Raw genomic sequence first — 72,089 nt, forward strand, 5'->3', positions numbered from 1 at the left:
TCTACTCCTTCCCCTACAACTGCATTCCAGTCGCCCATAACTATTATATTTTCGTCCCACTTTACATACTGCATTACCCTTTCAATATCCTCATGCACTTTCTCTGTCTGTTCATCTTCAGCTTGCGACGTTGGCATGTATACCTGAACTATCGTTGTCGGTGTTGGTCTGCTGTCAGTTCTGATTAGAACAACCCAGTAACTGAACTGTTCACAGTAACACACCCTCTGCCCTACCTTCCTATTCATAACAAATCCTACACCTGTTATACCATTTTCTGCTGCTGTTGATATTACCCGATACTCATCTGACCAGAAATCCTTATCTTCCTTCCACTTCACTTCACTGACCCCTATTATATCTAGATTGAGCCTTTGCATTTCCCTTTTCAGATTTTCTAGTTTCCCTACCACGTTCGAGCTTCTAACATTCCACGCCCTGACTCGTAGAACATTATCCTTTCGTTGATTATTCAATCTTTTTCTCATGGTAACCTCCCCCATGGCAGTCCCCTCCCGGAGATCCGAATGGGGGACTATTCCGGAATCTTTTGCCAATGGAGAGATCATCATGACACTTCTTCAACTACAGGCCACATCTCCTGCGGATACACGTTACGTGTCTTTAATGCAGTTGTTTCCATTGCCTTCTGATCCTCATGTCGTTGATCATTGTTGATTTTTCCGCCTTTAGGGGGCAATTTCCCACCCCTAGGACATGAGAGTGCCCTGAACCTCTCTCCGCTCCTCCGCTCTCTTTGACAAGGCAGAATGAGGCCGCCAATGCTGATTATTTATGAAAATTTAGGCAGTGGCGGGGATGGAACCCGGACCGAAGACGTTTTGATTATTAATCAAAGACGCTACCCCAAGACCACGGGTGTTCGTCCTGTTGACAGCGATTGCGTACGCCTGATGACATTTTACATTAAGTAAAGCTATCCTTATCAAAGGAAAATAATGACGTTTAGTAGGAGGAAACTGTACAACAATCATTCCTGAAGGGACAAGCTATTCTAAAAATAATGTAAATAATAATAATAATTTTGAAATGGGTGGAATTTACTGCAATCGCGCATGAACCACACTGTAGGGAAAAGGATACCACGTAATATTTTATATAGAGATACACTGATTAACAAAACAAGTATAACTAAACTGTCCAATAAATGTCCAAAATCCTAAAAAGGTAATGGTACAGAAAACTAAAGAAATAATCACTGGCGTGGCAACAGAAGGCCGTCACGCTTTTCCACTACAGTTTATGTTAGAATGAAAGCATTAGAAAGCACTGACTTTGCATTTACTTATTACGAAGCACTATACTGGGAAAGGAAATTTAAATGTAGTTCATAATTAAGTAAATAACTAGCTGTAACTGAAACTTTGTTAGGTAAAAAAAGCAACGGAAAAAGCATGCGAAGTTCAGAAGAACGCGAAATCCTGAAGATGGGCTAAAATTTACAGACGCGCGAAATTTGGCACGTACTTCGATGCGAGATGCCTTTAATAGGTTCCACAACGAAACATTGTCTCGAAATTTGGTAGAAAATCCGAAGAAATTCTGGTCGTATGTAAAGTACACAAGCGGCAAGACGCAGTCGATACCTTCGCTGCGCAGTGCCGATGGTACTGTTGTCGACGACTGTGCCGCTAAAGCGGAGTTATTGAGCGCAGTTTTCCGAAATTCCTTCACCAGGGAAGACGAATGGAATATTCCAGAATTTGAAACACGAACATCTGCTAGCATGAGTTTCTTAGAAGTAGATACCTTAGGGGTTGCGAAGCAACTCAAATCGCTTGATACGGGCAAGTCTTCAGGTCCAGATTGTATACCGATTAGGTTCCTTTCAAATTACGCTGATACTATAGCTCCCAACTTAGCACTCATATACAACCGCTCGCTCACCGATAGATCTGTACCTACAGATTGGAAAATTGCGCAGGTCGCACCAGTGTTCAAGAAGGGTAGTAGGAGTAATACATTTAACTACGACCTATATCATTGACGTCGGTTTGCAGTAGGGTTTTGGAGCATATACTGTATTCAAACATTATGAATCACCTCGAAGGGAACGATCTATTGACACGTAATCAGCATGGCTTCAGAAAACATCGCTCTTGTGCAACGCAGCTAGCTCTTTATTCGCACCAAGTAATGGCCGCTATCGACACGGGATCTCAAGTTGATTCCGTATTTCTAGATTTCCGGAAAGCTTTTGACACCGTTCCTTACAAGCGACTTCTAATCAAGCTGCGGAGCTATGGGGTATCGTCTCAGTTGTGCGACTGGATTCGTGATTTCCTGTCAGGAAGGTCGCAGTTCGTAGTAATAGACGACAAATCATCGAGTAAAACTGAAGTGATATCAGGTGTTCCCCAGGGAAGCGTCCTGGGACCTCTACTGTTCCTGATCTATATAAATGACCTATGTGGCAATCTGAGCAGTTCTCTTAGACTGTTCGCAGATGATGCTGTAATTTACCGTCTAGTAAGGTCATCCGAAGACCAGTATCAGCTGCAAAGCGATTTAGAAAAGATTGCTGTATGGTGTGTCAGGTGGCAGTTGACGCTAAATAACGAAAAGTGTGAGGTGATCCACATGAGTTCCAAAAGAAATCCACTGGAATTCGATTACTCGATAAATAGTACAAATTCTCAAGGCTGTCAATTCAACTAAGTAACTGGGTCTTAAAATTACGAAACAACTTCAGTTGGAAGGACCACATAGATAATATTGTCGGGAAGGCGAGCCAAAGGTTGCGTTTCATTGGCAGGACATTTAGAAGATGCAACAAGTCCACTAAAGAGACAGCTTACACTACACTCGTTCGTCCTCTGTTAGAATATTGCTGCGCGGTGTGGGATCCTTACGAGGTGGGATTGACGGAGGACATCGAGAGGGTGCAAAGAAGGGCAGCTCGTTTGTATTATCGCGTTATAGGGGAGAGAGTGTGGCAGATATGATACATGAGTTGGGATGGAAGTCATTACAGCATAGACGTTTTTCGTCGCGGCGAGACCTTTTTACGAAATTTCAGTCACCAACTTTCTCTTCCGAATGCGAAAATATTTTGTTGAGCCCAACCTACATAGGTAGGAATGATCATCAAAATAAAATAAGAGAAATCAGAGCTCGAACAGAAAGGTTTAGGTGTTCGTTTTTCCCGCTCGCTGTTCGGGAGTGGAATAGTAGAGAGATAGTATGATTGTGGTTCGATGAACCCTCTGCCAAGCACTTAAATGTGAATTGCAGAGTAGTCATGTAGATGTAGATGTAGATGAAAAAATTACTCTCAGGAACCTTAGCGTACCGTAACGGAAAATCTAGAAATAGACAAGCAATGTACTTCTAATTATTGAAATACTAAACTGAATCTACTTGAAGCAAATGAGCAATTAATTTACTTTTAACATAAGGGCAAAAAAGTACACAGCCAGCAGAATACACTCGCTACGCCAAACACAGTATAAATTAAATTGCGCTCCCTTAATTTGTTCTGTATCTTTAATTATTAGTTTTGACATTGAAATTTTATCTCAATTGAAGTGATTGAAGTTAATACTCAAAACTGCAAATTTATTAAGCCTATGATGTGGAATACAAAAATGAATAGTTACTGAGGCAGCAAAATTTAGCCTGAACCTGGTCTTTAGCAAACACACAAAACTGTCACTAAATAATTTATCAGATTTCATATTATTACGACACTCTGTAACTGCATGGAAAGGAAAGAGATCCTGCTTGGTAATTATGTCTGAGGACAATGACAACACAGGTACCTTGTCAGTTTTAACCATCGCAGTTTATTGTCCAAGAAAGTTTCTTAGGTTTGTGAAAGAAATGTCACTGGGTAATACCCCTATAGTATTAGTTATACTTTGTCAGTTAAGAGTCTTACGCTGATTTAACTGTACGGACGACGGAGAATGTAGCTGACTCAGTACTCTTGAGTTAACAAAGTAGGCGCGATTACAGTGGCGCGATCACTGCTACACACCGTGTCCGCGGGAGCGCCAAACGAATACCTCCGCACTGTTCCAAGTCTGAAGCTGCTCTGTTTCCTCTTTGTTGGCAGCGCGTCAAGACTTCACTATCATACCGTCAACAGTCGACTATGGTAGCTTTAGAAGGATGCAAATGTCCCCGATGGATTCGTTACCCAGGTGAAAAAAATGGTTCAAATGCCTCTGAGCACAATGAGACTTAACAGCTGTGGTAATCAGTCCAGTAGAACTTCGAACTACTTAAAATTAACTAACCTAAGGACACCACACACATACATGCCCGAGGCAGGTTTCGAATCTGCTACCGTAGCGGTCGTGCGTTTCCAGACTCTAGCGCCTAGAACCGCTCGGCCACTCAAGCCGAGTACCCAGAAGAGATCCACTGTTCAGTCCCATAGCTAAGTTAGTGAGTTCTCCTGATGGTCCGATTCTGCTTTTACTGCTTCTCTGCTGACAACATAATACTCCTTGCTTCATTTTCTACTGCCGAGTTTAATTCTCTGACAGCTTGTGGGCCAGTTCCAGATTACCTAAGAGTGTCCGGGTATTTTCGGTTAGACAATGTATGTCAAGTGAAGACTTCATCTGTGCTATAGGTCTGTCCGCAACTTTTTAAAAGTATATCCGTTGAGCGGTTTTCTGCAGTTGGCTGTACTGAAACATGGTACTATTTTACCATTGTTTGTATCATTTTATTCATACCGAAACACACGCCATGACTACAGAGTATAATTCGGTTTTAGTTGTAAGAAGCGACTCCAGCAGCAGTGTTACTGCTAATGGGCTCAGAATAAGCTAGTTCCATTTCCTGGCGAAACTACAACATCGAAGAGATTACGTTTACTGACACCCATCAGAAAGATACATTGCTGTAAAAGAACATACTTAGTATGAAAAATTATTAACAACAAATAAGAAAATTACCTGATATCTACTACTTTTTGGCTTCAGATGTATTATCCGTCATTTGATAGAAAACAACTTTCTTTCACTTGCATGTATTGAGTCACAGGAAAAGAGAAAACTCGGACACTGCAAGATTATCTTTTCGCTATTGCTGCAGTTGTTCACCCCTGTAATGTATTATCTGCCAAAATGAAAACAGATATGTGTAACAAATTTAATAAAACCAGCAATTACGTTTTAGTTACGTAGTGATTCACTTCGGCAGAAAGAGATCCATTACGTGAAAAAGGTATTATCTCCATGAAAAAATTAAAACATGTAATCTACGTTAAAAATTTAGTTCGTTCATTCTGGCCCCCTGTACCTAGTTTTCTGATAGAGGTATTATTCGCATTCATTTCAGCATCAATTACGTGAGGGAATTATAGAACTGAATGTCCTCAGTATATGAATAAAAAACGCACTAAATAGTTTCTCTGGGCGTGGCAACCGGGTATATCCACCGATATTATTATATATATGAATAGCGTAGCGCCCGCTGCTTTACTCACATGCACTGTATGGCCTGCACAGATTTTTTGTTTTGCTTTTATTTAATAAAAGTGTAATTGGTTCACAAACTGCAATACCTTCTAAACTTCTCACGCAAATGAAGACCATATAAGCATGGTTTTTCCCAATGTACTTCTGACCAAACAAGATTATGGTAGCTGGACTCCACAGCTTCTTTAATCGTGCCTTTTGCGTTATTTAGGAAATATTTCCATAGCAACTTTCATAATCTAACAAATATTCTTGTATATCTAACAGGGAAGTGAAAATCACCTATTCATATACACTAGTTGGCTTTAAAATTACTACACCACGAATATGACGTACGACAGACGCGAAATTGAAACGACAGGAAGAAGATGCTCTGATATGCAAATCATTAGCTTTCCAGAGCATTCACAGAAGGTTGGCGCCGGTGGGGACGCCTACAATAAGTTGACATGAGGAAAGTTTTCAACCGATTTCTCATACACAAACTGCAGTTGGCCAGCGTTGACGGGTTAAACGTTGTTGTGATGCCTCGTGTAAGGAGGAGAAATGCGTACCATTACGTTACCGACTTTGATAAAGGTCGGATTGTAGCCTATCGCGATTGCGGTTTATCGTATCGCGACATGGCTGCTCGCGGTGCTCGAGATCCAATGACTGTTAGCAGAATATGGAATTGGTGGGTTCATGATGGTAATACGGAACGCCGTGATGGATCCCAACGGCCTCGTATCACTAGCAGTTTAGATGACAGGCATCTTATCCGCATGGCTGCAACGGATCCTGCAGCCACGTCTCAATCCCTGAGTCAACAGATGGGGACGTTTGCAAGACAACAACCATCTGCACGAGCAGTTCGACAACGTTTGCATCATCATGGACTATCAGCTAGGAGACCGTGGCTGCGGTCACCCTTACGCTGCATCTCAGACGGAAGCTCCTGCGATGGTGTACTCAACGACGAACCTGGGTGCACGAATGGCAAAACGTCATTTTTTCGGATGAATAAAGTTTCTGTTTACAGTATGATAATGGTCGCATCCGTGTTTGGCGACATCGCGGTGAACGCACATTCGAAGCGTGTATTCGTCATCGCCATACTGGTGTATCACCCGGCGTGATGGTATGGGGTGCCAGTAGTTACGCTTTTCGGTCAGCTCTTGTCCACATTGACGGCACTTTGAACATGGGACGTTACACTTCAGATATGTTACGATCCGTGTCTCTACCCTTTATTCGATACCAGCGAAACCCTATATTTAATGCACGACCGCATGTTGCAGGTCCTGTACAGGCCTTTCTGGATAGAGAAAATGTTCGACTCCTGATCTGGTCAGCACATCCTCCAGATCTCTTACCAATTGAAAACGTCTGGTCAATAGTGGCCGAGCAATTGGCTCGTCACAATACCCCAGTCACTACTCTTGATGAACTGTGGTATCGTGTTGAAGCTGCATGGGCAGCTGTACCTGTACACACCATCCAAGCTCTGTTTGACTCAATGCGCAGGCGTATTATGGCCGTTATTACGGGTAGAGGTGGTTGTTCTGGGAACTGATTTCTCATTATCTATGCACCCAAATTGCGTGAAAATGTAATCGCATGTCAGTTCTAGTATAACATATTTGTCCAATGAATACCCGTTTATCACCTGCATTTCTCCTTGGGGTACCAATTTTAATGGCCTGTACTGTATTGCAGTTTAAAAGTTTTTAATGTAACGAAACATTTTCCCAATTTTTATCGCGTATTGTATTCCCTTATGAGTTTCTGAAAGTATTTGTAGGGAGTGTAGCCCTGTATGGAAGTGAAACATGGATGATAAATAGTTGGGAAAAGAAGAGAATAGAAGCTTTCGAAATGTGGTGCTACAGAAGAATGCTGAAGATTAGATGGGTAGATCATATATCTAATGAGGAGGTATTGAATAAAATTGGGGAGAAGAGATGTTTGTGGCACAACTTGACAAAAAGAAGGGACCGGTTGGTAGGACACGTTTTGAGGCATCAAGGGATCACAAATTTAGCATTGCAGGGCAGCGTGGAGGGTAAAAATCGTAGAGGGAGACCAAGAGATGAATACACTAAGCAGAATCAGAAGCATGTAGGTTGCAGTACGTACTGGGAGATGAAGAAGCTTGCACAGGATAGAGTACAATGGAGAGCTGCATCAAACCAGTCTCAGGACTGAAGACAACAACAACAACAACAACAACAACATTAGTTGCCTTTACAAAAACAGCGAAACACTTATTTTTTATTGATAACTGTGAAACCACATTTAAATTTTCATTGATTTAACTTAGAAAAAGCTTTCATAATAATATATTTTCATAAAAAGTCCTATCCCCTATTTCACCCCCCTTAGAGGTTGACTTTCCATAAACACGAAAACATGCATTTTTCTATTTGTAAGCGAGAAGTCAAGTACCGATATTCATAGATATAGGTTTAAAAATTATAATCACGATATGTTTTCATAAAAACCTTTCACATACTATTTCGCTCCTCCCCCAGGGTTAAATTTCCAAAAAATGCTGGAACACTTACTTCTTTATTTCTCACCGGGAAACCAGTTGCCAATTTTCGTATGAGTAGCTTCAAAACTGACTTGATAGCGGCATTTTTCGTAAAAACCCTTCATACCCTATTTCACCTCCTTAGCTTTGGAATTTCGAAAAATTCCTTTTTAAACTTCACCAACAGTGCAAAATTCACACCTTCTACATATTTCAAGTTTCTACCCTTAGCAGGTGGGCTGAGCTATGATGAGTCAGTCACTCAGTCAGTCAGTCACTCATGATATTGCCTTTTATACGCAGAGATATTCAGCTGTCAACAATTTCACCGCTGCTGAATGCAACCGATTACCTGACGAACTTCTCTTGTTTGTCTGGTGTCACATCACTCAACAGGGTTCGAATTCTCTTTTAAAATCAGCCCAATCGGTGTGTATGTGAGATGAGGAAAAGAAAAGAAGATGAATAAGGTTAATAAGTAAATGAAGCCACTAAAATTTTTGTCGCTGTGGTCATAGTGCTCGCTGTCGCCTCACAATTATTTAAGTATTTAAATTCCATCTGCGTCCACTTGTATCACCGTACGCGATTCGTTTTCTCGATGTAAAATAAAACTATTTTTCGCCATACAAGGAACTGTTGTCTGTTTGCATACTTTTCAATTATTCCTTCGTATGGCACTAATGATCTGTGCCATTTCGAACGTTTGTTTGCAGATATGCACATGTATTCACGTCAGAGTGAAACTTCTAAACTGGTTTATTTGTAAAATTCCTCATGCGTTTAGCATAAGATGTTAAAAATGCGCGTTTGCTGGCAGTTCCGATGACGTGATTTAAATATCTTAAATAAAGGAATCGAAGACACATGGGTGATAGTAGGCCAGGCAGATTATACGCTCTAAAAATAGATCAATGGACAGCAATGGAATTAACAGAATTTACTGAAATTGGCATACATGATGTATGTGTACAGTCAAACCAAAGATTACAATTTCAGGAAAAGGGGATTATTAATTCCCGAGAAACAGATTCACATATTGTGCAATTCACTAACTCGTTGGTCTACCTGGACGTTATGCAAGCAGTAATTGGGGTTCGCAGTGACTGATGCTGTTGTTGGACGTCCTCCTGAGAGATCCGTGCCAAATTCTGTGCAATTGGCGTTCTCCCGAGTTCATAGGAGAGTCCTGCTCATAATGCTTCAACCGTTGTCGACTGGGGGGAGAGCCAGCGAGGGAGCGTTGGTAATCACAAACATAAGCAGTAGAAACACTTGAGCTTGCACGGGGGAGCATTATCTTGTTGAAATTAAAGCCCACGATGGCTTTCCATGAAGGACAACAAATAGGGACGTAGAATATCGTCGACTTCCCTCTGTGCTGCAGGGGTGCCTCCGATCATAGCCATCTAATGAAATGAAATAGCACCAAAGAGCATAACTCCAGGTTGTAGGACCACATAGCGAGTGACAGTAAGGTTGGTACCTCACCACTGTCTGGGATGTCTCCTGATACGACGTCCGCAGGAATCTCACGGATTGGAATACAGTTGTCTTCGATAATGAGTCTCGCTTCAAATTAAGCCCCAATGACCAGCAAAGATGTGTCTCGAGACGCCCCGGACAGCGGTGGCGTACGTACCTGAGTGTCGTCCTCCACGTGTCCCAACAGCCAGGAGTGAGGGTCTGGATGGCGATTTCTTTTCATAGCGGGACGCCTTTGGTTGTCATCCGTGGCAACCCTTCAGCACAGCGGTACGTCGATGATATTCTACCCCTCGTTTTGTTGCCCTTCATGGCAATTCATCCTGGGCTTACATTTGAGAAAGATAATGCCCGCTCACAAACTGCGAGAGTTTGTACTGTTTGTCTTTGAGCTTGTCAAACCCTAACTTGGCTAGGCGGGTTGCTGGATCACTTCTCAATTGAGAATGTTGGGAGCATTATGCGGAGGGCCTGCCAACCAGCTCGGGATAGGGCGATGTAACGGGTCAGCCGGACAGAATTTGGCACGGAATCGTCAGGAAGACATTCAACAACCCAATGTAACCATGACAATCCGAATATCTGCTTGTATAAGGGACAGAGAGGGGGGGCCAAAGCGTTATTCAATTTCTTAGTTAGTGAATAAATCATTTGAGTTTTCTGAAGTGTGTGAGCCATGCGTAGCTCATGTTCGTGCCATATCTCATTCGACATTCTGTTTTTACTGTGCTACCCCATCGTTATGTTAATTTCAGTTACTGGTGTCACCGAGTTGCCACCTTACCTGCTGGTGAGCGGCAGCAGCGGCGCTTATCGGTATAAGCCCGGCGTATTATCTTTGGTTACTGCTATCATTTCCCGGATGTCGTGTGTTCGGCGTTATTTCGGATCTGCCAGTGAGTTGGGAGGCGCTAGCAGTTCAGTTCGCCCCTAGCAGAGTTTGACTGAGGTCGCGGGAGAAGTTCAGTTGCGTCGCGGCAGCAATGAGGTCCGGACAGCCGTACTTACCCGCCGGTTGCCGATACATATCACTTGAGTGCGGACCACCTTGGCTGGCCATCGGTTGGTCGTCTCGTCGGACGACGTCTATGTTGGCCAGCGATAGCTCATGGTTGGCCTGCGTGTGCCGACCCGTGATTCGTCCTTGTTATTGCACAGTCGCTGCCGTTAGTACTGTCTAGTCCTTCGTGTAAGGGTTCGTGAAGATGTGTGTAGCATGTGAGGTCAACTGTTCAGTTATTTTAGTGCTGTCTCCGTGCTGATGTGTGGCAATCGGTCGGTTGGCGTGGAGCAGCGAGGAAATCTCCTCGCGGCGTAGTTTCGCCGGGCCCGCTGGCGGTCTGTACGTAGTGTTGGAGTGTCTGGAGCTGTTCCCATTGCTACGAGGTACGTGGATCACCGACCCTGGACATGAAAGCTGACTTTGGATTTAATTTACCAGCAAGTCAAGACTGTTCACATTGTGCCATTTGGTTCTTCTTGTTGGCTGTTGGGCTCTGGCCCTGATCACTATGGGACTTAACATCTTTGGTCATCAGTCTCTTAGAACTTAGAACTACTTAAACCTAACTAACCTAAGGACATCACACACATCCATGCCCGAGGCAGGATTCGAACCTGCGGCCGTAGCAGTCGCGCGGTTCCGGACTGCGCGCCTAGAACCGCGAGACCACCGCGGCCGGCTGTTGGCTGTTGGGACATTCCTGTGAACAACAATGTGTGTGTTCGAGTGGGCAAAGGTTTAGCCACCATGCGGTCAAGTCCAACTGTAACTGGTTATTTGCAGTTCAAGTGCACCAGCGGAATTTTCTGCCTTGTGGACGATAAAGTTCCAGTTACCTGCCCTGGCCGTTCACGAAAATTTAGGCAGTGTCCTTTCCTCACCGTGTTGTCACTGTCCAGCACGGTATGTAGTTCGACAGCTTAACGTATGCTTGGTTGTGGGCGTCCGTGCCTTTTACGTTTGCATTCAACTCCCAGTTGTGTGCTCGTCGAGTGAAGCGCAAGTTACCTTGTCGGTGGGTCCGTTGACTGTCTGTTGGTTGGATTATCGTCGGATCGAGAATGGTTGGGCCGACTGGCCATCTCACCTAAGCGAACGTTAGTATTTCAAGTGGTCGACGACCCCAAAACTTCTGAGCGCCGTTAGCTGCATTGCCTTCTCTTATTTTCTGATGCGTGTACTTGTATGGCTCATAGACGACGGTCTTGAATTACAGCTGAATTGTTTTTCATGGTGTGGTTCATGGTGGGGGTTCCTGTAATCATGTCCTAGTTCATGAACCACGGGCAACGTATGAGTGGCCAAGAAGTGGTCCTGACAGTCGGGGTACCAGTTACTTTGGAATAAGCCTGGGAATCTCGGACATATTCTGAGTCGTGGTCACCTTTGTGCTCATACGGCAAAGACTATCAAATTCACCGGTTAGTCCGTCAATCGTTAGGGGTAAAACTCAATGGGACTCGGGGCAAGCAAGGCTAGCAACATGCTTGCCCGATACTTTTAATATGATGCTGGCAACAATCAGAGCAAAATGCCTCGGACCGTTGGAGGTGACGGAGTCCCACCTCTAAATGACAAACCAGGGACTCCTAAGATACGACTTTGCAAACAAATGGTAATGAGATGGGGATCTATTAATATCAATATCAATATCTGGGAAGAAGGTAGAGCTGGCAGAGGCTGCAAGTAAGATGGGGCTGGACGATTTAGCTGTTAGTGACATTCGGATAAGGGGTGAGAAAGAAGAGGAAGTGGGAGAATACAAGGTCTACCTGTCAGGAGTCAAAGCAGGAATAGCACAATGAGGTGTAGGGCTTTCATCAGGAAAGAAATTGAACCCAGCGCAGTTGCAGTAAGGTATGTAAACGAGCTACTGATGTGGATAGATTTGACAGTGTCTAGCAAGGAAATTAGGATTGTGAAGGGACAGATCAAGATAATATGGATAGTTTTTATGAGGCACTCAGTGATGTAGTTGTTAGAGTAAAGGACAAGGACAGTGTTCTGCTCATGGGTGATTTTAATGCCAGGATTGGAAATCGAACAGAAAGGTATGAAAAGGTTATGGGTAAATTTGGAGAGGATATGGAGGCCAACAGGAACGTGAAACAACTCTTGGATTTCTGTGCCAGTATGGGCTTAGTAATCAAAAACTCCTTCTTTTAAACATAAGAACATTCACCGGTATACTTGGGAAGGCAGGGGAACCCGATCTGTAATTGACTATATAATAGCACATCAGGAATTGAGGAAGGCTGTGAAGGACACAAGTGTATTCAGGGGATTCTTTGATGACACTGATCATTATTTAATCTGCAGTGAAATTGGGATTTCGAGGCCGAAAGTGCAGGAGGTCAGGTCCACATGTAGGAGGATAAGAGTGGGGAAACTTCAGGATAAGGAAATAAGGCTCAAGTACATAACAGCGATCTCAGAAAGGTACCAGTTAGTTGAATGTAGTCAATTACAGTCATTGGAAAAGGTATGGACAAGGTACAGAGACACAGTACTAGAAGTGGCTAAAGAATGTCTTGGAACAGTAGTGTGTAAAAGCAGGATGAAGCAAACATCTTGGTGGAATGACACAGTCAAGGCAGCCTGTAAAAGTAAAAAGAAGGCGTATCAAAAATGGCTACATCCTAGAACTCAGGTTGACAGAGGAAGTTATGTTGAAGAAAGAGACAAAGCCAAACAGATAATTGCAGCATCCAAGAAGAAATCTTGGGAAGACTTTGGAAACAGGTTGGAGACTATGGGTGAAGCTGCTGGAAAACCATCCTGGAGTGTAATTAGCAGTCTTCAAAAGGGAGGTGAGAAGGAAATGACAAGTATTTGGGACAGGTCAGGAAAACTGCTGGTGAATCCTGTGGATGCCTTGGGCAGATGGAGGGAATATTTTGAAGAGTTTCTCAATGTAGGTGAAAATACGATAAGCAATGTTTCACATTTCGAGGTAGAATGGGATAGGAATGATGATGGAAATAGGATCACATTTGAGGAACTGGAGAAAATGGTCAATAAATTGCGGTGCAATAAAGCAGCTGGGGTGGATGAAATTAAGTCGGAAATCATCAAGTACAGTGGAACGTCAGGTCTTAAGTGGCTACACAGGATAATTGAAATGGTCTGGGGGTCGGGACAGATTCCATCAGACCGGTGTAGTGTAACGTGGTTAAGTTTTGTATAAATGATTTTCGTTTGACATATGACCATGTGCAGACTTCGTCACCAACGTCAGTTACAAAGCACTCCGGAATTATTTAAACTCTTTTTATAAGTGATCGCTGAATGGTTCTTGAACGAAACTATCATTAAAACATCATCATCCGAGTCGTACGCGCCGAATTAATTCACTCAGTCTAATTGGTTTGCGCAAACTTTTTTCAATTTAGATGTCGTTTGTTTCTTCTAAGAAATTATATTAATGCAAGTTGTCTGCTTTAATAAATATTAGAACCACATTGAATAAACTTTCAAGATTCAAACTCGCGATGAACGTTGTCAAAAATCAATAATCTTGTAAAATAAATTAGTAATACCTCTTCCTTAACATAATTCTTCCTAAATAAATTCTCAGAACACGTATTTAAACTTTTGTAGTATACACTAGTTTATTATCTTCCTATATTCTACATGTAGACGTGAACCTGAGCCTTGACAAGATAGGACTGAACATTTACAACATGATTAAAAAAAATTTGGCGTCATTGTTGTAGAAACATTAAAAATTATATTTTTTTTCAGGTTTTAGAAGCACGACGCAACAACTCGGTTTCAGGATCTTCTGTTGCTGTTTGGCTTTCGACCCACGACGTATAGCGGCCAGCAATTTTCTCTCTGGTCCGGCAGCGAAGATGCTGTCTCCGTTCGTTGCACCGGACTCTCCGTACATGAAACATAAAAATAAATACAAAAACTTTAGATAATTCACAACAATTATAAATATTACAAAATACCTAAACAAAACACTAAATCAAACTTACATTCGCCTGAAAACTGGGCTGACACTGGTGGATTGGTGACGCTTCAATTTCACGTCCCACTACACTAGACAAAAGCAGTAATCACACCAATATTTAAACATGGAAACAGAAAAGATTGTAACAGCTACAGAGGTATCTCTTTAATCAGCGTTGTGAGTAAAATCTTCCCAGGTATTGTTGAAATGAAAGTGCGAGTATTAGTTGAGGACGAATTGGATGAAGATCAGTGTGGGTCTAGGCCTCTTAGAGGTTGTCAGGAGCAGATCTTTTGCTTACGCAAATAATGGAGAAGTGTTATGAGTGGAACAGGGAACTGTATCTATGCTTTATATATCTAGAAAAGGCCTATGATAGGGTTCCTAGGAGGAAGTTATTGTTTGTTCTACGAGATTATGGAATAGGAGGCAAACTTTGGCAAGCAATTAAAGGTCTTTACATGGATAGTCAGGCAGCAGTTAGAGTTAACGGTAAATTGAGTTCATGGTTCAGAATAGTTTCAGGGGTAAGACAAGGCAGCAAGCTGTCTCCACTGCTGTTCATATTATTTATGGATCATATGTTGAAAACAATAGACTGGCTGGGTGAGATCAAGATATTTGAACACAAAATAAGCAGTCTTGCATGGCAGATTCGATTGAAAGTTTGCAAAGTAATATTACAGAGCCAGATCAGAAATGTAAGGACTATGGTGTGAAGATTAGCATCTCCGAAACGAAAGTAATGTCAGTGGGAAAGAAGTATAAACGGATTGAGTGCCAAATAGGAGGAACAAATTTAGAACAGGTGAACAGTTTCAAGTACGTAGGATGCATATTCTCACATGATGGCAACATAATGAAAGAACTGGAACCGAGGTGTAGCAAAGCTAATGCAGTGATCGCTCAGCTACGATCTACTCTCTTCTGCAAGAAGGACGTCAGTACCAAGACTAAGTAATCTATGCACCGTTCAAACTTTCGACCAACTTTGTTGTATGGGAGCGAAAGCTGGGTGGATTCAGGTTACCTTATCAACAATGTTTAGGTTACGGATATGAAAGTAGCTAGGATGATTGCAGGTACTAGTAGATGGGAACAATGGCAGGAGGGTGTCCACAATGAGGAAATCAAAGAAAAACTGGGAATGAACTCTTCAGATGTAGCAGTCAGGATCAACAGGCTTAGACGATGGGGTCATGTTACATGCATGCGAGAAGCAAGGTTACCCAAGAGACTCATGGGTTCAGCAGTAGAGGGTAGGAGGAGTCGGGGCAGACCAAGGAGAAGGTACCTCGATTCGGTTAAGAATGATTTTGAAGGAATATATTTAACATCAGAAGAGGCACCAGTGTTAGCACTGAATGGGGGATCATGGAGGAATTTTATAATTTTATAAGGGGGCTATGCTCCAGACTGAACGCTGAAAGGCATAATCAGTCTTAAATGATGGTGATGATGATGAAGTTTTTCATGATGTTTTAAGTCATGGACCTTCAGCCACTTTTAAACTAAGGTTCCTTGCTTTTCAAGTGTTAGATTGTTAGGGCTTTCAGCTTGATTAAAATATTGTTCGAAGATAAAGCCTTGGGCCTTCTGCCTACTAAAAACTATTTTGGTTGGGTTATAAGTCACTGGCCTTCAGCCATTGTAAAATTGAAGTTCCTTGTTTGTCAAGTGTTAGATTTTTTAGGGCCTTCAGCCTAATTTAAGATTTGGCCTTGTTGTTTAAATTTATTTTACCTTGAGTCGTGAGGCCATCAGCCGTCTTTAAATTGAGGTTGTTGCTTTTCAAGTGTTAGATTTTTGGGCCTTCAGCCAAAGTATAGAACTTACTTAACGTGAGGCCTTGTGCCTTCTAAATATTCCTTTTGTCGTCTGAGTTCTGAGTTATTGGCTTTTACCTTTTTTTTTTAATTAAAGTGGTTCGGCCCTCAAGGCATAAGATAGTGAGTCGTATCCAGCTGACAGCTAAGTTCAAGAATTTCTTCTGTGATGTTTGGTCTAATAAACAAAGTTACATGTTTTCGAGCGTAACTGACAGCCTTTCATTTTAGTCCCTTTCCACAATTCCAACTACCTGTCCTGTCCTGCAGGTTTAGTAGGCCGTTTTAGTGTGTAATCATCGGTTTGTCTGTACAAGAGCATCACATCTTCCGATTTCTGTTCCATTCGGATAACTTCTCTGTGGTGCTTCGTTTCTTTCTCTCTTTTTTCCATTGGATTGGAGGCAAAAGTACAAACAAGAAAATCTATATGTAGGAGTGCATAGTTTCACGGCGATATGTGCAAATAAAGGTTTCTCGGGCTTCCAGCCGCATCAAGTGGTTTAAAATCCACGATTACGGCCGAATACTCCTCGGCCATTGTCAAGTGGTGACTGTCTTCTGGTTGCTGCTGCCGTCCTTAAATAGCCGCGCTGTCTTTCGTTACGTCACTGCTACCTGCTACGGCACCAAATATGGTGCTGTTTGCGCTGTGGGGCCCCCACGCCCTCTTCAACGTTCCGATGGCCGGGTCCCATGCTGTGCTTAGCTGCAGGCCGCCGTCTCTATTGAGCGTGATGTCACAAATTTTAGTTTCGATTGCTTATTTTATTATGCTATCCCTAAAACTGTTAGTCCTTGTGATAATACATGTCACATCGAAAGCAATACGATGATCTCTTTCTAATACATACTGTGCTACCGATGATTTCTCTGGGTACCGTACACGAAAACATCTCTCGTGTTCTACACAGCGCTGTTCAACAGTACGCTCAGTCTGTCCGATATAGAACTGTATTTTACATATTGCTGGCGTTCTGAGGCCTACGTCGTCTTTCACAGGCCTCCAGAGTTGTCGAACTTTTGTTGGAACCCTGAAGGCCGAATCGATTTTATTCCTCTTTAAGAACCGTCTTTTCTTTCCTGCTATTGAGCCACAGAACGGCAAGAAAGCAAACTTCTTCGAGTTCTCCGTAGAGCCTTTATGCTTACGCAAGATAGCTTGCGAAATCTTGCGGTTGTTGCAGCCGTTTTTCTTTTCTGGAATACTTTTCGTAAGTGGGTCAGTTCCTTCGGTAATTTTTCGAAATCTGAGACGGTTTCGGATCGATGCCCTAAGGTCCTCAGAACAGAACCTTTCTGCGTCGGATGGTGATAGCTGTTAGCATGCAGATATCGGTATGTGTCGGTGGGCCTCCGGTAAACGCTGTGGCTGAGACACATATTGGCTTTGCTGCGGACTTGATGTTGTCATGGATGTTGTTGATGTGGTCTAAGAATCCTCCCAGTTTTTCACATCCATGGGACCAGACAACGAACGTGTCGTCGACGTAACGATAAAAGCAACTAGGCTTTGAAGGAGACGTGTCCTGCGCGATGTTCCGAAAGTAGTCCAACAGATTGGCTACAACTAGAGCAAGTGGGCTTCCCATGGCAACGCCTTCCGTCTGGTGGAAACATTCTCCGTGTTACAAGAAATACGATGACGTCAGAGTATGCTTCAACAAATCCAAGACACTGTCGTCAAATAACTAGGAAACCAGATCTATAGAGTCTTTAATGGGAACGCGTGTGAACAATAATGTTACTTAAAAACCGTCTTGATTGCAAATATTTTTATTCATATGACCGGTTTCGGTTCATTCAGAACCATCTTCAGATCTGATATTTCAGTTACAGCAGTAACTGAAATATCAGATCTGAAGATGGTTCTGAATGAACCGAAACCGGTCATATGAATAAAAATATTTGCAATCAAGACGGTTTTTAAGTAACATTATAATTTCACTGATTTCTGTTGTCCCATAAGACATTATGTCTGTTTTTGCAAACGTGTGAACAATAACACTACATCACAGCTGACCATAATATCCCCTGCTCCAAGACGCAATCATTAGTTCGACTGATAAATTAGGGTGTATTCTTGATGTGGTGCACCCAATGACCAATATGTGGGGTAAGGAGTTTGGCCAGATGTTTCGCGAGTCTGTAAGTCGGCGATGCAATGGTACTCAGGATGGGGCATAATAAAGGAAGAAATCGAAATAAAAATTTTGAGAAGGCGGTCAATAAAGATGCCGACCTGCAGATAAGCACAACGTGGGACCCGGCCATCGGAAGGTCTAAGCGGGCGCGCCGGCTGCACAGTGCCAAGATTTCCTTAAATGGATTCAAATGGCTCTGAGCACTATGGGACTTCACTTCTAAGGTCATTAGTCCCCTAGAACTTAGAACTACTTAAACCTAACTAACTTAAGGACATCACACACATCCATGCCCGAGGCAGGATTCGAACCTACGACCGTAGCGGTCGCGCGGTTCTAGACTGTAGCACCTTTAACCGCTTGGCCACCCCGGCTGGCTTTCCATAAATGGAGCCGGAGCTAGTAGCAGTGACGTCAAGGAATTCACCGCGGCTGTACAAGGATTTTTAATGGCCGAGGAGAACTCGGTCGAAAGCTTGCCCATTTTAAATCACTCGACAGGGCTGCAAGCCAGGAAATCTTCGTTGGTAACACAATCTGTGCATCCAGTTAAACTAAACCACTTATTTCTGATGATGGTTTCCTAAAATATAAATTTTCAAACTTATTGACTGTTAATGCATGTCTAGGAGTCACATAACCATTTTTTGATAGAGCTAACATTTAAACGTTCGTGAATCACTGTTACAGAACTTTTGTCCTCTAAGCGCCATATTGATTCCTAAAGATGGGATGGAGTGCCATCTATGTCTATTTAAGCTCACAAGTATCCTTGTATCCATTCCTGTCATCTAAGAAGCAGCTTTGTTAATTTTATGGCGTTTCACCTGTTACTCGGTTAGGTATAACTGTTTTCTTCAAGGGATAAGCTACCGGGTGCATGTCAGTAGAGGAAACATCTGGGTGTAGATGGAAGCAGTAATCTTCGTTTGTGGTTGACTTGTTGCAGAAGTTGGTCTAAGAAGTGGAGGACAGCAGAGACTCTCTTTGATTTATAACTGACTGCTCTGAAATGATAAAGAGACATCAGACCTTCGTGAGCGCATCAGCCCTTATTCACTGACCCACGGCAAGCTTTGCAGAAAGTTTTCATAGCTGCTGAGTGAAAGCTCAACACGCCCTGGGCGAGGAAATTAAACTGGGCGCTTCACCAAATGGGAAACGGATTTCACAGCGACGGTGAACTGCTTTGTGTGTCGCTGTCTCGGTTCCGTCGAGCATACGCAGCATCCTCTGTTTAATATAAACTTGACACAGGGGGACCAGGCTAAAGTACTTCACGCGCTTGCGATTCTGGATGCCGCCGCAACTCTATACCTTGTTTCGTTGTATAGCTACGTGCTGCGCAGTTGGCAAAGAGAACAGACCGATAGTTCTTTTATTAAAAAAACATAGCTACTGTTCCAACACGAAATGAGACTACGTTTAACCGTTCTCCTAGCAGGACTGTTTGTCTCGCTGTCACACGAGCAGACCGGTGTCATATAGACCCAATCTGACCTACCCCGGATAGACTGGCAGTATTTTAATAAAGTAATATATAAATATAACACTACAGTTTTTGGGATAACAGTAATGATTCTATTTTCATAAGCAATAAGTTCAAGAATCAAAAAAGTGTAGTTGGAGTCATACCGATCCTAGAGTCAGTGCAAAAATCCGTATATAAGTCTAGTGTTCTGTAAAAATAAACCTGATATAATTGACCAATGAGGAGAAAGTTTTGTATTTTGAAAGAAATAGCTTACAAGAGAGATATGATTTTCCAATATGCATGTGGTGTGCGTACGGTAAGACCTTCGGTACACACACAATCAGATTATTGGACTTGTCGCTCTAACAAAGTAGGCGGGTGTCAGCAATATGTCTCGTGGTTTTATCGTGGCGTGTTTATCTTCTGCCGTTAGATCAGACGACAGAAATGCCACTTGCACACTTACAGTAGCAGATTGACGGTGACCAACTTTAAACAGAACTTGATTAATGTTCACACACATTTATTAAAATAATAACAAGTATAAACATTACGTAACGTGATGCTGGATGCTATTTACAATTGACAATCTGGAATTCCTTTGGTCTTAGAACGTTAATCTTATTCTCACATATATCTGATGCTTGACAAAGTGTCTATAGATTTATCTTCATGGCTATGTACAGGAATATGATAATCATTTTAGCCGCAGACTGAAACTTGACTATAGACTGGTACAGACTAATGTAGACTGGTACAGACAGATGCAGACTCGTACAGACTAATGCAGACTGACCAATCGGAGGTCTGTACACTCGTTATAATACCTCGCGCGTTCAGGTATCACTGCGCGAGCGTGATCCGCGAGGAGAAAAGGTTCTACGTTAGCAGTAATCTCAATGGCTGCGTTACATATTAATACGTAGATCGGCGGAAGCAGAATTTGGTCCGTCTTTAAGGCAGCACCATCTCGTAGTTCGGAGACGGGCGAGCGCTGCGCCTGAGCTGTTGTGATTAGCGAGGCGCCGTTTAGTGGGTGTACGCACTGACTACACGGAACTATGTACACAACAAAGCATACGGGTTCTTTTACCCACAAAACACACCATTTAATTTGGGGCCATATTTACCCCATCAGAACTCAGTGAAAAAACCTGGAATTAATTTTAATGTGCTGTAAGTACAAAAATGAGTGAAACGTCGTGTTGTATGTTTCATTCCGAAGGCTGAATTCATATATTTTGAAAATAATACGTTTGTAAACAAGCTAGATATTTCTCTTTTTGACATTTTTTTTACCGATTCTCACGGTACTCGCTGTTCGATAGAGGATGTCAAAATACACACCTTTCAGCCGTCAATTTTCAACCTCATTTTATTAGGCAACCAGTGTAAGCACTTCATTACGCCATCTTCCATCACAAGCGATGTAGATTATTTACACACATCGGTCAGGGGCTTGAACATGGCATAACAAAGTGCTGAAACTGGTTGTCAAAAGAAATATCGTTGTAAGTTGACGGCTATAAAAGTGTTTAATTTGACATCCTCCATCAGCTAGATATTTATTTCCAAGCTCGTTATGAGGTCTTATCGTCTACAGTAATACTTAGATGGTTAAACTAAAACAGATACTAGTTTTTATAAGTGTTTCTAGTGACCATTTACTGACGATGTACCCATGTAAAATGTGTCCGAACTGGGAAGTTGTAAAACCAGTAATCGAAGTATTTATGCATATTTCGTGTAATTTCTCCGCTGACATTGTCAATTACTGTACCTGCAAAGTCGAGATCTTTGGTTGTCTAAATATCTCACAATTATGTTAATTATTTTGACGTTTTAAGGAATTTTACTGTAACTGTTCCTCTTGTTTTATATATAATACTACGTGGATGTCATAACTTGTCAAAACTCCATATTTTACTAGTTCATAAGTGGGGAAGCTGAACGCAGAACCTGTAGTAGAGCTCCGCCGCTACGAAAGTGGTTTGACGGGACTGTCAAGGGTGAACTTTGAGCGCACAGCGCTTGTTTCCTTTGTTACTAGTGGAAATTCGAGCTCTGACTCTGGTACTGAGTGGTCAGTGGCAGATTTGGCCAGATATTTTGGTTAATTTGGATGTATCAATTGAAACAAGAACAGCTTACAAGATGGTAAATTAGCCTTGCATGGGACCTAAAGTGGCCAATCGACCATGATATCATTATTGTCACTGACTGGCTAAATGTATGACTCCCAGAAGAGTTACATAGGGCGTGGTTAATTGTAGAACAATAGTTGCTCTGCCGACATTTTCATACCCATTCTAATTTGCCACAAGCGCCACCACCTTCATCAGAACTGTTATCTAAATATTTACATTTAATGGACCACGTATTATGTATTGGATAATAACTTTTTGTGGAACTTCTAAGTTACGTTAGCACACCCGAGATTATCCTCAGTCATATTCCACGACAGGGGCATTTCCAAGTGAATTAATTTCGAGTATCGTACTTTTATTAAACTTATGTATTTGGTAGTAAAACGTTTGACAGTTTTATTAACTTTGTGGAATACGAAGTTTTGCTCGTTTTCTGCACAGTGGTAGATAATTTACTCCATATAATTTTACTTCTTGAGGTTTCCCATAATGCGTTCAGGATTAAAGCTTTTCATTAAATAAGAAGCTGCGAATAATATAATCAGTGACACAGTTCTTATAGCTGTCTGTAGGTAAAATTTATAAAATGAAACATTACATTTCTTTGAACAGGTTTTAAAGTAGTTTTTAAAGTTGTGTAGACAGTTACAGAGCTACTTTGACTTAGAGACCATTGAGAGATTAGTTGCTAGGACCCCATGTTAACTGTTAAACTAATTAAGTATTATTCATTATACATAATGTTGATACTAAAGGTAGTTGCCATTTTTTAAATTTTGATTGTTAGTATTTACAACTGATTATAGTTTTTCAAACGATACAAGTTGAAAGAACCCCATAAGCTACATAACTTGTGTGATAAATGGAAGTAAAGGCTTCTTATGAGCAAGAGTAGCAATCAGTACAATCATTTACTTTACACCAAAACTTTTCTTATGAATAACGGCTGTACCGGCCACTTGCAGAGAGTAACTCCAGGTGCAAATTTCAGGAGGCTATTGTAATCAGTACTGCTTCAAATCGTGGTCAAGAAGTAAGTAAATGAAATTTTATATATATATATATATATATATATATATATATATATATATATATATATATATATATAACTCCGATGATACAGTTGCGGAACAGTTCAGAGAAAGTTTGAGTCTCCTAACAAATAAATACCCCACTCATACGGTTATAGTTGGTGGGGACTTCAACCTACACTCGGTATGTCGGCAAAAATCCTTGTTCAAAACCGGTGGTAAGCAGAAAACGTCTTCCGAGATTGTCCTAAATGCTTACTCCGAAAATTATTTCGAGCAGTTAGTCCACGAACCCACGCGAATTGTAAATGGTTGCGAAAACACACTTGACCTCTTAGCCACAAACAATCCAGAGCTGATAGAGAGCATCATGACTGATACAGGGATTAGTGATCACAAGGTCGTTGTAGCTAGGCTCAATACCATTTCTTCCAAATCCATCAGAAACAAACGCAAAATAATTTTATTTAAAAAAGCGGATAAAGTGTCACTAGAAGCCTTCCTAAAAGACAATTTCCATTCCTTCCGAACTGACTATGCGAATGTAGACGAGATGTGGCTCAAATTCAAAGATATAGTAGCAACAGCAATTGAGATATTCATACCTCATAAATTGGTAAGAGATGGAACGAATCCCCCGTGGTATACAAAAAAGGTCCGAACGCTGTTGCAGAGGCAACGGAAAAAGCATGCGAAGTTCAAAAGAACGCGAAGATGGGCTAAAATTTACTGACGCCCGAAATTTGGCACGTACTTCGATGCGAGATGCCTTTAATAGGTTCCACAACGAAACATTGCCTCGAAATTTGGTAGAAAATCCGAAGAAATTCTGCTCGTATGTAAAGTACACAAGCGGCAAGACGCAGTCAATACCTTCGCTGCGCAGTGCCGATGGTACTGTTATCGACGACTGTGACGCTAAAGCGAAGTTATTGAACGCAGTTTTCCGAAATTCCTTCACCAGGGAAGACGAATGGAATATTCCAGAATTTGAAACACGAACATCTGCTAGCATGAGTTTCTTAGAAGTAGATACCTTAGGGGTTGCGAAGCAACTCAAATCGCTTGATACGGGCAAGTCTTCAGGTCCAGATTGTATACCGATTAGGTTCCTTTCAGATTACGCTGATACTATAGCTCCCTACTTAGCACTCATATACAACCGCTCGCTCACCAAATAGATCTGTACCTACAGATTGGAAAATTGCGCAGGTCGCACCAGTGTACAAGAAGATTAGTAGGAGTAATCTATTTAACTACAGACCAATATCATTGACGTCGGTTTGCAGTAGGGTTTTGGAGCATATACTGTATTCAAACATTATGAATCACCTCGAAGGGAACGATCTATTGACACGTAATCAGCATGGCTTCAGAAAACATCGCTCTTGTGCAACGCAGCTAGCTCTTTATTCGCACCAAGTAATGGCCGCTATCGACACGGGATCTCAAGTTGATTCCGTATTTCTAGATTTCCAGAAAGCTTTTGACACCGTTCCTCACAAGCGACTTCTAATCAAGCTGCGGAGCTATCGGGTATCGTCTCAGCTGTGCGACTGGATTCGTGATTTCCTGTCAGGAAGGTCGCAGTTCGTAGTAATAGACGGCAAATCATCGAGTAAAACTGAAGTGATATCAGGTGTTCCCCAGGGAAGCGTCCTGGGACCTCTGCTGTTCCTGATCTATATAAATGACGTGGGCGACAATCTGAGCAGTTCTCTTAGATTGTTCGCAGATGATGCTGTAATTTACCGTCTAGTAAGGTCATCCGGAGACCAGTATCAGTTGCAAAGCGATTTAGAAAAGATTGCTGTATGGTGTGTCAGGTGGCAGTTGACGCTAAATAACGAAAAGTGTGAGATGATCCACATGAGTTCCTAAAGAAATCCGTTGGAATTCGATTACTCGATAAATAGTACAATTCTCAAGGCTGTCAATTCAACTAAGTACCTGGGTGTTAAAATTACGAACAACTTCAGTTGGAAGGACCACATAGATAATATTGTCGGGAAGGCGAGCCAAAGGTTGCGTTTCATTGGCAGGACACTTAGAAGATGCAACAAGTGCACTAAAGAGACAGCTTACACTACACTCGTTCGTCCTCTGTTAGAATATAGCTGCGCGGTGTGGGATCCTTACCAGGTGGGATTGACGGAGGACATCGAAAGGGTGCAAAAAAGGGCAGCTCGTTTTGTATTATCACGTTATAGGGGAGAGAGTGTGGCAGATACGATACACGAATTGAGATGGAAGTCATTACACCACAGACGTTTTTCGTCGCGGTGAGACCTTTTTACGAAATTTCAGTCACCAACTTTCTCTTCCGAATGCGAAAATATTTTGTTGAGCCCAACCTACATAGGTAGGAATGATCATCAAAATAAAATAAGAGAAATCAGAGCTCGAACAGAAAGGTTTAGGGGTTCGTTTTTCCCGCTCGCTGTTCGGGAGTGGAATAGTAGAGAGATAGTATGAGTGTGGTTCGATGAACCCTCTGCGATAGGTCAAACGGATATCAACTGCTGTTTTTTAATAGGAACCCCCATTTTTATTTCATATTCATGTAGTACGTTAAGAAATATGAATGTTTTAGTTGGACCACGTTTTTCGCTTTTTTATAGATGGCGATGTAATAGTCACAAACGCATCATTACGTGGTATCACGTAACATTCCGACAGTGCGGACGGCATTTGCTTCGATATACATTACCCATGTTAAAATGGACAGGTTACCAATTGCGGGAAACTTGGATATAAAATGGACAGGTTTCCCCGTTGCGGGAAACATGGATATCGTGTTGACGTGTGACTATTGTGATCAAAATACCCAACGGGCGTGAGCTATGTATGCTGCTCGGCATCCTGGACGACATCATCCAAGTGTCCGGACCGTTCGCCGGATAGTTACGTTATTTAAGGAAACGGGAAGTGTTCAGCCACATGAGAAAAGTCAGCCACGACCTGCAACAAATTATGATGCCCAAGTAGGTTTTTTAGCTGCTGTCGCGACTAATCCGCACATCAGTAGCAGACAACTTGTGTGAGAATCGGGAATCTCAAAAACATCGGCGTTGAAAATGCTACACTAACATCGATTGCACTCTTACCATATTTCTATGCACCAGGAATTGCATGGTGAGACTTCGATCGTCGTGTACCGTTCTGCCACTGGGCACAAGTGAAATTACGGGACGATGACAGATTTTTTTCCACGAGTTCTGTTTAGCAGTCAAGCGTCATTCACCAACAGCGGTAACGTAAACCGGCGTGATATGCACTACTGGGCAACGGGAAATACACGATGGTTGCGACAAGTGGAACATCAGCGACTTAGGCGGGTTGATGTATGGTGCGGCATTATGGGGGGAAGGATAATTGGCCTCCATCTTATCAATGGCAATCTAAATGGTTCATTGTATGCTGATTTCCTACGCAAATTTCTACTGATGTTACTACAAGATGTTTCACTGCATGACAGAATGGCGATGTATTTCCAACATGATAGATGTGTGGCACATAGCTCGCGGGCCGTTGATGTGGTATTGAATAGCATATTTCACGACAGGTGGATTGGTCACCGGAACTGACATCCCCGGATATCTTTCTCTGGGAAAAGTTGAAGGATATTTACTGTCGTAATCCACTGACAACGCCTGACTACATGCGTCAGCACATTGTCAAAGCATTTGCGAAAATTATGGAAGGCGGACTACTTGCTGTAGAGAGGAATGTCGTTACACGTGTTGCCAAATGCACTGGGTTGACAGTCATCATTTTGAGCATTTATTTAATTAATGTCGTATTTTCAGGTTATCACGCTGTAACTGCATGCGTTCTCAGAAACGATAATTTTACAGATGTACATGTATCACACTGGAACAACCGAAATAACATGTTCAAATGTACCTACGTTCTGTATTTTATTTTTAAAAACCTACCTTTTACCAACTGGTCGTCTAAAATTTTGATCCATATTTTTGTGACTATTACAATGCCTTCTATCACAAAGCGAAAAAAGTGGTCCAACTAAAACGTTCATATTTGTTTACGTACTAAACGAATATGTAATAAAGAATTGGGTTCCTGTTTTTAAAAAACGCTGTTGATATCCGTTTGACCCATGGCAGCGCCATCTAGTGGGCCAACCATTGCGCCATTTGGTTTTCCCATTCAAGCTAGACAAGTTTCGTTCGTTGCAGTATTTTCGTTTGACGCTTATTTCGTGAGATATTTGGCCCCGTCACGATCAGTGGACCACCCTGTATAATTACAGTTCAATTATATATATATATATATATATATATATATATATATATATATATATATATATATATATATATATATACAGTTCAATTTCATTCACTGAATACCTGATCACGAAATTATCTTCCGTTTCTTGTTATTGGGTTCAGTCACTGTCAGGCTAAACTTGTCACAGAAGCTTAACGTTATCGCCGACTGCCAGTTTGGTAAGTGTTACAAAGTGACAGACATTTTTAACACTCGTTGGAACGTGATCACTTAAGGAAATGTCAATATTTTTCTTATAACTAAAATATTCTTATATAATTTTAATTTTACTTGTATCTGTATGAGTGATCGGTTTGGAAATTTTTAAACTTATTTTTATAGCAGTACTTTATTTTTCACAGAAGCATAGCTTTGGCTGGCATAGCCCACACCTTGGGGTAATGGCCGTCAGCAATTAATCCCACTCAAAGGCGCGTAAAGTTTTGTCATTTAGGTAAAGACCTTTGTTGTAGATTGATATGCTTGAACATTATCTATACTACCGAAGGCCTGCCCAGTTCAGGGCAGCTGACCTTCGTAGCAGTTTATCTAACGGCTTCTAGAGTCATATAAATTTTAATTTCATTCTGTCATATAATTATTACCCGAATTTAATAATTTAAAATGCTTAGAGGATAGGGAGGAAATCGGTTGTGTCATTTCAAAGCAGCCAATGCGTTATTTACCAAGAGTTAGGAATATGTCGGTACACCTATATGACGATGTGCAGACGCGGATATGAATCATCATTCTCCCGAATCCGAGTCCATTGTCATAACTATTGTGCCACCTCACTCGGTTTAGCATTCTTCTTCTTTTTCTTGTGCCTTTGTCCTGTATCGGCGGAGGGATGGAGTGGTTATTCATTGAATCGGTATGGTTAGTTTAAGAGGTGACCCAATTCCCACCTTGCCATCACACTGTTATCCCGCAGTCTGGAATATGAGTAAAACAACTGCCTATGAAAAGTGTCATTCATGTCAAAGTGGACAAAAGTTTTTGAAATGTTTCCGAATTATGTAACCGTGGCAAGACTTAGATACCAACCCAGTATTCACCCGGTGGGATGTTAAAGGAAGCCTAAAAACCATGCCCAGACTAGTCAGCAAACCGGCGGACGTATTACACCAGGGGCCTGCACATCGCCCCTTCTCGAACGCAGCATTTTAGCGTGCACTGCTGCTGGTACGGGCTACTTAGAATGTTCATTGAGAGGAATATCCTAAGTTAAAGGTTTAACTCAATACGATAAGTATGGAAGTTAGGAACTGTATAATGCCTTGGAGCTGCATAACCCACAGTACTCAAACTACTCACTTTATACTCATCCGTTACTGGAGAATGCGAGCACTTAATGACTTCCAACTACCGTTACACAAAATTTAAGATGTTAGATATGTTATTTCCGGCTGACTCCACTCCAAAAAGTTATAAAAGAACAAAAGTTTATCACTTACTGCATTTTTGCTCTCCATGCACCAAAATTTCGTCAACAAATTAAATAAAAGCGAAGATATTTTTATATGTATTTACTCCTAACTCCATTCGCAACGCATCTGGCAGACAAAATTCGTCACTATCACTGAATGCAAATGCAAAATTATATTATGTTAGTACCCATAATTCAGGACATATTGCGTGATAGACACTGAGATATATTCAAAACAAGCTTTCCTTAAAACGTAGCGAAACTTAAGATGATTAACATCTTCCCATATTTGACAATTATAGTACTTAGCTACCTGCAAGTAACTAAAGAAGTAGATTGGGGTCTTTTCTCTTCAGCAATATGGCTGTCATATATTTAACAACAAATATTTAAAATATTAACACTTATGTAAAGATATGGGAAGTTTTAAGCTGCTTTATATACTATATAAGGAAGTAGGATTCTTGAATTGAAGATGGGGCGATTTGTAGGTTGTGTGTAAAGTATATAATTTACGTTATGTGTTCTAAAAAAAGTTACAAAGTAATTTATTCATGTGTTCCCTACCGCAGGTATCACATTTTTAGCAGGAGTGTCGCATCCGGTACATACTTAGTGAGCCCACAGTACACAAAACGTGCACTCAATTCTTCACACTATTAAAAGTGATATTCTGATTATTGTAAGCTGACATTTTCAGAAATAGCTCTATTTTGGAGTTCATCACCATTACAATCTTCGGACTTTAATTTTACTTATTAAAACATCTATATAACGCGGCCATGCATCAATCTCTTAACTAATACTGATATAAAAATTACGCCCAGGTAACACTTAGAATATTACAGAAGGACATATACGAGTGTGAAAAAAAGTATGTTGCTATTTAGCATCTCTGTTACGCTCTTGTTTTCTTACGATTAGGTCCTGTAGGGAATTAGGTCTTGATCGATTGCTGGCGCTGAGCTGTATTATCAAACGAAGTGTGTTGACTGCCTGTCCATTAAAGCATAAAATAGTGAACTGCGGATTACGGATATGTTATTTCATTCTGGATACCAAACAAAAATAGGTTTCTTTCATGAGTAGATAGGAAATTAAAACGGAAGCTTTTCCTTTAGTTCGCGACTATTTCAAAACCCATTTTGTGTGTAATTACTATTTGCATATTAAATTCTCTAGGTGCCGCAGTCACGTATTTTCCTGGAAATCTACTAACTTTTCTGAGTGAAGTTATTACGAAAGTAAACCATTTCTTTTCGCAGTGAGTAAGATACCAAAAAGTAGTTTCCGAGCTAACACTGGACCGTAGCTGTTTTGCAGTTTTAAAATAAGTGAATTTTATCAGTATTATTACCATTCTTGATTATTGCGAAAGAACAAAGATAAACGTAGTTTGCTTATAACGTTACCACCAAAGAGTTTCAATAAATCTTTTCTGATAAGAAATAAAGAATTTCTAAAATATTTCACGCTATTGAATATAAATCGAATTTAAAATAATTACAGACGGTAATGCTATAGACAGATCATTAGATTCAGTTTATAGTTTAGTTCTTCATTTCTCCTTTTGTATACTGTCGAAGCTTCAGTGCGACAGCTTCTGTGTTTTTTTTAAATTAGATACACCTTCATTTGTGTAGATACCACCACACTTGGGTGATATTTTGGTCTCGCAGTTATAGAAGTTACTTTATTTGCTGAAGTCCTGTAATTAGGATACTGTGAAACCACTCGTATTCTTACAGCAGTGCAGTTTCTGTTTCCCTCGAATTCTGATTGAGACTGTGGACTAGGCAAAGTGCTCCGGTCAGTGGATTTGGATCAGTTGCCACTGTTGTACTGTTAAACCCAGTTAAGTTGTTGACTGTATCATCAATGGTAAATGATTATTTATAAACACCACCTCCTCTAAATCTTAGCAATTTTTTTGGATTTAAGGGATAGTTCCAAGTTATGTCACAACCATTTGAATCACACTTTAAAAAAGAGTGGCTGCTTGTTAATAGGTCTTGTAAAACAGATTTCAAGCCTACTCAAAAATAAATTTAAATACAAATCAGAAACTATTTAGTAGAGCTCCTACTAATGTTCGTTCACAGTAGTAGCAATTGTCATCTGAGGGAGATTGGAGGATTTATAGTGGCATAAAAATCGTGATTCCTTAAATGAAAACACTAATAATACAACATATTTGCACTGCAACTGCAGAGAGACCACCAAAGTGGTGACGTCATCACCAGTGCTTGTCTAGATGGTCAGTATGTAACAGCACTTGAAGAATACTCTTACCAGGTAGCAGATTGCTTAGAGATCGACATTACCCGACGACAATCGTAATCCAGAATTCTACATTTGCTTTAATCATTCTCATAAATGTATATGAAACATTAAAATTCTCTGCAAATTAAGTTATTTGTCGGAAATGACTTATTATTCCCTGAATTTGATTTATCATTAGTCCTATCAGGCCATACTAAATTCAGCAGACCACCAGTATAACCTGTTAGAGACACTGTCATCATAACCCAACACACCAATACCTGGTCATCTCAGGTGAGGAAGATGGATACAATAAATGTATCAACGACTAGAAGAAGCATGCCAACACATCATGAAACGGAGATACCACTGTGCATCGGTCTCATTACAGTGAAATAGCAGGACACGGTCTTAGTCCACTTCGATGTTAAACTTTTAACCCATCCCTTTTGCTGAGGGTGAGTTGATCTGAAGAAAAGTCACACAGATATTACTTTTTAGGAATAACTGACATTCCTTCTTATATTCTAGACCGTCAAAGTTTGAAATATCTTACAGGGTAACAATTATTGATCTATATGAAATAAAATCGTCATAACTTGTGAACGGTTTCTGCTAGGACGTTCAAACTGCACTGTTGGCCGCGAGGCATGGTGGGAATTAGTATGGTTTGGTTTAGCGAGGAAGTCAGCTTTCATTTGGATGTGTACGTCAATAAGTAAAATTGGCCTATTTGAGGGACTGGGAATCCGCATTTCGCGATCGAGGAATGTCTTTACACTCAGTGAGTGACTGTGTCACGTGCAATGTCCAGTCACGGAACAATCGGTGCGATATTCCTTGATTGCACGGTGAGTACCGAACAGTACGTGAAAGTTCTGGGAGAAGTTTTTATCCCCAGTATCCAAAATCACGATGACTTCGACAAGATATTGCACATGCAAGACGGAGATTGACCCCATCGAAGCAGGAGAGTGTTTGATGTCGTGGAGGAGAACTTTGGGGACTGTTTTCTGACTCTGAGGTTTCCAGAGTCCACTGACATTGGCCTCTATTGGCCGGCATATTCACAGGATATGAAGATGTGCCACTCCTTTTTGTGGGGCTATGTCGAAGACATGGTGTATAGCAATGATCCCAAAAACACTACATAGCTGGAAACGGACTTTGAGGAGGTAATCGACAGCATCGATGATCCGACAATTCAGTGCACCATGCTGAACTTCGATAATCGTTTGCACTTCATCGACAAAAATGACGGCAGGCACATCGAACATGTCATCTAAATCGGAATAACTGTAGTGGCGTTTACATGTTGAATAAAGAGTATGCTCGTCACAGTGTGTAACTAATTTACGTCTTTTCATACAGTTTAATAATTGTCACATTATAAGAGCGCCAGTGTTATACCCACTAGGTAATCTGGTTTCATGAAGTTAATGACAAGCTGATTCTACGTAGTTAATACAGTTTGCAGTTATTTCCGTGAGAAGGCTGCACTGGCGGCTAAGCAGACGTAGCACATGCTGGTAAATTCCATTCACACAATAAGACTCCCCGGCATTACCACTGTAAAACCTGTCAATAGCACACCGAGAGAGGACAATTTACTCTCACGTGTTTTCTGCATGTGGAAAATTATTAAATACCTTTTTACAACCTGACACACCTTGAGCAACACTCTAGGAAGTTAGCGGCCTGAGCATATGTTGATGAAGCCTGATAGGGCACTGAAAGCATGAAATATTTTTATAGTATGTTGGGAGTTGAAAGCAATTAGTGGCGAGCCCATCTCTTAGTAAAACTTGCTGGACAGGCCCACAGCCATACAGAGCAGGTAGGGCAGCCCATCGTCGAGACAGGTCTCCAGCAGAACAATTCCGCAATACCTACTGTGGCTCCGGCACAAAGCCTGGGCTCGAGAGATGGCCTAAAGGAACCCATCTACAGAGAGGAGTAATAAGCTGGCCATTGTATGCAGAGCCATGTGCAATAATAGTTCACAAGTTTTCGTGTTTACCAAAAGAGCAAATAGGCCAGCGAACCACTCCCCCTGGCCCCCTCAGTTGAATCAGAAAAAAATTCCGTCGTCTGAGAAAAGTTTGGAGACAGAATCCTTATTATACCTGATAGCTAAGACTAACAATCTCCTACGCACAGGCGTTTTCGATAAGAATCTTTGAGATTCTATCTGTTCACTTGTTGCCGTGGGAACCGGCACGAATTTGGAGTAAATCGTCTCTTCCCCCTCTGCAGAGATATATAAAAGTTGGTTATTGGCGGTTTCCTTTCTTATTCGTTTTTTTTTTTTTCAGAGACGCATGTTTCTTAACTCTTTCCCTCGTTCGACATAAGTTTTTTCCTGTCGTGTGGGAGATGAGATTTAGCGCTTCTAGAGCCCTGTGATTGGTTGAAGCCGGGGTGAAGTCGGTATCGTTCGTGCACTTTCCTGGAAAAACGGATTTGTTTTTTCTGGAGAGGTGCGAAGCACTCGGGTGCGGGACATTGGTCTGGTGAGGACTTCTGGTTGAAGCTGTGGAATGTGTGGTTGGTACTCAGCACCTGTCCCGAGACTGACTTCATTTGTGAATAGTTTAGACTGGAGAGCCTGTGGTGAAGTTCTTACCGTACTGGCAATGTGACTTCAAATATCTCGGTCTACTCGTTTGCCAAGGGCACACTTATTCGTTTTTGGTTTACCAGTTTTGACCTTGGTATCCTTGTGCGCTCTGTCATATAAGTGAGCAAAATTGGTCCTTGTTACGACCAGCGAATGGGTGTGTCACACACTCAAAGCTACAATGATTTCAGGGCTCCGGTAGAGAGTAAATTGCGATCTGTCTGCCTGTTGTGAGACCGTGTGATTTTTCATGTCTATTGTGGCCTCGATCGATTCACATGCGCCTCCTCCACGTCTCACCTCCGCCACACACTTCTCGCCAGTTGCATGTTGAGTCACTGCACTAATCAAACAAGGTGACGTACTGAAGCTCCTGCATTGTCAACGCGTACAAATCTCAATAGCCACTTGCTCCCACGTGTTCCTATGTAGATAAACTACAGTAGATGTGATCAATCAAAGTTTGCTCAGCGTCAGATCAGTTCAGATTGCGTTATCCACATTCTTAGGTCCAAAGTACTTGACTCTCTCCATTAGTTAAACCGTCTCTGCCACGCAGGATCCCTGCCCAGTGCTGTCTTAAACCACCTGTTAGGTGTTTACGTATTCAATCAATAACTTGTTTAGCACAATTTATGTCTGTTCTTTTTTTAATAAAATTTGTTAGAACATTAAAGTTATGCCAAAATTCTCAAACATTTCTATTGTCCTCACTAGAGTTACCTTTCAATACCTAGGGCATTATTGGTAAAAAATTAAAGAACATAGCACTATGTTTGAAGAAAACCATGATTATTATGACTTAAATCAACACATATTTATAGACCCGCCTTAAATAATCGCTACTAGGAGGAAGAACAATGTTGAAGGGGAGGACAAGGGAAGTAAGTCAGACCAAAGACGGATTCATTTCATCAAACTTTAAACATATGACATTATTTTTGGTAAACCTTAGTCTCTTCTTCATAAAAAATTATACACTCCAGACAATTTCATTTGTTCTTAAAAAATAGTTCTTCAAAAACAGAAAAAAAGAAAACACACGAATGTGTGGTCATAATGTACATGCCTGAAGTGCATACTAGACGATAATAGCACAACTTGGAGCTTGTTATCAAACGTTGAGTGAGAAATGTGAACCCTTGGTCCACTGTGGTCTCAGAATATTCGGATTGTTCATTAGACAAGCGGAGGATTATACTTTTGCACCGTGGCAAAGCACAACCAACAGCTTCATCCTGGTGCATAGGGTAAAAACACTGTAAAGTAACGCACTAGAATGAATCTACATGCGTCAGTTCCAGCCTACCTTATTCTCGACATTAGGCAATGGCCTTGCCGCAGTGGATACACCGGTTCCCGTCAGATCACCGAAGTTAATCGCTGTGTGGCATGGGCAGCACTTGGATGGGTGACCAACTGGGCTGCCACGCGCTGTTGCCATTTTTCGGGGTGCACTCAGCTTCGTGATGCCAATTGAGGAGCTCTTCGGCTGAATAGAAGCGGCTCCGGTTAAAAAACTAAATAAATAAATAAATACGTCATAACGAGCAAGAGTGCGGTGTGCTGACCATACGCCCCTCCTATCCGCATACTCAGCTGAGAATGCAAGCCGGCCAGCGTGGCCGAGTGGCTCTAGGCGCTTCAGTCTGGAATTGTGCGACCGCTACGATCGCAGGTTCGAATCCTGCCTCAGGCATGATATGAGTGATGTCCTTAGGTTGGTTAGGTTTAAGTAGTTCTAAGTTCTAGTGGACTGATGACCTCAGATGTTGAATCACATAGTGCTCAGAGACATTTGAACCATTTGAGATTGACAAAGCGGTCGGATGGTCCCGATGGGCCGATTGTGGCCTGAAGATGGGGTGATTATTCAGGGCGTTGGATGAGAATAATGTGCCGTTTAGGGACTCAAGTACACAAGGGAAGTCTATGAGCAGTTGCCACAAAAAATACATAGATTTATAACTCACACAGCTAAATTAACTAATATTTTAAACTATTTTCTTTGGTGAAAAATGAAGTCGTTGCTAAAACAAATACTGGACGAATTTTTGACAAATGCAAAATAATTTTTCGAATCTAAAGGACGTAATGAAGGAATAATATGACTCTGTAGTTTTTATTTCATTAGGATGATGAAACGTAACACTAGGAAAACTCATTTTGTATCTAACTGTCTCTCATTTTGGTAACACCGTTGCCATCATGTAACTAGTTCTCGTAATTAGTACCAGTGTATAAGCAATATTATGTCTGCGTTCAAACTGACGTCATCATAAACAATACCTTAGCATCTGTCTGGTGCGAATCCATAAAACTAAAAATACTGGTGGAGGTAAGGTTTTCAGTCATGGCAGCGTTAGATTTTTATTTATTTATTTACACTTCAACTTCCACAGGACCAAACTGAAGAGAAAAACTCCAAGTTACGGAACGTGTCAGTACATGAAATTTCAACACAAAAGTACTAATATGTTTAAGAATCCAAAATATTCAAGTCATAAATTTAAGTCAACCTAATCAACATTACTACAAGAATCAGCTTAATTTTTGAACGTTCTGTTCGACGGCATAGAACGAGTGACACATGAGGAAACTCATCAGATTCTATTTGACAGCGTGGATTATTACTAAGAATTTTGAATTCTGATGGTAGCTTATTGAAAATGGACGTAGAAGTATACTGCACACCTTTCTGCACAAGAGTTAAGGAAGTCCCATCCAAATTAAGGCCGGCCGGGGTGGCCGAGCGGTTCTAGGCGCTACTATCTGGAACCGCGCGACCGCTGCGGTAGCAGGTTCAAATCCTGCCTCGGGCATGGAATTCTGTGATGTCCTTAGGTTAGGTAGGATTAAATAGTTCTAAGTTCTAGGGGACTTACGACCTTAGACGTTAAGTCCCTTAGTGCTCAGAGCCATTTGAATCATTTGAACCAAATGCTGGTTTGATTTCGACCGACTATTAAATGAGTGAAATCTGCTTATTTTCGGGAATAAGGTAACATTGTTAACAAGAAATGACGGTAAGGAATACGAGACCAATGTCAAAATACACAGACTCGTGAACAGGGTTCGACAAGAGGTGTATAAACTCATACCACTTAATGCCCGAACCGCACGCTTCTGAGCTCGAATTATCCTAAATATAATGGCGTACGACATAAGCGAATGAAAATAACCAGAGTAGACTAATTTTTGTGTCAAACGATAAGTAACTCAGATACCGTTCAAATAGTAAAAACCGCAGCATTAAGTCATGAACATGGTATTCCCACGACAATTTACTATTTATCTGAACATCTTTAAATTTGATCTGCTCAGTTTCACTAATCATATGCCCTTTGTGTGAAATTAAAACGTCGGGTTTTGTTGAATTGTGTGTTAGAAAGCGTAAAAACTGATTCATACTGAGATTGAGCGCTAGTTTATTTTCTACAAGCAATGAACTTATGTTATAAATGCATAGTTTGAAACAAAGCCAATGTTGCACACAACATCCTTTGCTACCAAGCTAGTGTCATCAGCAAACAGAAATATTTTAGAATCACCCATAAAACTAAAGGGCATATCATTTATATAAATAAGGAACCGGAGTAGCCCCAACACTGATCACTGGGACACCCCCCCCCTCCCCTCGTTTTTTTGACCATGCACCTCTCAGACCCCACATCATAGTCATTCTCAATACTGTGAATAATGACATTTTTATGTCTCTTGCTAATGTAAGAGGTGAACCAAGTGTGAGCTACTCTCAGTATTCTGTAAAGGTCCTACTTCTGGAGCAATATTTTATGGTCAACATAATCAAACACGTTAATTAAATAAAAAAGCCGACCTTTACATTTGACAGCAAATTATATGATATAAAGTGATCAATCATCCTTGCGTACCCAGAATTTCCAATAATTTGTTTAACACTGATATCACAGAAATGGGTCAACAGTAGTTTGCACTATCCCTTTCTCCCTTTTCATAAAGCGGCTTTACTATTTTGATCCTTAATCGTTCAGAAAACTAACCATTCCCAAAGGAAAAATTACAAATGTTGCTAGATATAGGGCTAACATGTGCTGCACAGTACTTTAATATTTTGCTAGGCACTCTGCCATATCCATCAGAGTCCTCAATCTACGGAAATTTAATTATTGATGCCATCTTCCCCTTGTCTGCACCACAGAGGGGTATGTCACACATCAATCTTGGAAAGGTATTTGCCAAGAGAGTTACATGATTCCCTGTAGAAACAAAATTTTTATTTAACTTACCAGCAATACTGAGAAAATGATAGTTAAATGATAGTTAAACACTCTACATATATCTGATTTACCAGTAATAGATATATTTTTACTATGAACTGACCTAACATTGTCGACCTTGTGCTGTTGACTAGACACTACTTTCACAACTGAACATATGGTTTTAATTTAATCCTTTGATTTTGCTATTCTATTTGCAAACCACATACTCTTTGCCTCCCTAAGAATATTTTCACGATCTTTATAGTATTATTGATTGTGACTGCTTCTAACATTTTGTTATAATTCCCGCTTTATTCTACGTGATATCCATACCCACAAGTCATCCCCCTGACTGCCTTTTAGTGCTAGTACCCCGTTTAGAACTATAAACCACCTGCCACACTTGTTCCTTGATGAGTTTTACAGTTTCAGTTCAAAAGCCTTTTAGTGTTAAAATTTGTGCATAATGGTATGAAAAGCCAATCACCGTTTTACTAACAGAATGCCCTTCTAGTAATGAAGAATTAATAAATATATGGTCTATGTCTGTGCTATTTTTCACGTGGTCTGTAGTGGGGAAAAACACTGTCTGCATTAGGTCATATGAATTTACGGGACTTAACAACTTCCTTTTCCTTGCACCATCATATACAAAATTTATGTTGACATCACCACATATAACTAATTTCTGGTACTTCCTGTAAAGTGAATCTAGAAACCTCTCTAGCTCGAGCAAAATTGGTCTGAAGTCAGAGTTAGGGACCCATAAACAACAGCAATTAGAAGTTTAATATCACTAAATGCAATTCCCCCTGCAAAACATTAAAATATCTGTTCATAGCAGTGTCAAAATATGGCTTTCGGCTCAAATGGCATACTGTTTTTTTACGTACTTGGTCACTCCAACACCTCAAGGAACTGCATACAAAACAGCCAGCCAATCTGTATCCTGGTAAAGAAAGCCTCTGAATTGTCAAATTATTTAAGTGGTGCTCCAATATACCAATAATTTCAGAGACAGCGTCTATAGGCAGTTCACTATATCTCCACTACCTCTTATATTTTAATGAAATATGGTATTTCCTTCTTTACATAGAAACATGACGTAGTTTGAAGGTGTGTCCTTAGTTAGAGGGACTTCCTTTAAGCATGTGTACCTATGAGATGACTTCATTGTAAAAAATGTGCAGCCTTAACAACAACTACTACAGGATTTTCTCCATGAGTGAACCCACTAACAACCGCTACATTGTCACCTATAAGCCTTCTCTTCCCATAGCTATTGAGGTGCAGGCCATGCCCAGTGTAACACGACCTACTGATAGACTCAACTAGCACCACCTAAATGTGACCCATGCGCTCTGCCACAGTGCCTTATCCAGCCCCATGTTAACATGTCTAACACCAACATTAAGATGAGGCCGATCATAACTCTGAAGCAGTTGCACGAAATGCACATTAGTGACAACAATATGAGCAGCTATCCTTACCAGGTAAACACCCACATCATACTCTCCATCGCTATCAAGACTGTTCCCTGCTCCCCAACACTTCCTGCAAATACTGGCGCACACCTCTAATGTGTGAACTACCTAGCAGCAGAACCTTCTTCTTTGTGTTAGAATTTTCAACTGACTTAGACCTCCTAACTGCCGAGGACTGCTGAATGTTCTCTACACCTACAGGTACAAGAGACCCCTCTCCACCCAACTCCGTCAGTTGGTGAAATCTATTGCATATATGGACAGTGTAGCTTCTCAATACCTCTTCCTCCCTGCTGCCTTCTTGTCAACTGCCAGTTCCCATTTCCCAGCACCCTTCACCCTCCTCAACCAACCTAGTTCCTCCTTTGCGTGTTGTAACTGCACCTGAAGGACAGAGACCTTACGGTCTGGCTCCCGTGTCAACTAATTTCTGCTACAGATTCTGCATTTTCTGGAGAGGATCTCGCTAGAATCCCCTCTAGCTTGCCCACTGCATTCCCTCCAATGAAAATGCTTTGAACAAATCCCAGAGCGTAACCCACTATTCAAAAACTTACGACAGCGCCCACACCTCCACCTCATGGCAAAATTTTACAGTTACAGAAAAAGCCTATACGTCTGTGTTACCTCAGTTCAGTTACACTAGTAGAACCATTTATAGAACTAACAATAGCGGACTCGAAATTCTCTTCCTTCTAAGAAAGCAACTACTTATATTAATACACTAAATCACAGTTAATATCAATATCAACAGAACGTCACGAAATTCTTTGCTAAAACAAAAAATTCAAGAGGCCACTGTCACACTCAAAGACGTTATGAATGAAAATTTTACTGAAGTATTTCACTGGAAACAATGAGAAACGCCAGCTGAAAACCAAGGCACGAAATTTACTAAACGTCTTCAATGCACAGAAAACTCTAAAAAGCACAGAGAGCGAACGTTTCCAAAAGTTTGTTTCATCTTTGTTTCCTCACAAGCAGCACCAAACACCGCTGAAAGCTATTAAATTTAAGATTTGTATAACAGTGCACAAATAACTTTGTCAATACTTACCTTTATAACCGCTATAGCTGCAACTGCACGCCGCGAGATGTAAGATTATAACGTGGTCCCTACAGCAACTAGATGACAACCACATTTGTGTGACAGATATTGACCTACCTAATGAAATTACAATGTCACCGGGTGACCGGCTGTCCGTACAGACAAAGAAGATTTTTGATAGTTAAAAGCGTGTTTACTCTGGTTCTTCAAGTTTCTACCATGACGAATCAGGTACCATGGTATACTCGTTCGTTACTATGGAAACCCTTCAATCTTTCTACTTCTCTGGCCAACTATGATTTTCAGTCATTACTGACACTTACGTTTTGCACTCAACCGTTGGAAGTTAGCAACCGTGCTATCAGATAACAGAGGTCATCTCTAGCCAATTGGGCGTACCATTGTTCCACAGGGATCATTGTCATTCTCATCTTTGTGTTTCCATTACGGTATGCTAACATGCTGTTAGCCATCACGAAACTTCTCCCGTCCTGCAGCCTGAAAAACTAGTCCATTTCGGATCACGATTCTTGTATTGTTGTGGTAGGGTTAGGTGTTTGGGTAATCTCATTGCTTCTATGAAAGCCAACATGATTCTGTTGATACATTTATACATATATACATTAATCCTCGTTCCATAGATCATGAATACCACATTTCGTAATGATGTGGAACGCGTCACTTTAACATACGTTTCCTTTACACAAATTAATTAATTAATTAATTTTTTGCCGTTAGTACATCATAGCTGAGAATTCATCTATTGAGGGGAAGGAGTTGTCGTTCAGAAATTCCTTTAATTTGCTTTTAAATATAGGTTGGCTATCTTTCAGAACGTTGATACTATTTGGCAAAACATCAAAGACCTCTGTGGATGCATAATGTACACCTTTCTGTGCCAAAATGAGATTTAATCCAGAACAGTAAGTATCATAATTTCTCCTAGTTCTCTAGCTATGCACGTTGCTGTCATTTTTGAATTGGGAAAGGCTATTTACAAACTTCATAAGTGAATATACGTATTGCGAAGGTACCGTGATTATCCTGAGCTCCTTAATTAAATTTCTGCTAGGTGATCTTCGATGGGCTCCAGATTTTATTCTGATTACATGCTTTTGTGCAAGCAATACTTTCTCTCTTAATGACAAATTGGTTGTTGACACATTTACTTCCGAAATAAAAATCAAATACACTACTGGCCATTAAAATTGCTACACCATGATGATGGCGTGCTACAGACGCGAAATTTAACCGACAAGAAGACGATGCTGTGATATGCAAATGATTAGCTTTACAGAGCATTCACACAACGTTGGTGCCGGTGGCGACACCTACAACATGTTGACATGAGGAAAGTTTCCAACCGATTTCTCATACACAAGCAGCAGTTGACCGTCGTGGCTTCCTGAAACGTTGTTGTAGCGCCTCATGTAAGGAGGAGAAATGCGTACCATCGAGTTTCCAACTTTGATAAAGGTTGGATTGTAGCCTATCGCGAAAGAGGCTTATCGTATCGCGAAATTGCTGCTCGCGTTGGTCGAGATCCAATGACTGTTGGCAGAATATGGAAACGTTGGGTTCAGGAGGGTAACAGGAATGTCGTGCTGGATCCCAACGGCCTCGTATCCCTAGCAGTCGAGATAACAGGCATCTTATCCGCATAGCTGTAACGGATCGTGCAGCCACGTATCGATGACTGAGTCAGCAGATCGCGACGTTTGCAAGACAACAACCATCTGCACGAACAGTTCGACATTTTCAGCAGCATGCACTATCAGCTCGGAGACAATGGCTGCGGTTACCCTTGACACTGCATCACAGACAGGAGCACCCCCGATGGTGTACTCAACGACGAACCTGTTTCCCAGAATGGAAAAACGTGATTTTTTCAGATGAATCCATTTTCTATTTACAGCATCATGTTGGCCGCATCAGTGTTCGGCGACATTGCGTCATCGTCATACTGGCATATCAAGTGGCTTGATGGTATGGGGTGTCATTCGTTACACGTTTTGGTCACCTCTTGTTTTCACAGACGGCACTTTGAATAGTGGACGTTACATTTCAGATGTGTTACGACCCGTGACTTTACCCTTCATTCGATCCCTGCGAAACCCAAAATTTCAGTAGGATAAAGCACGACCACATGTTGCAGGTCCTGTAGGTGCCTTTCTGGACAGAGAAAATGGGCGACTGCTGCCCTGGCTAGCACATTCTCCAGATCTCTCACCAATTGTAAACGTCTGGTCAATGGTGGCCGAGCAACTGGCTCGTCGCTATACGCCGGTCACTACTCTTGATGAACTTTGGTATCGTGTTGAAGCTGCATGGGTAGCTGTGCCTGTACACGACATCCAAGTTCTGTTTGACTCAATGCCCAGGCGTATTAAGGCCTTTATTATGGCCAGAGGTGGTCGTTCTAGCTTCTGATTTCTCAGGATCTATGCACTCAAATTGCGTGAAAATGTAAACACATGTCAGTTCTAGAATAATATATTTGTCCAATGAATACCCATATATCATCTGATATTGTTCTTGATGTAGCAATTTTAATGGCCAATAGTGTATGATGCCACATGAAAGCAGTGAGTAAAAATATTCACAGTAGGGTAATTTATTGTTATATTTGTCAATAAAATTTGCAATATCCCTAATAGCATAAGTAGCTGAACCTAACCATTTCAGCAGATCATCGATGTGTTTGCTCCAATTCAATTTCTCGTCAATGTACACACCCAGAAATCTAAACCATTTTGCCCTAGCGTCATAATTCTGTTCATAGTCTATTATCCACTTAATGATTCTGAAAGACGTTATACGCAATTTTCTCAACTGATACTTGTTTGTTGGGTGTGATTACTGTACTTGTATCATCAGCGGAAAGAACTAGCTTTGAAACTTCATGAATATAGAGTGGGAAGCCGCTAATATATATCAAGAACAATAAGGGACCCAAGACTGAACACTGTGGGACACGATTCTGGATAGTTCCCCAGTTAGAAGACTGTTGGCTTTTGCAGAGTATATATACTGTTAATTTCAACCTTCTGCATTCTTCCAGTGAAGTACAAAATATATCATTTTTGCACTGTCCCAATTGTACCACAACACTTAAGCTTATGTAGAAGAATTTCATGATCAACACAATCAAAAGCCTTTGAGAGATCACAAAATATCCCAATGGGGGATTATCGATTTTTCAATCAATTTTATATCCAGTCAGTGAAAGTATGTACAGCATATTTTGTTGAAAGGCTTTATAGAGACCAAATTGACACTTCGTTGATACTTCATTTTGACAAAGATAAGACTATACTTTTAAATACATTACATTTCCAGAATTTTGGATAAAGCTGTCAGAGGTGAGATTGTGCAATACATGTTAACATCAGATCTGTTCGCTTTTGTATGCAATGGTTTAACAATGGAGTATTTCAGTCTATCAGGAAAAATGCTCTGTTTCAGTGAGCTACTACATGTGTGGCTGAGAATCCTACTTATTTATTGGGAACCAGCTTTTTGTACTCTGTTGTATATGTCATCAATTCCATGTGAGCTTTTTCTTTTGCATGAATTTATTATTGTACTAATTTCAGTGGGAGAGGTGGGTTGAATTTCAGTTTTATGAAACTGCATATGTACTGCTTCTTCCATATAATGCATTGCATTTTCTAATGAATAGATGGATCCTATTTTATCTACAACACTTAATAATGATTATTAAAAGTCTTTTCTACTTATGACTTCTTGTTAACAAACTTTTCATTGTGTCTAATAGAAGTACAGTCTCCCTCTGCCCTCAGTTTCACAATATTGCAAATTGTTTTACTTTTATTATCACATGTGCTAATCTCAGATATAATGGAAATACTTCTAGACGTTTAATACCTTTTCTTAATACAGTGCAGTACTTTTTATTATTGTTTCACTGTTTAGGTGTCATTACTCTTCCTAGCTATAAGATACATTTCCCATTTCAATTTACAAGAAATTTTATCCCTTTAGTAAGCCATACGTTATTACATGGTTTCTTAGAATTATATTTCACTGTTTTCTTAAGGAAACCGTCTTAAAATATATTCCCAAAGGTATTATTAAATAGGTTAATTTTTAAAGTAGCAACATATTCCCTGTACACCTCATCCCAGTCTAACTGTTGCAAGCTTCCCCTGAAATTTTGAATTTTTAAATCGTTAATTGAACGCACTATTTTCGAGGATTGTTTGGCATTAGAGCATGGAGCTATATAATATACTGTAACTAGCTCTGGCATCAAGATCAGACACATCATTTAATTTGACTACATTTATTTTGGCCTATGAAAACATTAGCCCTCGGTGTGCTGCTTTCCTGTATCAGCCGAGTAGGAAAATCGATAACTAATGTCAAATTGAATGATCCAATTAATACCTCAAGTTCTAGGTTTCTATCGGAATTTTTCAGAAAACGTTGAAATATCCACAAACATTTATTTGTTTTTCTCTGTCTGACAGATAGGACAACAAAGAATCCAAGTTTCTCAAAAATAATTGTGAAATTCTTAATGGGGACCTATACACAACTACATTTATAAAAGTGCTATTATTTAGTTTAATCTCACATGAACATGTTTCTATTTGTTGATCTACGCAAAATTATTTAGTTTAAAAATTTGGCACACTGTGACTGATTTTAACATATACAACAACTCTTCCTCTCTCCATAGTGTCTCTACTTACATGTGCTGAAAGTTGTACTTCTGCATTTGCCATTTCCATACCTGTGACTATATGATGTTCAGATAGACGTAGTACATATACTCCACCCTCAGATTCTAAATCTTCTGAACAAACAAGAAGCTCACCTGCTTTGTTTTTAGTCCCCTGATATTCTAATGCATTATTTTTTTCTGTACTTTCATGTGAATCTTGTGATATATTAATATTATTTTTCACCGTAGTGTTATGCGAATTTTGTGATATTTTCTCACATCTAGTACCTGCTTGTTTGAACTTCTCATTAAGCTTAATTTCAATTAATCTACGATGATTGGGCATTGATCTTAGCGTAAAAAAGTACTCCCATGAATAGGTCTCCCCCCATTCTTAAAGCTTTTCCTGTCATTCCAGCCAGTCTACCCTTCCCATTCCTATTAAGATCAGGCCATATCTTTTGAAGTCATGATGCTCGTCTTGCAAAAATCGCTGACATGTCGGATTTTTATTGTTGACATTGCAGTCACAAACGCTGAAGAGTTTTATCGGGTATCTGAATTTTCTCTGTTTTATTGCATTGCAAAAGTTTAGATTTCAAGTCAAACTTAGGTGTAATAAAAGCCTATCTAGATATTTGTTTAGAGTCTCAGTTTCAGTACTCTATTTACATTGCAGAGACTGCATGTAAATTCATATTTTGCTTCATTATTTCAAGTTTAATTGTTGCTGCGATCAATTTCTGACTAAACATTTGCTATGGTCTGTTTTAGTACTCATATTTTTCAGCTTGTTTATAAAAAAGTAAGTTACTTAATTGTTCTCTATATGCTACCAGTGTATACTTACTGTACGAGCCTAAACATTATGGCTACTGCTCACAGCTATACTGTATGCTTCCTGGTGGCATTTTGGGCACAAGATGCAGTACGAGAAGTATGTGAGGAGAGCAGAGACGAATGGACAATCATTATAATGACGATATGTGGTGCAGATGCGGAAATCCATCTACTTAACCAAACTTTGATGCAAGCCGGATTGTTGTAACTGAGTGCCTGGAAACGAACGTCTCGGAAATGACGAACTTGTCTGCATTTCCGCGAGCTACTCTTGTGAGAATATATGGAAAGTGATTTAATATTGCTGCAACCACTAGTAGGCGACAAGAAGTTGGATCTTCATGCCTCATCACAGAACACAGGTACCTATCTGTGGCAGAGCTGATACAGTACAAAGCTGGCGCAGGCACACAACGCGCAATGCGCAGTGTTGAACATGGTTTTTCGCAGCAGAGGACACCTACGTATTCCTTTGTTGACCCAACAACATCATGAATTATGACTACAGGGAGAGCGTAATCATCGTGACAGGACCGCAGATCAATGAAATCGTGTCGTCTGGACACATGAAATCTCTTTATATCCAAACAAGGTCGATGGTCGTGTCCAAATACACCATCATCTAGGCGATCTGCTGCTCGAAGCTTGTAGTGCGCCACGGGGGTGGGGCGGTGGGAGCAGCATTATGTTATGCGAGACATTCACCTAGGCTTACGTGGGACCTGCGGTAATAAGCGGAATCATCATGACCGTTTTGGACTACGTGAACATTATAAGGGACCACAAGTAAACCCTTATTCTTGATGTCTTCCTCAACTGCGATGGCATCTTCAGCAGAATAACTGAGCGTGTCACAAGGCCGAATCATGCTGCAGTGGTTTGAGGAGCATGACAGTGAACTAATGGTGAAGTCTTGTCCCTCAAATACGGCTTACCTGAATTCGATGAAACCGAACTGGGTCTCTATCGGCCGCCAGCTCCGTGCACACAGACCAGCCACCCGTAAATTACGGGGAAGTGTGTCACCTTCTACGTAGGCATGTGGTACCAGAAACTTATGGAAATCCACCAAGCCGCAAGTACTTGTTGAATCCATGGCACGTAGAATCAGTGCTGAATAGCGTTCCGGAAGTGGACCAAATAACTTGTAAATAGACGGTCGTAATGTTTTGGCTAGTCAGTGTAAGCTACCCAATCTGTTTCTGGAAACAAAGAAAAAAAAATTTTTGCTGTACCCTGCACTTACACTGTCGCAGCCTCGGTTCTCCTTACTTACCAAACCACACTATTACATGTTTTCCAATCGTGAAGAATCTTAATTTCCCAGAGTAGTTTCTTGTATATTCAGAAAACAGCCGGAGCACAGAAAATTGAAAGCAGTCATTTGAAAATAGAACATGAGGTATATATTTGATTTCTGTAACAGGACTGGCTAAAGGTGTACCTCAGCAAAGTATACGGAAAACCAGCACTTTCTTCTACTAGATATACACAGTAAAAGTTTCATCCGATTGACAGGTCACATTTGAGCATTTCACTGCACCATGCTTTACGAAATCTAGGAAGACGGAGGAAATTTCAGTACCCCCACCTGACATTGTCAGAGTGTCGTGTATCAATAGAGCCAGCTGTTTTAAATAACCCATTTTTCTCAATCGCTGCTGATTCTTTGAGAAAAGCATGTATGTTGCAGCTACGTCGTAATGTATCATAATTGGAAAAATGGAATTTTGTCGTAAGGTCTTACAGGACCAAACTGCTGAGGTCATAGGTCCCTATGATTACGCACTACTTAATCTTACTTCAACTAACTTACACTAAGGACAACACACACACGCCCTCGCCCGATGGAGGACTCGAACCTTCGACGGGGGGAGCCGCGCGGACCGTGCAAGGCGCCCTAGACAGCCCGAATACCCCGTGCGGCATACGATATTTCCTGAAACAAATTTAGGTAAGCGATATTTGTCATTGTAAACATCTCATTTCCTGTGAAGTAGCACCATTCACTAAGCAGGCGATCCTCGATAAGTTTGAGCTGGGAAAGGAGCCAGTTCCGTAGCACATTCAGTGTAATGTATAATTGGAATTCCTAGATGCCCTGCTAGCAATAAATATGTAAGATCTGTCCCTTTTTTACTTATTTTAATGACATTTTTCTACTTCAGTAACTCGGTAACGTTACCGGTGCACGTAGACGTGGTTTACAACTGTCTTCGCGTAAACTACTCACATATGTTTTCTTGTATGAAGAAGATCGTAATTGAGAGATTTTCATAATACTCTCTGTTTTTTCCACTAACTCGATCGCCTGTAATAACATTCTTTTAAGCGAGCGCAGGCATCGCCGGCAGGGAGCACCGACCATTACAAATTAAAATTGTACAGCTGTCACAAGTTGCACATAAGTCTCTTTTATTTTTTACATGTTTCCCTCAACCAGCTCGAGCATCTTTAGAAATTGCGGTAGTGAGTGGGTCTCACTTGATATGCATTGGGCTGTCTATATAGCCGACGTCGTGCATAAAATTAAGGATATCATAGGAATGTCACGAATTTAAATTCCAGACTAGTAAAACAAAAGTAAAATACGAAACTACTTCACTAAAACCCATTCGTTACAAGCACTAATGTGTTTAACTTAGAGAAGGGCTACCGTTGAAGTCCTCCGTTCTTGCGAGACTCTCGCTGATCTTGTGTGTCGCTACAGAGGGGCAGCGAAGAGTGCGGAACTGCACGGCTACAGAAGTTGTTGCGTCCCCAGCCGCGAGAAGAATTCGGGACGAGTCGCCGAGTTGCAGGGCGGCCATTTTCAACGAGGACCAGCTTCGCTCTCCAGCGTCGCTCCTGGAGTTCCTTATCAGGACGTTTCCTCTCGCTGCCTACGCAGGATAGTACTTGTACTATCGCGAACTCGGAAAAATATAGTTTCTCTACGAGAATGGTGAGACTGCTACGTGTACGTTCTCTCTCCACTGTGTAGTAATTTAACAATGCAAAATACACATTGACAAGGAATTATTTACAAAAATAAAAACACTTCAGACCAGGTCAAGAACAGTTTAAATCTCACAGCCTCAAGAAGAGTAAATTTTGGACAGCAGAAATGTGGAGAGAAATATATGGAGTTGTGTGGAACAAGAGCAGTCGGGTGGTTAACTTTATATTGTATAACCATATAGAAAAGCCCCATCCGTACCGAAGTAGACGTTCACCTCGTATCACTATTTCGTTCATTTGTGCCTGTGGCTATCGGTTAAATTACTTTTCGCACAGGGGTAAATCCTCGAATTCTGTAATATCGCATAAATATGACCATAAGGATCATGATGAAGTGATAGGTCAGTCACATGTTGCAAACACTACTTTTTCGACCTTTGTTAACAACTTCGAAACCTCTACTTAAGATTCGTAGTTAGCGAGAAATTTCAGGATTTAAACTTAGCTATAATCGTCGAGACGATAATCTGAGGTGCTCGATACGCTATTCAGTATTACTTTCGTTAAATCTGAATGCCTCTAAACAGTTTTGGTTCGTGTGGCTATTGTGAAATTTTGTTGGTTTTATACAATTGTGGTTCATCTAGCTTTGAGTGTGGGAAACGCTTGACAATCCTGATAATCTTTTAGAATGGACGTCTTAGGTTACTGTGTCCTTATAAATTGTACATTTGCTATTTTTTGTGGTGACGACTAAGAACATACTTCTTTATCCGTCTTTGTATTTCTGATGAAGCAATAGTCACTTTTAAAGATTCTGAGCCAATGTGTAATGATTTTATAGGAGAAGAAAAAGGAGGAGGTTATTGTTTAGCGTATCGTCGATAGCGAAATGTGGTTTTATACAGGGACGGGGTAAAAACCGCAACACCAAATAGGAGTTCTGCAACTTAAACTAAATTCAGTAGGAGTGTTTCTACATCTCAAAGGTTGTTCTCTATTCAGATTTAGCGACAATGGCATAAAAGTGGCACTAAGAAGTTGCGAATCACGTTTGCTTAAAATACAGACTGTGACGCTTGTCTTATGTGTTGCTTACAGCAGATTTGTATTGATAGTGGCAGCGGCCGCAGAAGCCTACGTTTAGACAATTAAGGTAGTTGAAAGTAAACCTGCACTAAAGATCCATAACTTCACTTACGATAAGATGAAAGGACATTTTCTCACAATGTTAAGTACAATGTACGACATTGCGATCGCATTTGATCCTAAGCAACGCCCGAATCATAGGGTAATTTCAGCAATGTTACACAAGTAGTTTGAGTTAATCCAACATACCACAATGTTATTAGTGCAACATATTTTGTTAATCAACACTTTATTGTAAAACCAAGTGTTCTAGACTTATGCTTAGCCTCAACACTATCACTAACAAGAGTACAGGAAAAGCGATTAAGTTTAGTTTATACAAATGCATACAAGAGCACTATTCAAACTGAGCCATCCTTAAAGTGTGGGTGAGAACATTACCTAATTTTTATACAGTTTCTCATATCAGGGGAAAATTGCTGTAAATCACCCTTAAACATTGGACAAACACAGAGAGAATTATACTAAGGTGCTTTTAAAGTGAATTCAAAAACAAATCACTCACAACCTTAGCAAATATTCAAGGCGGAGTTAAACCTTTAAACAAGCGATCTGTGACGTCTTTAAAGGGAAGTAAAGACTTACCAAACTTTATACAAAATCCACAATAGTAAGCCTATACTGACCCAAATTTCCCTTATTTCCGGGCTAGTAATTCCAGAATTACAATTACTTACAATCAATCAGCAAATTGGGAGTGACGCACTGGAAGGGACTTAGAATGCAGGCACAGCCAAGCTAAAACCAAATAACAACACCAACATGTAGTAAAGAAGCTGTGTGCTACGACAGGGGAGCTTTAACAGTTGCCAGTAATAGTGAGAACCGAAGAGCAACGTCCAAACCGATACCGTTCAAATAAAGCGGGTCACAAGAGGGTAGTAGCCAGCAGAGCAGTTCACACGGACTCGATACTGAAAGCAGTTGCGTGCGACGGCACACATTGCCCAGACGCTACGTAGTTCCACCATACAAAGCGCTGCTTCTCCGAAATGTTCCGGCAGCAGGCAGCCACTGCTAAGTCACCACCATTGCCGCCTGCTCGCACTGCTTGCCCGCAACACTCCGCCAAGGCTCTGAGCTCCCTCCGCACACCCGACGCTTCTGCCGCCAGGATGCGGTACCCACTGTACGTCACCCGCTAGCACCTTCTGTCCACCAGCTCCCTCTCCAGACTATATCCGCAACTCCTCGTAAGACCCCATAACCAAAGAGCTCACTGATAGGTGCATACCGGCGAGGCAAACCCTGTGGAGCGTGATCATTATTACATGACTACACATCTGTAACCACAAAGTGAAACAAAATTAAATAGAAGAATTATCAAAAAATAGTAACAAGTTTAATAGATTTCGTAATAGAAGTTACATACTGGAACGTACACAAATTCCGATTTTGAAGAAGGGTACAAGTGCTAAGATGGTACATAAATTTTCCAAGTAGCACATATTGCATGGTGAAAGTTCTTGTTGTGTTGCTACGTACGAGATGGCGCACGACTGTAGAGCGCGGCTTAACTTCCCACTTGCCATATAAATAGTTCTACAAAAATACATCATTTGCACATCATAAAATTCGGTACCTGAAAAATTAACAATGTGTTCCTAATAGCGTTGTTGAAAAGCACTTACATGCATACAGGGCGTAACAAATTAATTACAAAAGGACACAAAACACAACTTCCAGTCTAGCAACAAAGGAAGTGTAGAGACATTGCGAATACTGCTTATGCGTTCTGTAGTGTGCATTCCTTCAAGCGACACTACAATCAGTAAACTACACTTAAATACCAAGCAAGAAACATCGTGTGTTGTTAGGTAACCTATGTTCTAGCTACCCATATTGCACTGAGCAATATGTGCATGCATGAAAAATGACGTAAAATTTAATGGAAGAAAATTCAACTGTTTCTTTGTATATAGTTTAATAATTTAAATGAGCTGCCATGAATCACTACAGAAATCCTACCATAATACAATTAAGTAGCGTAGCGCTTACTGATTAGCTCGTGTAACGTGTGAGGTCTGCACAGTTTTTTAGCTTGTTTCCTTAGTCGAATTCGTACATCGTTACACCCACTGCTCATGGCTAAACATATACTGTTCAATCGGTCGAATAGTTTTCTTTGATGTAATTCACAAATCGCAATGTCTACTGAGCATGCCACGCTAATTAAAGGCGTAGAAGCAATTTCTTTATGAATGTACCTCTGACGAAGACGTGATTCTAGTAGCTGAAAGCAGCGGTTTTCGTTAATCTTCTCTTTTGAGTTATTACGGGAACACTACCACAGAAATTTTCATACCGTAACAATTATTTATTTATTTGTAATGGAGATCTCATACACCATTTTCCATACAGTTAGCTTTAAAAATGTTCTAGTAAAACAAAATACTTTCACAAAAGTTATCATTCCCAGTTGCCCACGTTAACTGTAGAATTTGTAAAAATACTGAAGCTCGTACTTCTTCATTTCCTACCGAGACGTAAAACAGAATTTTTCATAATTTCAACTTTCAAAATTCTTCCATAATTAAATTTTTTCAATAAATGCTTCACCCTATATTTCATCTTCTTCGGGGTTACATTAATAAAATCTCTGAATTTTTTTTTTCTAACCGGGAAGCCAAATACAAAATTTCATTGATTTAAATTTAAAAATGCTGTCCTAATGAAATATTTTCATAAAAACTTTCATCTATTATCGCATCCTGGAGCGCCTGAGGGATTGACTTTTCAAAAACGTTCAAACAGTTATTTATCTTCTAATTCCAACCAAGAGGTCGGATACCAATTTCGATAGATTTAGTTTTGAAAATAATGTAGTGGATTTTTTATAATATTTTATCTTTAAGAAACTTAATCCACTTTTCACCACTCATTGGGGCTGAAGGTCCTGAAAAACTGAAACATGATATTTTAAATTTCTGGCGGAGAAACCCAATACCAATTTCGTAGTTCTGGTTTCAAAAATGGCATTAATGACGAGATATTTTTAAAAAAAATATTTCACTGCGTGTTCCACCCCTTTAAGTGTGGAATTTCGAAAAATCCATTCTGAAACGGTGCCTACACTATAAGATCAGCCCCATCGCAAAATTTAAAGTTTCTATCTTTAACAGTTATGAACGGCAACAGTAAGTCAGTGAAACAGTCAGGACATTCACTTTCATATATGCAGAGATTAATTAATTTCCGAGTGTTACAGACAATGAATAGGTGAAAGTGTTCTGTGAACGCAAATGGAACATTCAGTTGCAAAAGAGGGAGTTTCTTTTCTATGCGAGAAACTATGACAAAAAAGTTGTTATACTACTTGGGGATTTGTCACAGAACTCCTGCGTGAACCACTTTCTGTCCATCTTCCTCCGCCTGCATCATTCTGTCACCCAGACTGGCGGACACCCGTAACGTCCATCCTGGAAGAACGATTACGCAACCTATAATTCCAAAATATAATTCTAGTTTACTTTATTTCGCTCATGTATGTCGAAAGCCACACTTCCGACTCCCCCCTCGCATATACTAACCAGCGCACTACTTCTCTGTAGAGCAGTGTCAGAGTATTCGCTGACATTGCAGTTTGTGTACAGCAAAGTAGCTTCGCTGGACGATCCTAGCGAATTTCGAAAAGACTTGAATGAATTTCTTATTGGGTGTACTGAAGCGCCAATGAAACTGGTATAGGCATGCATATTCAAATACAGAGATATGTAAGCAGGCAAAAGATGGCGCTGCGTTCGGCAACGCCTACATAAGACATTAAGTGTCTGGTGCAGTTGTTAGATCGCTTACTGCTGCTACTATGGCAGGTTACCATGATTTAAGAGAGTTTGATGTTATAGTTGAAACACAAAAGATGGGACACAGCTTCTCCGAGGTAGGAATCCCTTACGACCACTTCAGGAGCGTTCCGTGAATATCAGGAATCCGGTAAAACACCAAACCTCTGACATGGCTACGGCTGGAAAAAGATCCAGCAAGAACGGGACCACGACGATTGAAGAGAATCGATCAACGTAACAGAAGTGCAACCCTTCCACAAATTCCAGCAGATTTCAATGCTGGGCCATCAACAAATGTCAGCTTGCGAACCATTCAACGAAACAGGATCGATATGGGCTTAAGGAGCCATAGTGCTCAGAGCCATTTTTTAAATACTCAAAAATGGTTCAAATGGCTCTGAGCACTATGGGACTTAACATCTGTGGTCATCAGTCCCCTAGAACTTAGAACTGCTTAAACCTAATTAACCTAAGGACATCACACACATCCATGCCCGAGGCCGGATTCGAACCAGCGACCGTAGCAGCAGCGGGGTATGGAGACAACCTCATGAATCAATAGACCCTGCATGTCAACAGGGGACTTTTTTAAGTTGGTGGAGGCTCTGTAATGGTGTGGGACGTGTGCACTTGGAGTGATGTGGGTCCATGGTACGTCTAGATACTACTCTGACAGGTGACACGTACGTAAGCTTCCTGTCTGATCACGTGAATCCATTCATTTCCATTGTGCATTCCGACAGACTTGGGCAATTACAGCAGGACAATGAGAGACCCCACACGTCCAGAATTGCTACTGAGTATCTCCAGGAACACTCTTCTGAGTTTAAAAACCTCCGCTGGCCATATGACTCCTCAGACATAAACTCCTACGGATTTATGGACTACCCTGCAGGGTTCATTGTGTTCATTCTCTCCAGTAATACTTCAGGCATTAGTGGAGTCAATGCCACGTCGTCCTGCGGCAAATTCGAATGGTCGCGTGGGCCTATATGATATTAGGCAGATGGACCAGTTTCTTTGGCTCTTCAGTTTGTGATTGTTGGTGACTATGTGCCGCACGTCAGACTCTGGAATTTCTTTACGTGTTGTACTAAGAACCGACAAGAAATGGGGCAGCCATGTTTAACAGTACTAGGGACGCAAATGGAAGATTTCCTTTTGTTCGAAGACCTCAAGTGGGGTTCACTGCGTATGTAAAGGAAATCGAATACAAGTTGACATGTGTGAGAAATAGGAAGCGTCATATAACGGTTTCCTAAATGTTTCATATTCTACAGATATGAGTCTAACTTCATAAATCTGTTGCCTTACTGGAGTAAACCTGCCTTCTTACATACGTTAGACGGTCATTTGCTTAAGTCTCTAACTGATAAAATGACCAGCATTTCAAAGTACACACAAACAAAATATGAAAGTATTGAACCTTGGAAACCCTCTAGGGGTTCCAGGTCTTTCAAAGAGTTTAATACATTTTCTTATTCAGTTTCAAATTATACTATTCACTTCTAACGTCCTGCAGTCCTTTCTGAAGTTACGGAAGTTACTCGAAAAAATTTTGCTTCTTTAAATGTGAAAATACTTTCCAATCTACATGCGCCTACACTTCTCGAGACACAGCATCAAACGTGCCATTTGCATAATCTTTAATACTTCCTTTTGACATTTCCCAAACTGTTCCATGCTACTATGATGTCATGTAGGTATATGAGACTCTGTCGTGGTTTCAGACCCCGCAACACACTGTCAATAATTTCTGAAAAGTTGCGGGAGCATCCTTTAGACTGATTGGCTTTCTGCTATATTAGTGGACTCCAGTCGTGAAGAATGCAGTTTTTGGACGATCCTTTGGAGTGACTTCCAACTGCTGATAAGCTCTCGTCATATCCATGGTCGAAGAGAACTAGCACTTATCCAAGTGATTCATAGTGGAATAGAGTGGAATAATTTCACATCCGTTACTGTCCTGCTGTTGAGATAATGTTAGTCGCATTTTATTGTGTCATCGAAAGACATTTTTGGCTCAACCACGATCCCGAATCCCCCAGTACTATTAGTAAGTTTTGTTTTACCGTTGGTAAGCTGTTTGTTAGTAAATTACCTCACTATCAGTTGCAAATAAATTGGTGTGTGGTAGGGTTTGCAGTTAACTGCTGTTTCATTCCCCATTGGTATTCTGTGCTGAACTATTAAAAAACCAACAAATCCTGAAATTCCCCTGACAATTCTTCCATCCACACCTTCTCCACTCCCTCTGCCGTTTAACGACTATCTAATGTTGTCACGTCCGCCCCTCCATTCTACACATTGGTAATTAGCACTTCTACCCCTATTCCCCAGGGGCTGGTGACACTGCTTCTGCACATGTTATATACGACCACAGGTACAACAATGTATTCTACTCGAAAACACTGTTCACTTATCTCGTATCCCCAGAGCTATGTCTATTTCCTCATAATGAATCGCCTGCTGAATAGCAGACTACAAATCCCTCAGTGTCCCTTCACCCATCTTTCTAGACATATCGGTCAGCAGCCCCCTCTAAAACATACATAACCATCTCCTCAGAGTGTTGTACTAGAAACTTCTTTGTCTCATTACATTGTTCCTGTTTAACGTGTGCTCCGTCATTTCTCTTATCCTATATGCGAATTTCTCCACCGTTTCCCGTTGCCTCTGTACCATCATAGTCGACCTCTCCAAAAAGTTCCGTGAGCTTATTCTGCTTCTTACATCTCTGCAACAACTCCTCCTTCAACTGTACAAAATCTTTCACCTTTCTGAAGACCTCAGATCACCTGAAACACATTTCTTCTTCTCGCGCTAACCGCAACTTAGCCACGCTCAAGAACAGTTTGTAACACCATAGTTCTAATACTCCAATGATTTATTTTGGTTTTTGTTTCATTTAATATTACATCGTTAAGCTTCTGTAAATGTTTTTGATTGAATAGATGTCACAAAATTGTATACTCTTTTCTTTGCTTAAAACTTTGATGTCATTATTTGATTCTATGCAATGTAGTGTATCTGTCATTTGAATTCTTTGGCTCATTTGGAGGGAACAAAACTTACTGTATATGGTTGTAATTTTATGTGAATAATTTTTGGTAGAAATGTCAATATGTGCAAATGTTTTGTTTTATTTAATGTATTTGATTATTGTTATGTAAACTGCTGATCCTCACTTAGGGTTCTTAGTTCTTTAGTATATAGAAGGTGTAGTGGTTCCCCTCGGGAACGGAACTGTGTAGGGCGCGCAAATTGTGGTTGGCATAGGTAAAAAGAAGTGGAACAAGAGTCAATCGGGGACGAGCTACGAGTCGGGGGCGAGCCACCAGTCGGAGACGAGCTACCAAATTGTGCTCTGCCATATAAATGTTGCATACAGTGCTGGTTCCGAGAGAGGTTTTTTTTCTGCTACTTTCCAATGAATCGCATGGATGGATAAATAGCTGGAACTATTCTGGAATTTGTATCTATCATCGCCACCAAGAAATGACAGAGTCCAGCAATTCTACCTGCAATTCCAACTGCCGCCATGCAATCGCCACCACATTGCACAATCACTGTAATGGAGCACTATAAAATGTACAGTGAAGGTTCAGCTTAATGGATGTGTTAGTGTGCTCAAATATAAGGTAATTTGTAACTGAGTTTATGTACCTAGCTTGATTTTTCTCCTTATCATAACACCTCTCTGGTTCCTCTCCGTTTGAACTAAAGTGATTTCCGAGTGTCCCTTCTGAAAGAACATTAAAGACCAGTGTTTTTGCTAATTTTCCTAATAAAAGTGCTTATTAATGTATTGTTGCCAACTTCAAATTAAGAGTTCCTAAGACTGAGGCTTATAAAGTTTTGCTTCGTAAATGATCTCATTACTGCCTGTTGTAAATCACAGAAGGTGAGTGAGTATCTTACATATATGTTAATTTTGTCTCTCAATGTAGTAAGAGTGGCAAACTGCAGTATGAAACCTTATATACTCTTGTTTGCTAAGTGTTTGTCTTTCGTGTGTATTAGAAGTGCATATGAATAGTTTACCAGGATCCACAGTATGTCTATTGTGTTAATGCTCGGTAACAAGTAACGGAAAGAGCATTAATTATGAAAACCATAATTTCTTTATTGAAATGATAGTGAGAAGCAACCTGTTATTGGATTCCAATTAACTTTCTTTTTAAATAGTAAAGTATTCAACTGAGCGAGACTTAACCAATATCCAATTAATGATTCTGAAGTGAATAGTAATTATCACGTTATAAAGACCATCCACTTTGTGTAAGCCCTTAAAGTAATAATGTGTTTCGGTATCTGTTATAAATTTGCAAATAGTTTGTGCTGCTCCAGTTGTTAGCTTCAGTTTTAAAACATACGTATTTGTCAAGAGTTCACTTCACTCGCGTGTGACAAAGTATAGGTTGTGTTTATCCATTAAAGTTACTAATAACTATTTTCTTGAAGGAGAATGTTAATCATTCTCTTGCCTAGTTAGGCTGACGACCGTTTTCTTTACCTGTTAAACAGAACAGATAGGCAAAATTTTGTTTGTTATTGTTCAAATATTTCCGGAATTCTGACTTTCACTTCCGATAGGCCACCTCCATTAGGCACAACACGGTCAACACAACAAAATTCTTCTCAGAGGGTAACATTGCTCTGTTGCGTTATACCATAATTGCTTTAATAATATTGTTTTATTTCACAACCTGCTTTAAGGTTATGGTACAGCAGCAGACAGACGGTAGTGTTATAAGTTCAACCATTCATCACATCTGACGTTTGTAGATCCTTTACAGAGGAAGGCACATCCTCAGACCTTCTTCCAAAGACTGGCACTATCAACCTTGCGGCAGTTGGATCTATCTCCTGCTGCGGCAATTGAGGCACCTGCTCACCCCTGAGTGCTAACTGATTATACTTAAATGCATTTTATCCACTGTTAATTGAACTATATTTTCTAATCATGTCGACAACGCTTCATTTTCCGACACGCCTTGCTTTCCAGACTCTGCCACTGTGCTTTTTTTTATCTTTCAGTATTTCAAAACCGCTACCATACAGCCACAAAAAGAGAAACTCCTCTGCGTAGTCATGGCACTATTCATCAGAATTACAATGATAAACCAGTCATATATAAAAGAAGAAAACAACCTGAATTCCTACGTCTAGCTCGAAACATTAATTTGCACTGTGGCCGAAATGACGACAAAAATAACACCTAAGCGCCGAAACTCAGTACAAGGCGCAGAATGGTCCACAAATTACACTGGTTGCATTTCACAAATACCAGAGAATCTCCCCAGGCGAGACTGTGCAATGACTATAGGTCCCCCATGCAACATATCTCACTAATGTTCACAAAGAAACAATACTTAAATGCCTCTCAGCATCCTTATTTAATAACCAACAGACCGCTAAAAAAATTAAAAAATGTCAATCTCTGCACCTCCCATACCTCATGCACACTCCAAAACTGTTCGTCATTCATCACACCTTGCTACTGGTGTATCCGAATGGCTCTCGTGCTTAAAGCCAAGGCCCGCTACTCCGACACCAGATGAAGCCACAAGGGGTACAGGTACGCTGGTATTACTTGATTGTCCGACATTTATATTTGTCAGTGCACGTGTGTTTTGCGTATACGCCTCTTCAAATCACGTACTGACGTTAGAGTCAGTGCACTGGTTTCGATGACGGTTTGCGGCAAGAATTACTCACAATCCAGCTGCCCAATCCGTTTCGGCTACTCTTATACCCTTGTCGCCACAACGTACTTAGCTACTTCACGTTGCACAAAGTTATTATTAACAAACCGTGGTGGCCGAGCGGTTCCAGGCGCTTCAGTCCGGAACCGCGCGACTGTTACGGGCGCAAGTTCGAATCCTGCCTCGGGCATGGATGTGTGTGATATCCTTAGGTTAGTTAGGTTTAAGTAGCTCTAAGTTCTAGGGGACTGATGACCTCATATGTTAAGTCCCATACTGCTCAGAGCCATTTGAACCATTTGAACAAAACCTTCGCCTGAGTTATGGGTACAACTACAATCCACTGCCTTAAATTCACACCTAAATTACCTTAGGTGATGACGATGCTACGCTACAGAGAGACAGAAACTGTTCTGATCTATGACACTAAATTCAATATGAAATAGACTCTCATTTGTAGATTACGGAAATTGTACAACTTGATATCATGAGGATACCATTAGAAGAAAAGGAATGCTAACATGAAAGCTAACCATTTTCCAAAACTTTGGGAAGACACCCGTTGAACCGACGCCTTACAGGCAATGCATCCACATCCCGCCCCCGCCGCCACGCATTAACAAAAATGTGGTAGTGGGAGCGATATGCTGTCTCTGTAGCATATCAGCCCCAAAATAACTGACAGCAATATAAAATTCACGGACATTTTTAACTGAAAATTGACTCGGCCAAAATCGACAGGCGGATCAACGCTGCTAGCGCGCAGGCAGTAAAATAATCGTGATGTGATTGTTTGGATTGCGTGAGAGATAGTCAGCACGGTGGGCCGAACACAGAACACTAGCGCTTTCCTTTGAATAGAGGTAATTCCCAAACGACCGACAGAACGCACACTATCAGCAACTTCCTATCGTAACTGAAAAATTTGATACTTCGGTAAAAAAACGATTAGAGAGCTTCTTCAGCTTCCTAGCCATCATACCGAAAGCATGCTTAGCACAAAACGTAGGTATCCAAATCCGAACTTTGTAAACTACATTAAGGGAACGATGTTCATGTACTAGGATTTCTGGTTGTATTTCCTCCGGAACCGACATATAATTAGGTGTAGCCATTTGAAGCTGAGAGAGGTCAATTACGACTCCAAACTATTGATGTCTACTGATCACCGTCGCCCACGAAATAACAGAACTACGATAACTCCATAATATCATCAATCGAAATTGCCTTCGTTGATGCGGGCACATATCGAGCATAGATTCTAGTGTCAGGAAGTCGTTTCTGAAAGTATTTGTGAGGAGTGCAGCCATGTATGGAAGTGAAACATGGACGATTAATTGTTTGCACAAGAAGACAATAGAAGCCCAAGGGTGCCCGCCTTGTAAATGACAGACGATTCTTCGAAGAAGTGGCTCAAGTGGTAGAACAACGACGTTGAAAGCGTTTTTCGCTGAGATAAACCGCTACGGACAGTAATTGGTATGTCAGTTGGTAATAGACAGCCACCGTGGCTTATATACCCATTAACAAATTATACAAGACTCTCCGCGCGTCTTTTTTTTGTGAACCCAACCAGATCCTGAAACAAGATTTCATGGATGATCCGGTCGAACGCCTTGTCAAAATGCAAACACGCCACAGCACCAGAAACAGACGTAATAGTAGGTACCGGTATGACATCACGACTTTCAGCTACCGGCGTCAGAATAGTACGACCAGGGATACAACTTTGTTGGCTAGCTACAACTATAATCAGTAACGCAGATAGCCAGCAATTGATCCCTCTCTCAAAGTCTTATAACAAAATTTAATAAAATTTATAACTTGCTGCCTGACCAGGCCAATCAGGAACAAACACTGTAAACGAGTCGTGCACAAACCACCTTCTCAACACTTAGTTCACAAACGATGCAGAAGGCTACCCAACTAAGGGCAAAATTAAGTATAAAACTCCTTGGGCAGAGAATCCAACCCCGGCGACTTGCGAGAAGGCGATCTGACGATAATGTCATGGACATCATTACATTGAAAAGCTTCTAAAAATGCAACTTTGTGAGCAGGTGTAAATCTACGATCCACAGGCGGAACAAAGAAATCGCATGACCTATAGACAATAATGGGTACCTCATCACCTAACATTTCCGGGCTGAGATGCCTTGGTCCATATATAAGACTCTCCCCTGACGTTTCGCCTTCGACTGCGGAAGGCATCATAGAGGAGAACCAGTGAACTGCAGCAAAAGCACTAGTGAGCGCCGTACATATAAGCCATCCAGAGGGCGCCGCTGTCAATCACGTGACGTCGGCTGTGCTATGATCTCTGGCATTGCCAACTTCCTCAATTGAAACTAATCGATTGTCACGCTGTTGCTGCAATGTCGACATCCATATCTTATCCATCATAATGCCTTTATCTTTCCTATTATAATTATTGCTGTGTTTGGCAATCTCAATGGGTCTTTCCTATTAAAATTATTGCTGTGTTTGGCAATCTCAATGGGTTCTCTGTACATTCGCACATAATAATGCGACATCTTTGCTATGACGGTCGTGTCACTAAACTGTATTTCATGAACACCTCCCTGAAACACATGTTGTGCTACAGCACATGTCCGAGGCGGCAGTTCCTTTTATGTTCATCCAGTCGGGTGTTGACACTTCTTTTTGTTGTGCCGATATAGACCTTTCCAGAACTGCACACTCCACGGGCAGACCCAGACTTCCATGTGTTGTCAACCATGTAGACACATTGCATTAGTACATTCATTTTGTATATATCAGTACAGGGGAGATATTTTAGGTGAAACTCGATTTGCCGGGTGTTGTCGAGTAAATATGACACTGCAGTACTAGTGTTCTTAAAAATAATGATGGACATTGCATCGTAGTCCTGAACAAGCACTGAAATACCATAAATATTTCCTATGCGTGAGAGCAGCAAAATTAACTCTTTGGTCTTGCTTATAATTGTTTCCACATAGAGAGCTTTAAACGGTACTTTAAAAAAGGTATGCTCCAACAAAAGATGTGTAACAGAATTGTCGGAAATTAATACTATATGTTTCATTCTTTAAAAAGCTACGTTCCTCCGTACAGCGAATGTAGATTCTATTAATATTTCCATGATTAATTAACCTGGTCGATGTATGTACTCTATGCCGGTCGGAGTGGCCGTGCGGTTCTAGGCGCTACAGTCTGGAGTCGCGCGGCCGCTACGGTCACAGGTTCGAATCCTGCCTTGGGCATGGATGTGTGTGATGTCCTTAGGTTAGTTAGGTTTAAGTAGTTCTAAGTTATAGGCGACTGATGACCTCAGCAGTTCAGTCCCATAGTGCTCAGAGCCATTTGAACCATTTTTGTACTCTATGTCAGTACATGATATTTGTAGCGGTACATGCCGGTATGATATGAACTACAGCATTCAGAAAGTCGATATTATGTTTAATATTATATAAGATAGTAAGCAGAGCACACACAGTTACAGAGACAAGTTTCACTCTGTAAAGGATGGAGAAAATCTTTGTATTAATTAGCTACAGAAACTGCTGAGAGGTGCCATAACATTACAGAATTAATAGTCAAGTTCCTCTGACTCGAATCCCTAACCAACACACAGTGCTACCAGGCATATGGATTCATTGACGAATCAAAAATTCATTTACTTACAATTGTTGTATTTTCCATGACTGTAAATACGAAAATCTATTTCCCGTAAATACTGTTGAAATACAGGTACAGCTAGAATGAGATTTTCACTCTGCAGCGGAGTGTGCGCTGATATGAAACTTCCTGGGAGATTAAAACTGTGTGCCGGAACGAGACTCGAACGCGGGACCTTTACCTTTCGCGGGCAAGTGGTTCGCAGGAGAGCTTCTGGAAAGTTCGGAATGTGGGAGACGAAGTACTGGCAGGAGCGAAGCTGTGGGGACGAGGCGTGAGTCGTGCTTGGGTAGCCCAGTTGGTAGAGCACTTGCCCGCGAAAGGCAAAGGTTCCGAGTTCGAGTCTCGGTACGGCACACAGTTTTAATCTGCCAGGAAGTTTCACAGGTACTGCTTTATTTGCTATACATTTAGTACTGTAATGTCCATTTCATCTTTTTGTTTTCGGCTGTTCCATTATATTCTAACTTTAGATTGATAAAAGTTTTGAAACTATGTCGGGAATTAACGTTAGGCGTGTCACTCGCATCACAAATGAAATGTTGACGCTAATATGTCGCTACCATTGTGCTCTCAAAGCAATCTTTTTCCATAGGCGAACACTGAGAGTTTGAAGAGGGGTATGTCTGAAACCAACAAAGGGACGACACGATAATGCATCAAAGAAAATCAATAGTCATATTCCAGCCCAACAAAGTTTTCTATTATGTCGTCTGTTCTTTACTTTCTACGCGAACAATAACTCGAATCACGCACACACACACACACACGCACACACACACACACACACACAAACACACACGTAGAAGGACTGTCGCGCACACAGGGACTAAACAGTGGCAGCGCGCGAGGTAGCGTTTGAGAAACAGACGGTAAGAGAAAAGAACGACAGAAAATAAAAAATAAATTGGACCCAGAAAGAGAAGAGCTTTCGTCGGACGCAGACAGGCCCTTATCGCCGCAAAATGAAATACAATAAAGCGGCGCTGGCAACGGCATTGGCAGCGCGGATGAGAAGCGCCGGTATATGTCCCCTGGGGGCGCCACCGCTGACGAATATCCCGCGGGCGAGACAGGTCTCCGGCCTTGCTGACGAGCTCACAGTTGCGGCATCAAACTGAGCCACCTGCTCCTCTCTGCTGCGTGCTGCGTGTGTCACACCTCAGGGAAGCGGGTTATGAATTTGAGAGTAGCGTGCAAAAATTCGCAATTAAATCTTACAAGGGCACCATATGGATTGGCCTTCATCGATTACCTTCCTAAGCAGTCCAAAAGCAAGGTGGCGCCGAGGTTAGCGCACTTCCGTTCGGTGCGGTGGAACGAGGATTCAAGTCCTCAACCGGATTTCTAGATTTACGTTTTCAGTGATTTTCCCCAAATCGTTCAAGGCAAATGGTGCGATTGTTGTTACGAACAAGTGAGTCCCACGTCCTTCCATTATCACTGGTCGAGCTGTTTCCAATAAACTCACTGTCGTCGGGGCAGTTAAACACTAATCTTCGTTCCCTTCCCCTTTCTAAACTTGTATCATTGGAATGTCAGTACCCAAATATTTCCTAAAGCAATACAGAGCACTTATAACCAGTCGGAAAATTAGTCTCTAAAAATCTGACAGTTTTTAATATCCCTGACAACTAGGAAACTTTTCAGCAATTACGATAGTGCTTCTGATAGTTGAGTAGCATGGAAATCTCGTAAAGACGAAGTCATTAATCGGTTATCGTTTCTACAACGTTTTCTTTTTTACTTTTGTTCGAAATCGTTACCTATTATTTAGTGGGAAAGCTGATTAACAAATACCGAAACATAATTTTTAAATAATAGTAACATATTTTTTCTTTTACTTAGTAATTGCACGAATGTATATTAAAATTTGGTACAAAACATTTAATCTTTCACTTTTAAACTCAAACAATGCAATTGTTTATAATCTGTTTTGTTTAGTAAGGAAAAGAAGGAATACCTCATTTCCATTTGACGGTTTACATTTTTGTTCCCAATTTTAATTATATATAAAGATATGTTTTTATGAAATAATTATGACTGAATATTTGTTAACAAACAATTTTAAGGGGCAATAAATACTGAATAGAAAGAAAAGAACGGAAAAACTGGCACTACTAATAATCGAATCAGTGATCTCGCATTTACGAATGTAATAGGCTACGGCATTGTTAACAAGCTGATGCTAGTGTAAATTATTATCACCCCATCTCTTAAACAGTCTATCGTAAGCAAGGAGATGAAAAGGGAAAGAACGTCACAGCCACCGGAGAATGTATCTGTGGTGGCACCGCCAGACACCACACTTGCTAGCTGGTAGCCTTTAAATCGGCCGCGGGCCGTTAGTATACGTCGGACTCGCATTTCGCCACTGTCAGTGATTGCAGACTGAGCGCCGCCACATGGCAGGTCTGGTCTAGGAAGGACTCCTTAGCACTCACCCCAGTTGTACGGCCGACTTTGCTAGCAATGGTTAACTGACTACATACGCTCTCATTTGCAGTGACGACAGTGTAGCGTAGCCTTCAGCTACGTCATTTGCTACGACCAACACGGCGCCATATTCAGTTACGTCAAGAATGTATTCTGAACAGATAATATTGTGAATCATGTACCGTCAAGAGCGACGTTCATCATTAATGGATTAAAGTAAAGTATCAAACTAATTACGTCCGCTTTCTGAATTCCAATTCCTTGTCATGTTCCAGACCTCTCGTCAGTGTAGTTCTTCCCTCCTCACACCAGCCTGTGTGAGGTAAAACGCGTGCATTTCGGCCTCCTCTAGTGACACAGTGTTGGCTCTTCTGCCAACACAACAACTATCATGTGCGACATCGGGGACTGGCGCCATGGCATCTTAAGCTTTTATAAAGTCAAACTATCGTCTAATAGATCACCAATATTTTCATCCTTCCTTCTGTATATTATTCTTGTCAGCCGCTTGAAACCACGTGCTCAGGAAGTGTTTGTATGATGTGACTTCTGATGTCAGTGCTTGCGAAAGGTTTAAACTTCGCCCCTACTCCTGTTTCACTGCCTTTAACGGATTTCATCAGTTCCACTGAGGAAGCCATTAGACGTCTCCCTGCGGATAATGCAGACGAAATTCGACGTGAATCTTGACGAACGTTGTTGAAATGTGCGCCACAACGGAGTAACATCTCGCCAGCTGAAAGAGCTGCTCTCCGCAGCCTCAGAGAAGATACTAGCACAGTCGTACTGCCTGCGGATAAGGGTAACGCCACAGTTCTTCTGACAAGGGAAGCCTACAACGAGAAGATATATTGTCAGCTAAATGATTCCACGTACCGCAGAATTGAAAAGGACCCAACAAGCCGAATATCAAGGAAAACTGCTACCCTTTTGAACGACTGTTCTCTACCTGAACAAATTATCAAGAGATTGAGACCACACAATGCAGTACCACCAAGACTCTACGGTCTTCCCAAGATACACAAGGATGGTGCCCCACTACGATTAATAGTGAGTAATATTGGTGCTGCCACCTATTCTACAGCAAAATATCTGGCCTCACTACTAAAGCCGTATGTGGGTAAGTGTTGCCACCATATACGTAATTCCGAGGATTTTGTCAGTCGCTTGAAGGAAGTTAAGCTTAGCAGCTCGGATTTATTAGTCAGCTTTGATGTGGTCTCACTGTTTACCAAAGTGCCTTTAATGGAATCGTTACATCTTATTGGTAACTTATTCAGTGCAGAAATGACGGCCTTGTTTGAACATATACTCTCCTCAACGTACTTTCTATTCAATGACGAATTCTTTGAACAAACAGACGGCGTCACCATGGGGAGCCCTTTGTCCCCTGTGGTAGCTAATCTCTTTATGGAAGACTTTGAGGAGAAAGCACTTGAGTCTGCTGTCTTAAAGCCTACGGTCTTCTGGCGGTACGTAGATGATACTTTTGTTGTATGGCCTCATGGCAGACAGGAACTGGAGAAATTCCTTCATCATTTAAACTCTTTACATGAGAACATCAAACTCACGATGGAGATTGAAAAAGATGGCACTTTACCATTTCTAGACGTGCTAGTATACCGTAAAAATGATGGGTCATTAGGACATTCTGTGTACAGGAAACCGACTCACACAGATCTGTATCTCCAGGCGTCAAGCTGCCACCACCCAGCACAAACAGCCGGTGTTCTCAGTACCTTAATACATCGAGCGCATGTAATATCGGACGATGAAAACCTCCACGCAGAATTAGAACACTTGGAGAAGGTTTTTAAAGAGAATGGCTACACTTCACGCCAAATAAGAAAGGCCATGAGCAACTGTCATAACAAGAAGCAGCGCACTGAGGACGCTGATGACGACTTTAAATCAACTGCGTTTCTTCCATACGCCGGGAATGTGTCGTCGAAAATAGGCCGACTACTGAAGAAGAATAAAATCAAGGTTATCTTCCGTCCACCAGCAAAGAACCGAGCCCTGGTTGGATCCGTTAAAGACGATTTACAACTGAAGAAAGCAGGCGTCTACAAAATTCCCTGTGAATGTTGCTCTGCATATATTGGCCAGACGACAAGAACTGTCCATGAACGATGTACAGAACATGAAAGATACACCCGTCTGCGGCAACCGTCAAAATCGGCAGTAGCAGAGCACTGTATTTCAATGGGACATTAAATGGAATACAATGGAACAAAAATTTTAGCTCCGGTTTCCGGATTTTGCGATTCCGTAATCAAGGAATCAGTGGAAATACGTCTTGCCGATAATCTTATAAATCGTGACAACGGCTTCCAACTGGATAAAACTTGGAATCCTGTTATTAAAATTATACATTCACAGTGGAATAGACAGCGTCATTCGATACTCAATGACTAGATGATCTTTTACTTTCACCACCGAGGGCAGCACGTACAACTCGGCTATGCCGCGCATGTGAACACGTGCACGAGAATCGGTATAAATACCGCGACTGCACCTGGGCTCTTCAGTAGTTGTGTACTCACCTGATGATGGCCGGACGTCTCTGGGCCGAAATATCGTGGCAGAATGTCGACGGGATCCGGCTGCATACCCGGAAATTATTAGAAGATGTTTGTATGATATTTTTTTTTCGAAAATCTGATGTTACCTCGTCAGTCTAATACATTCTACACATTCACTTATAATAGTCGTTTGATTCCCACTTCCACCAATGATTCTAGAAATTCCGATAGAATATTATCTATCTCTTCTGTCTTATTTGATCTCAAGTCTTCCTGAGTCTTTCAAGTTCTGACTCTAATACTAGACCTCCTATGTCTTTCACATAGATTCCAATTTCTTCTATCACGTCATCAGACAAGTTCTTCCCCCTCACAGAGGCCTTCAGTGTTTTATTTTCACCTTTCCGCTCTTCCCTCTGAGTTTCACAATGGAAGTTCCATTGCACCCTTTTAACAACTTTGCTCTTAATTTCACCGAAGCTTGTTCTGAACTTTGCGTATGCTAAGTCAGCCCATCCGACGATCAACTCTTCACAGACTTATTCGATTTCTTCACACTCTTCCTGCAACTATTTTCTTCTTGGCTAGTTCTGTCTAGTTCCTATTAATTTCGTTCCTGAGTGATTGATATTGCTGTAACACCTTCTCTCCCTGAAGGCTTTTGTACTTCCTTCTTCCCTCAAACAATGAAGCATTTTGTTATAAAATATTTCTTCGACTTTACCTTAGTTTCACCTATGTTTTTCTGTCCAGCAGCTGTGACTACCCTTCTTATATATATCCATTCCTCTTTAACTGAACTGTCTACTCTGGTATTCCTGTTCACAGTATACAAAACCCTACCGAACTTCAAACGTACCTCTTCAACTCTCAGTACTTTAGTATCTCATTTCCTTCCACACTGAGTCCTCCTGACTCGTTCTTAAGCTTCAGACCGCTCTATATCGTTACTAAATTTTAATCTGAGTCTTTATTTGGTCCTGGATGCCCTTTATAACCCAATATCTGATTTTGAGATCTCTGCCTGACCCTGCTGTAATAGATCCTTAATATTTTCATCCTTACTTCTGTATATTATTCTTGTCAGCAGCTTGGAAGCACATGCTCTTTTCTATCCCGGCCTTTTCCAAGCATATTTTTTCCTCTTGTGATTCTTGAGCAGGGTATTAGTTATTACTTGCTGAGATTTACTGCCCTACTCAATTAGTCTTCCTCCACTCTCATTCCTAGTACAGAGCCCATACTCTCCTGTAATCCTTTTTCCACTCATTTTCCTAGAACCACATTCAAATCCTCCGTGACTATTGGATTTTCATCTCCCACTACGTTCTGAACTATCGATTCACAATCCTCGTATACTGTCTCTATCTCTCCATCTTATGCTTGCGACGTGTGGCACGTCTATCGGAACTGAGTTGTCGACTCTGGTTTTCTGTCGTATGCTTGTCTAATCCCATTCTCGTTATACCATTTTGAGCTTCTGTCTATAATACTCTGGATTCGCATAACCAGAAATGCCTATCTTCTATCCAGTGGACTTCACTGCCCCACAGCACATCAAGATTGAGCAATTGCCGTTCCCTTTTCAAATTTTATAGTTTTCCTTCTGCGTTCAAACTTCTGGCATTCCATGCTCCAACACGTAGACTGTTTGTTGGTTACTTTATTTTCTTTCTCATGGTCACTTCCTCCTTGGCTTCTTGTCTATGCGTGACAATCTCATCAGATTCTGGTGGAAGGGCAAATACTCTGTTAGGTCTGACATAGTTCAACCCGCCGAACCTTCTGTGACAGAGAGGTACTTATTTCCTCTGCATTCTTTCCGGGCGTGTCGAAGATGTAGTTTGTTGGAGACCACGTACGTTGTTCATGGCTGTTTTGGTCACGTTATCCAGTTTTAGGTTGGTTAATTCAGACTTGGAACTAAAACACTTGAGCCAACGTTACACATCTAACCTTCATTTCTATCAGCCTCTGCTTTCCAACATGTTTCCTCTGCTATCCTTTATCTTTCTACTACCTCCTTCCAGCAATGTCTTGTGCCCCACAAGCCTCTGCTGTCCTATATCTTTACAGTATTTTCTTTATATCAGTTTCTCTAGCGGCCCCTGCTTTGCTAGATTTCTCTTCTTCTTTCTTGTCCCTTTACTTTTCATCACGCTTTGCACTTTCCATTCTCTGTATGGCCCAGCATCGGATGTCGTCCATGGTTGAAGAATTTTCGTTTTCTCCACACGGGCGTTCCATTACTCAAGCGAAACTATCCTCACTTTGCTGCAAAGTTACTGACGTTTCCTGAGTGTCAGGGGATGGATTGTACGTTGCAGCTTATCCCACGGAGAAGTCTGATACAGCCTCTCGTGGATCTATAGTATCTTCCTGATAATTAATATTTCTCATTTCCTTCAAACATTACCTGCTAGGCCTATCCGTAACAGAAAATGAATAAATCGATAACAGATAGTGTGAAGTATCGTTACAGAATGTATATGACCCTAAACAACCTCAAAAAAAAGTTAGGTTGCAGAATATCACGAGGAACACAAAGTAAACCAACCATTCCTGAATAATACACAAATTCCGAATAATAACTAGATAAATAAAACACGTATACGAATTGCTAGTAGCTGCTACGCTGCAACTGTCAGAACGCGAAAGGACATCAAGAACAAAGAAGTGATATACTGACTACAGGACACTGAGGATATCAGAGGGAAGCTACCTGTAAAACACGTTCCCCACGAAGGTAATGTGCTTTACTAACGGTTGTAACATTCTATTAATTATTTGGCTACTGCGCTTAACGTAAACATCACTATGAATCAACCCTCCCTTGTGTATTCAGATTATATCTGTTAAATAAGGATTGCTTATCACTGATAGGTTGTGGGAAGTAATGTTCATAAATGGAGGTCGACTTTATAAATTACTACATTTTTATTCAAACTCAACAGTCGCTTGGAATCTTACTCCACTATCAGAGTTGGAAAACTAAAACAGAAAATTAACGATGGAAAGCCGAATTTAATAACGTGGGACTCTTACTACCATCGCTAGTGAGGCGGAAAGATGGAGAGTTTCTAATCTGAGCAACATGAAATATCAGATGATCAAGAGAAGTAACCATATGAACTCCGGATTGAAGGTGCACATAGAAACAGATAAATTTAGGCCGCTCAGAGTGTGGACTCGAGACACGAACCTAACTCCTCACGCAATAGTGAAAACCGACACATACCTCTTCTAATTGCACAGTCATCATAGGAGAGTAGCCAAGAACCGAATGATAGTTTGTACGTGTCCACGCCAGGGGAACGAATGATAAGAGTATTCTGATCTTGGCCCACATTCTGTTTTGGAGGTGTGGCAGCATGCTTGTAGTCAGTGTGGCCGAACGAACTTGCTTCGAAGCGTGAAGATAAAGGGTAACACAAGAAAAGTTTTCCTGATATGGCATACAAATGCCTGTAAATCATTTCTAAGGTTGATACAGAGTTTGAATGGCCTTCCACTAATGGACGACATAACACACAGTGTCTAGAAGGGAGGCAATACACTGGATTAAGAAAGAGCCACCACCCGAATAGGCTGTGAGGGCCTAACGGTACCGGCCGACCGCCGTGTCATCCCCAGCCCTTAGGCTGATACGGATGGGCATACGAGGAGAACACCGTTCGCCCGATCACTGTCAGTTTACGTGACAGGTGCCGCTGCTTCTCAATCAAGCAGCTCCTAGATTGGCCTCACAAGGGCTGAGTGTACGCCGTGTGCCAACACCTCTCGGTATACCAGCACGGTGACCCATACAAGTGCTAGGCAGGCCCGAAAGCGCTCAACGTCGGGGATCTGACGGGAACCGGTATTACCACTGCGGTAAGGCCTTAGGAATGGATGGGACAGCTCGGCGGGGACACTGTTGAGATGGCGCTACATTTCTCAAGTT

General features: G+C 41.1%; 1 pseudogene; it reads left to right on the forward strand.

Annotated features, from left to right (window-relative positions):
- Positions 1 to 34,965: 34,965 nt before the first annotated feature.
- LOC126274433 (5S ribosomal RNA) lies at positions 34,966 to 35,083 on the forward strand (annotated as a pseudogene).
- The last annotated feature ends 37,006 nt before the right edge of the window (positions 35,084 to 72,089 follow it).

Source organism: Schistocerca gregaria, chromosome 5, assembly GCF_023897955.1.
Source record: "Schistocerca gregaria isolate iqSchGreg1 chromosome 5, iqSchGreg1.2, whole genome shotgun sequence".
NCBI classification, from domain to species: Eukaryota; Metazoa; Arthropoda; class Insecta; order Orthoptera; family Acrididae; genus Schistocerca; species Schistocerca gregaria.